Raw genomic sequence first — 72,089 nt, 5'->3', positions numbered from 1 at the left:
TTTACATTCTCAAAGTGTAAAAGTTAATAAAAACTCCATACTCACCCCAAAAGTTCAGGCAAATCAGTGTGATCATGATAATAAGGATCCCAATGCAGCCACATACTAGCATAAGACAATAATACGGTGGATACAGGGAACATTCTGAAATATTGAGTTTTTTTGGTGAATTTTAGAGTTCATTTCATTATTCACTTTATAAATATTTTCCTGTTTATTTTTATGACAAAAATAATCTATGTTCATTTCAGATCTGGCACTAAAATTATGATTAATTGAAAATTTGAAATTAAAAAATATTTATAGCCCAGACACAAACAGATGTTACCGTTATTTAATGTGTTGGATTGTATTGTCATTGTCTTGCTTTGTTAATTATTTGGCGATGTTTTTGATGACTTAAAAATGATTTATTAAATTGTATATATTATGTATTAATATCATACACAATTTGTAGGTGGAGTGTTAGATATATATTTATGTTGCCTATATATAGTATTATATATTATATAATATCAATATATTACATATAGAATAATTAATTCTATATAAAATAATTCTAGATATAATATATATAATGTTATAATGTTATAAATGGAATTGTTTTTATTAATTTTATTGTTGGATTTTTTTTATTGTCAAGTGTATATATGTTATATGTATTATTTAATTTTTATCACAACATGATTTTTGTCTATTTCTGCCCTATTTTATTTTTTTAATTTTTTTAAGTTTATTTTTATGTAGTATTTATTTTAATGATGCACTGTTAGAAATAAGAGAAGGAAAAAAAAACAGGTACTGAAGTTCTATTATGAACCAATCACGGTACTGGTGATATTCATGCTATTTCACTCTTATATATGCTATGTAGTATTTTCCTGGCTTGACTTTTCAGACAAGAATCTGTGTCAACCTAAAGCATCGTAGATCTTTAATTAAAGGTACTTGTATAGAAATTATGCCATAGTACTCCGCTGGATCAGAGTTGGGAGGAGTGGTCTCTTTACACAGGAGATAACAGGGAGCATCCAAAGACATTAAACAGGGATATTTGTTATTATTGTCCTTCAGTATTATCTATTGTCTTCCACGTCTGAGCACTTTTGAGTAAGTTAGGTATATACACTCTTTCCACAAACGAAATCCTTTTGCATGCAGATATCATTGGAACAGTATCTCAAACTGGCCATTCTAGCCCATTTGGCATCTGGATGGCCAAAGAGAAAGTCGAATAATCTGATATTCAGATAATTATTCCCAGTTTCATCAGCTTATAAAGAAACAAGCACTTAGTTCCATAACCTTGGTTGTACATTTCACAAATAATCTGTCCTCTAAGTCATAATAAAAAGAGCTATTTCTCAAATCTGGGTAATACATGTATGTTTTACTTTCATTTTTATGGACTTAGTGCATCTGATTATATGTACAATACACACAGAATGTCCTGTATGCAGTAAAACTTCCGAAATTTATGAAACAAATGTCGGTATTACAGAATAAATCCAGAATACGTTTCTTTTTTTTTCCCTTAGCCTATGGGTATTTATTCTACTTAAGCAAAAGTGAAAAGACCTCTACTGAGCTGAAAGTACTCAAAATACATTTCTGCAATTTTATAAGAGACACCCGTCCTAGGCATACAGATCTGCAGTTAACTGGTTCCATATTTGCTAGAAAGGGAAATTTTAAACTCATTCCCAAATATTATAGCTATAAATTAAAACATGATTTTTTTATATATAGGCCAAAATATAGATGTTATATAAAGCCAGGTGAACAGAGAGCTGAGTGCATAGCGTGGATTGCCCTGGCCCATTCTGGAATCACTCAACTGGGTGCCATTGGCCTACGTGGGGTAATACTAAGAAATCACTCTGAAACCTGTTTTTGCTCCTGTAAGAGCACTATTGTGTTATTTGTATCTGCTTTATGATGGGAAACTTTTCTTTTTGTTTTTAGTACCAAGATTAATCATATGTCTTAAGTATAGGTGTAACTCTGATGCAAGCTGAATAATTAGCAAGGTTTTTCTTATCAAAACAAAGAAGCTTAGAAACAAACTTACAACAAGCATAAACATGCTTATGTGACATAGTTTTTACTTGATTGTGGGTCTCATTTATGTTTCCAGCCCTATCCTTTCGCTCATAATTTAAATGTATGTTTATTTCATATTTTATGTACTTATAGTCAGATTTCATATATTTTTACTCATTTTATTCCAAGAATTACTTATTCCATTGAATTAGAAATTCAAAAAAACCTAGTAGTTTGGTTTAACACCCACATAAGCAGTCACAAGATAGATCTGCTTTCTTATAAGTGAAAATTATGGATTTAAGAAGACAAAAGATTTTCCGCAAGGTGGTCCACTTAGTCTTTGGGCTTTGGGGTCCAATTTAGTCAATTTGACTCCAATGGTCCTATTTTTTACTACATCAGAGTGAATTACTGGTGAAAAAGGAAGTATTTGCATCAAAACTGAAACTACGAGAAAGACGCTAAGCCTTCAGATGATGAGAAAAGTATCATGTTTTTGAAAAAAAAAAAAACACTTAAATTTGCGAGATGGAACCTGGAATAGTACATAAAGATGTTCAATAGAAGTCCACATGGCAGAGCTGTGGTTGTGACCAGTAATTCCAAATCCCTGGCCCATGTCATCCCTGCTTGGATCGTGGCTATTTCAACACGATCATTATACAAATTCATTGTAGACACACTGCGCTTAGACGTCGATATGTTATCTCTTAAACTTACCTAGAGAACCTGAGACAGATCTGAAAACAAGGATACGCAAAAGCAAACCTTGACCCAAATATAGCAGCCCTAAGTAGTGAGGGTTAGTTTCATTTTGCCCTTCTCTCATTTCCAATGGACTATCCTGCCAATCTTATGGATCTTTTGTGAAGATTAAAAAATACAATACGTATACATAAAAATGCTTTTTATGCTGTAGAACACTATAGAACCGTCCCCAGCATTAGCACTGGATCTTTACCTTGCCAATATATCATGTATCTTCATATAGATCCCATACCCAAATAGCTTCCAAATACCTTATATTTTGTAAGACGTATAATTTCAGTAAAAATACTATTTTTGACCTTTTACCTGAAAGTTACACTTTCTTTTTCTTATGCTATAACATTGGGGGGATTATACATTATTCTATTCGCATTTAGGCCCCATGGTTACAAAAACACCGCCTTTTTATTTTTCAGGCTTTCATGAGTCTAGATAACCTATCTTAGACAGTGTTTAAGTCCAAGAACATAGTTAATTTTAACTCTTTAAAATATTCAAAAATAAGACTCTTCCTAAGAGAATAATTCAATTTTAAGCTGCAGTCTGAATGGGGGGAGGCAATCTTCCTACCTTTAGAGCTGGATTTGAAACGATTCTTGGAATCCAGGACCATATAGCCATCTTCATTCTCCATCTCCTAAAATATTTTCATGTGATAATACTCAGAAAATAATATAAAGACAATGGAGAATAGCCTTAGCCTTAGATATTTCTCCTAGACACAACTGAAAGGAAGTCCAAAAATACTCAAACTTTACTCAGGCATGGCTGTTGAAAACCACACAGGATGTGTTGGTAAAATACAAATGGATAGCCACGTTAATTTCTGGCTGAAGTTCTGTGTCCTCCAGGTAAACGTGGCTATTTTATTTCATTTTTTTCAACAGATGTTTATCCTACATTTACCATGTACCAGTCACCTGTCTGCAAAGTAGTAGGAACGTAACAGTGAACAAGACAGATATGCTTCCTACCCTCATGTCCTTTATATTCTAGTAAAAGAAAAAAAAATGAAATAAACCAAGTACATACCAAATAAACAAAAGAACAGTGTCTAGCTAGTTAAGAATAAAACAATTTAAATAAAAAAATTTTTTAAATGGTCATTTTGCTATTTGGAAGCGTATACAATGCTAATAAAAGCAAGGAGAGGAGACAAGAGGGCTTGCATGAGGCAAAACAGGAAAATAATAGATCAATCAGCCTCAAATTGTTGGGAACACGAATTACTATGAATACAATAACGTCAGCAATGATTTCCAGAAAAATTCCTCGCAAACAGATTTTTCCCTCAGTGAGTGTGGTAGTCAATTTTATGTGTCTGTGTGCCTGGGCTACGGGGCGGCCAAGTATTTGGTGGAACATTCTGAGTGTTTTGGGGAAGGTGGTTTTGGATGAGACCCGCGCTTAGAGCAGCAGACTCTGAGGAAAGCAGATGGGCTTCTATGAGGAAGGTGGAACTCATCCAATCATTTGAAGGCTTGACGAGAACCAAAAGACTGGCCTCCTCTGAGCAAGATATTCTCCAGCAGTCCATCGTGTGTTCCTGCTTCATCTGCAACATTGGCTTTTCCTAGGTTCTACAGCAGCTGGCCACAGCAGTTTACATTTTGGAATCCTCCGGTCTTGTCGAAGATCATCCGATCTGCCGATTGACCCCTCCTGCTCTTCCCTATACGAGCCTGACATGTAGTTGCTCTTGTTTCAGGGGCCTTATTATAAAGCAAATTGCATCCTCCTCCAACATCAGCCCACACTAACCTTCTGGTGCCAGTTTAAAGAAAATCAACTCATTTAAATCATCTATGACTTCCCAGATGCTAATTGCACTACATATATCTCGTATATTATCTTTTTTTTAATTTGAGAAAGAAAGAGAGAGAGACAGAGATTGAGCATGGGAGCAAGGAGAGAGGGGCAGAGAGAGAGAGAGAGAGAGAGAATCTTAAGCAGTCTCCATGCTCAGTGTTGAGCCCAAGGCAGGGCTCTATCCCACGACCCTAGGATCATGACCTGAGCTGAAATCAGGAGTTGGACTCTCAACGGACTGAGCCACGCAGGCGCCCCTCAGCCCTTATCTTACCAGAAACTCAGAATTATGAAACTTTTGAAAGAGAAAATCCCTTCTGTTTGAAACAGTCTTCTCAATTTTGTGATACTACATTCTTCTGGTATTTCTTTTATCTTCTCTGACGGCTTCTTTTTTGAGGCAGATTTATCTTTCTTTCATTGACAATATACTGTTAAATTCCCCACCATCCTAAATAATTTCCTCTCCTCATTCCGCTTCCTCCTCAAGAAACTCTTATTTGTAACCATGGCCTAAATGAGTACCCATTTTTCCGCTTACCACTGAAATTTCCTTTGGGCTGCATATAATACATCCAACTGATTGCTTAGTCTCGACGGCTCAAAACAAGTATTTCTAAAATTGAATGATGATTCGCTCCCCCAAACTGGTACTCATTCAGGGTTTCCTACGGCACTATATTTCACTGCTATCTAACCAGCTGTGAAAAAAGTTGTTACTCCATCCTTCAGCCCTAGTTCAAGTAAGCACCAAGTCCCGCAGATTTTGCTCCTGAAATATTTCTCTAATCTATTTACTTCTCTCCATCTCAATAGCCTTATCATAGTACAAGGTACCCTCATCCCAGGCCTCCAATATTTCAATGACCTCCATATGAGTCTTCAGGCATTCAGTGTCGTCCCCTCGGGGACCCAGCGTCTGTTTTCCTTTCTTCAGCCAGCCAGATCTTTGATAAACTTATTCAGCTTCCTATCATCTCTTATTAGCTCTTTCAGTGCATACAAATTGCTTGGCGTGAACTATAAGCACGGTAGTGTTCAGCAGTGTTTTCATTTCAAGACCCTTCTTTCTTCCCCCAACCCTACATAAGGACCATCATCTATACTATTCATGGATTCACCTTCTCTCCAAGAGTAGCTGCCCTTGACCAGATCCAGGCACAGCCATTTCAAGACATTTAACACTAAACACATTAATTATTGTGTCCATCATTTTCAGATTTTTCTCTATCAGACTTTGCATTACATTCGTGAAAGTCTGGAAAATGCAGACAAAACTTAGCCTTTATTCACTACTATATTTTTACAGTTCTGTTACGTTGCAACCTAGTTTCGCTTTCACTAGCAATTTTTCCAACTCTTTTTCTCCTATGAAAATTCCACCTATTTGGCATGATGTTTAGCTACTATTCTTCCCAAATATTATAAAATTCGAAGTGTTTCCCTTTGGTCCCAAATATCTGCCTTTTCTTACTGTGTCTTATTTTCCTTTTCCCTCCAAAATAAGTAATTTTTGACAGTGCTATTCCTAGCAACAAATCAAATGTTGTCACTTATAAAAGTTATGGAACTATCCCTTGCGAAATCAGTTATCTGTGCTTTGATGACTCATTTAAGGGATGGTGAAACCCAAGAATAAGGCCTTTATATATTACAAAGATTTCATCGACTCTATTTTGCACGCAAATCAACTGTTGTTTAGACAACTTAAGTAATTTTACATACACCCACACACAAATTCTACATTACAGAACTAAGATCTAGATCTAAGCCTTCCTTGTCCACATTACCACCTCTCTGAGTCGGAACAGATGTTAGCTATCTCAGGACTGTGTCATGCATGGCATCGGCTTTGTCTTCCAATGGCCATTTGATGGAGTCTGAGATTATCCAGATCCTTCGTGCTCATTTTCCGTGAACACACCCACAATAACAGAAAAATTAGCTTAACATTTGCAAAATTGCACCTGAGGAAACTTTGGCTAGTGAGTTATAGAGTAAACAGATCTTATTTCTAAGATAAGATCTTGGATCTAAGTTTCTCAATAGCTACAATTATAAATTATGTGTGTCATCTTCACTGGGACATGGGACGCCCAGATATTTGGTGAAATTTTTTTCTGGGTGTGTCTGTGAGGGTATTTTTGCAATAAATTGGCATTTGAATTGATAGAACGAGTAAAGCAGATTGCCCCCCCCCCCCCAATACGGATGAGCCTGATCAAATCTGTTCAAGGATTAAATAGTTTAAAAAGGCTGAGGAAGTTAGGAATTTTCTCTCTCCATATCCAGTTTGTCTTTGCGCTGTGATATCAGTCTTCTCCTCCCCTTGAGCTAGAACTTACATCAACAGCTCTCCTGGTTCCTGGGCCTTCAGATCGGGACTGGAGATACACCGTCATCCTCCGTAGAGGTCTTCAACTCACCAATTGCAGATTGCAGGGCTTTTCACATTCTATAATTGCATGAGCCAATGGAGTTTCTGGGATTGGTTCTTTTACATGATTAGAATGAGACACTAATGACTCTATTTTTAGTAGTAAAGAGAGTAGAGTACTGATAATCCATGGCAATAGAGATATGCAAAATATCTCCATGGATACTCCTAATCAACTATTTATAAGAAACCAGGAGCTAGGCGTTTGCATATATGATACTTTCACTGATGATATGATACAGATATTCTTGGAAAACTAACAAATATAATGAGATTGGCTGGCTGCTACTAATGTTGTTACTCAATGTGATGAAAGGAAAGGATGAGCTCAGGGATTCAGATTCCCAGCTCAAGCTCCACATGAATGACCTGAAAGCTTCTATGTGTGTCTTAAAGAACATCCTTGGCTTCTGGAGCTGCAGAGTTGCAATTACTGAAAACCAAATACAAAATCTATTGGGTGGGACTGGATGAGGGACAACACAAGTTGACCACCCAGCCTTGCAGAGTGTCTACTGCTAAAATGAGGGCATTGACTGGGAGAGAATGAGATCTTCTTAGTTGAAATGGGAACATATGAGAAGACCTTGGTAAATCTGGTAACCTATTTGGTCTGTGCTGAAGATAGACAGATCTTGGAGATTGACAATGGTTCACACTGAGCCTCTAAATTCTGATGAGTCTTCCTTACCAGTTAAAAAAAGTTTCCCTACCCCCACTGGAGTGGCCTCTACAATACCAATGGAAGTGGTTTCTCTACCCACAATGGTATCAGCCTTGCCACTAACGAAGGTATAGGCTTTTCCACATCTGTCTGAGGGGATTAAACTTGCATCGCTTGAGGAAGTGGTAATAGCCTTTTATGAGGAAGTTGGCATGCGAGACAATATTGGTTCTCTTCAAAACCCACCACCGCCATGTTTTTGGCTTCTAGACCTATAACTAGACTCAAGTCCCAATAGGCTCCTAAAGGTGAGGTACAAAGTGTGGCCCATGAGGAGGGAGATGCATTACACTCCAAAAGAACTACTTGCGTTTTCTGATTTACACAAGCAGAAATCTGGGGAACATGTGTGGAAACTAAGGATATGGGATAACGGTGGAAGAAACAGAAAGTTAGATCAGGCCAAATTCACTGACATGGGCTCATTAGGCAGAAATCATGCATCAAATGCTTCAGCTTGAGGAGTTAGAAAAGACTCTAACAGGTTGGTTGGTTGGCTGAAACATGGACCAAAAGGTGAGCATTGGAAATGATGGACCTGCCTTGTATTAATGTACAAGAAGGAACCCAAAGTACTAGAGAGATTGGAATGTCAGCTTGCCTTGCCCTTTTAAGACCTATTCACCTACCCTGGGAAGGTCCGGAAAAATATCTCTCACCAATCTGCGAAAAACTTCACCAAATTAAATTGGTGAAGTAAGCTCCAGCACTCTTGAAGAGCTCTGTAATTGATCTTTTCTGTAGGCAAGACTTTACAATGAGAAGTGATATCACTGAATTGAGAAATGTAAATGCAATGGGACTACTTTGATCCCTGAGTGACAGGGGCCCCGGGGCAGCAATCACAAAAGGCAAGGTGGGTGTGGCTACTGCAATGGACAGCAGAGTCCAGACAGCAGCCAGAATAGTCTGACCCTAATAGACCTATGGTGGTATCTAGTTGATTATGGCGTTCCTAGAAATGAAATATATAGGAAGTTTATTAAATTCCTGTTTGTTCTATATAGGTAGAAAAGCTCTAGGTCAAGTGAACACAAGCTCAACCTCAATCATAAAAACAGAGTCACAGTCTTTCAATCAATTCCCAGACATGAGCCAGTGTACAGACCCAGACCCCTTGAATAAAGAGGAGGTCAGGTTCACTTGAGAAAGAACCCTAGTACCAAAAACCCCACCACCCAAAATTGACAGTGTTAAGTTATTCTCCCAGCCTTCTTCAAAAAGACTTACGGTCTTTTGCCAGGGTAACTATAAATGAGGGGACAGTAAAAAAGTCTGAACATTCAGAGAGTAGTGGACTCTGCCTCTAAACTGACGTTAATTTCAGGCCACCTACCGTGTAATTGTGGCCCTCCAGTCAGAGCAGGAGCCTACAGAGGTCAGGCGATCCATGAAATTTTAGCTCAGGTTCATCTCGCAGTGGGCCCAGTGGATCCCGGAACCCTTGGCTGTGGCTGTTTCTCCAGCTCCGGAAAGCATTACTGAAATAGATGCACTCAACTGCTGGCACATTGGTTCCATGATTTGTGTAATGGGTGTTACTGTGGTGAGAAATGCCAAACGGGAAGCCACTAGTACTGCCTCTACCTTGGAAAATAATAAAGGACAAGGACAAGGGGGTGCAGAGATTAGTGCCATCACCAAGGACTTAAAGATGTAGGGGTGATGATTCTCACTACATCCCCATTCAACTACCCTATTTGGTCTGTGCTGAAGATAGACGGACCTTGGAGAATGGCAATGGTTCACGCTAATCTCAACCACTAGGGCTCCTGCAACTGACGCACCAGATAAGGGTCCATCGCCTGAGCAATCAAATGTCTTTTTCTCCATATTTGTCCACAGACCCATCAAAAGCAGTTTGTTTTCAGCCGGCAATGCCAGCAAGGCATCTTTCCTGGCCTAGCTCAGCGTTGTATCTATTATATCATGTATCAGTCTGCAGAGATTTTCATCACCTTTACCTTCCTTCCACAGGATATCACACTGGTCCATTACACTGATGCTACTGTGTTAAATGGACCCAGAGAGCAAGAAATAGCAGCTACTCTCGACTTACTGGTGAGACATTTGCATGCCAGAGGGTGGGAAATAAATTTGACTAAAATCCAGGCTAAAATTTCTAGAGTTCCAGTGATGTGGAACGTGTTGAGACATCTCTCATAAGGTGAAAGATAAGTAGTCCCACGTGACTTTTCCGGCAATCTAGAGAGAAGCACAGCTCCTAGCCAACCTCTTTGGATTTTGGAGGCAACATACTCTTCATTTGGATTGTTACTCTACCCTATTTACTGTAGTTTTGGGCGGGGGCTGGGGGGACAATGGAAGGTTCTGCAACAGGCCACTTTCTCACTTGGGCCTTACGGTTCAGCAGATCCTCTGTCACTTAAAGTGGCAGTGGCAGATGGGGCTGCCATTGGGAGTGCTTGGCAGGCCCATATAGGTGACTCACAGCACAGACCCTTAGTATTTTAGAGAAAACCACCGCCATCCTCAGCACATAGTAATTCTCCTTTTGAGAAACAGCGCTTGGCATACTGGGCCACCAACCCATAAACTTGGGCGAGCACGACCGCACTCTATCATCAGGTGGCAGTGGTATTTACTGGATCGGAGCTGAACAAACCCCGAAAGCACAAATAAGTTACGTGAAGAAGGAGCCCCAGTGCTCATGGTCCCCAATTCTGTTATTTCTAATTATTTCTCCCACCCGGTGCCTACGACCTGCTGGGGGGAATTCCTTGACGTCGGTTGACAGGGGAAAAGAAGACGTGGGCCTGGTTTACAGATGGTTCTTTATGAAATGCAGGAGGGCACTTGAGAGTGGACAGATGTCACCCTACAGCCTTTTTCTTTACCCTCAAAGACAGCAGTAAAGGGAAATCGCCCAAGGGGGCAGAATGTGAAGCAGTGCATCTGGTGGCTCGTTTTGTTCGGAAGGAGAAATGACCGGATGTGCAATTGTATGCCAAAACATGGGCTGCATCCAGTGGTTTAGCTGGATAATCAGGGGCACGCAAGGAACATAATTAGAAAACCGGTGATAGAGCAATTTGGGGAAGAGCTGTGAGGATAGATATTTCTAAACGGGCAAAAAAAAATGTGAAGGTGTTTGAAATGCATCTAAAATGAATGTTCACCAAAGGGTGACCTCAGCAGAAAAGGTGTTTAATAATCAGGTAGGTAGAAAGACCTGTTCTGTGGGTATCAGTGGGCTTCTTTCCTTAACAATTCCTGTCATTTTCTAATAGTCTCATGAGTAAAGTGTCATGCTAGCAAATTTGGAGGCAACGCATGGGCTTAGAACATGAACTTCCACTCACTGAGGCCAACCTGGCCACGACCACTGGGCATGCCCAATCTGCTGACAGCAAAAACCAACACTGAATCCCAAAAGAACACCATTCCCCATGTGATCAGCTGACTGGTTATATTCGACCGCTTCCATCACGGAAGAGGCAGTATTTTGTTCCTACTGGAATACACAGTCTGGTCTCAGACTTACCTTCCTGTATGCAGTGCTTCTGCCAAAACTACCATCCATAAACCTACAGAATGCCTTATCCACCATCATGGTATGACTCCTGATCAAGGAACTTATCTCAGAGCCAAAGAAGTGCAGCAGTGAGCCCATGTTTAGGAAGTTCACTGGTCTTCCCATGTTCCCCACCATCCTGAAGTAGCTGGCTTGATAGAATGGTGGGTGACCTTTTGAAAATTTAGTTACAGTACTAGTAAGGGACAATACCTTGCAGGGCTGGGACAACGTTCTCCAGAAGGCTGGATATGCTCTGAATCAGCATTCAGTATAAGGGGTTGTTTCTCCTATAACCAGTAATCATGGGTTCACGAATCAAGATGTAGAAATCAGAGTGGCACCACTCACTTTTATACCTCGTAATCCATGAGCAAAATTTTTGTTTCTGGTTCCCATGACATTATGCTCTGCTGGCCTCGAGGTGTTAGTGCCAGAGGGAGGAATGATTCCATCAGGAGACACAATGATTTCATTGACTTGAAATTTAAGACTGCCACCTTGGACTTCTCATGCCTCTGAATCAACAGGGAAGAAAGTTACTGAACTGGCTAGAAGATTGATCCTGACTACCAGGAGGCAATTGTGCTATTACTCCACAGTGGAAGTAAAGGAAATTATATTTGGAACATAGGAGATCCTTTCGTATTATCATGCCCTGTGAGAAAGGTCAAAGAAAAACTATAATAACCTAATCCAGGTAGGCCTATTAATGGTCCTGACCCTTCAGGAATGAAGGCTTGAATTATTCCACCAGGCAAAGAGTTTATGACCGGCTGAGGGGCTTGCTAAATGAGAAGGGAATACAAAATGGGTAGTAGAAAGATAGAAGGAAACACCAGTTATGGCCAGATGACCATTTACAGAAATGAAGTTTGTGATTGTCATACTTTCTTTTTATTTTGTGTAAATGCATTTATAGACAGATGATAGATGGATAGATAGATACATAGATAGATAATAGAAATACCTTTAAAAATATCTTAACTATATCTTAAATACTTTAAGATGCCTTAACTATCTTAAATACCTTAAAAATATATTTCCTTTCTTCTCTTATTTATCATGTAACATAAGATGTATTGACGTTATATTATAGTATTTAAGTACCATTAATTTCACACCATGGTATTTAAGTTATGATGTATCAATTAGAAGAGTAAACTTTACAGGGCGCCTGGGTGGCTCGGTCGGTTAAGTGTCCAACTTCAGCTCAGGTCATGATCTCACAGTTTGTGGGTTCGAGCCCTGCATCAGGCTCTGTGCTGACAGCTTAGAGCCTGGAGCCTACTTCGAATTCTGTGTCTCCCTCTCTCTCTGCTCCTCCCCGGCTCATGCTCTGTCTTTCTCTCTCCTTCAGACATAATAAAAATTAAAAGAAACATTAAAAAAAAAAAAAGAAGAGTAAACTTTACTCAAGCTCTTTACTTCTTTTTCTGAGAAAGGGGTTAGTACATTTTCAGTTGTATACAGGATAATTATGTACTGTTAAACAGAATTATGATCTTGTGAATGTCTTTATTTGGAGATTAAGCGGGGTTTAAGGAGGGGGCCCTGGGTGGCTCAGTCACTTAAGCTCCGACTATTGGTTTCAGCTCAAGTCATGATCTCACAGTTCTTGGGTTTGAGACCCGTGTCGGGCTCAGTGCTGACCGCTCAGAGCCTGGAGCCTGCTTCAGATTCTTTGTCTCCCTCTCTCTGCCCCTCCTCTGCTCTCACTCTGTCTCTCTCTCAAAAATAAATCAATGTCAAAAAATTATTTAAAAAAATATAGGGTTTAAGAAGATGTGTATGGGTGCCAGCCAAGTTTACAAGAAATGGGCTTGTGATAAGTTAATTTTGTGTCAGCTTGACCAGGCCATGCATTGCCCAAATAATCAGCATGATTTCTGGATGCATCTGTGACGGTGTTTCTGGATAAGATTAGCATTTGAGTGGGTAGATGACTGAAGCAGATTGCTTTCACCAAGGTGGCTGAGCCTTGAGGGGCTGATAAAAAGGGCTAAGGGAATGAGAATTCACTCTCTCTCATCTTTGAGCTTTAACATCAAGTTTCCTGTCCTTGGACTGAAATTTACATCCCTAGCTTTCCTGATTCTCAGGCATGTGCCCTGAGATTGTAATTTACACCAGTGACTCTTCTCAGTATCTAGCTTGCGGACTACAGATCGTGGGACTTCTCAGCCTCCCTAATCATGTAGTCCAATCCCTTACAATCTCTCTGTCTTTCTCATTTATTTATGAAGTTGGCTTGAATTTTCTTCTTCCCAGAAGATTAATGCTGTAACTGGTAAAGTTTAAGAATTTTGTATTTAGTACCCGAGAGTGCTTTCTTAAAAGTGTGCTTCGCGAACTCTGGCATTTCTACCTCATTGAGGGCAGATCACCATATGTTCCAGTTTCATATAGCCAACCCGGCAGATTATTAGGACCAGATAAAAATGTCCCTCATGAGCATGTAAAGTTTCAAGTTATGAATGAGGGCCCCCATATCAATATGATTTAAGCGTCTCTCGTACAGCCCTATGCTTCTTCCCTCCTTACACCACACGACTCCATACATAATATCCCAGTTACTGCCAGGCCCCATAATTTTTTTCATCATGTAAATTATTACCTCTCAAAACATACACTATTCTTCCCTATTCAGATTATGTTCTTTGTCATCTGGAAGTTATCATCCAGAGGCATTGGCAGTAAGGAGAAGACTCATCCTACGAGGTACCTGCTAAAGATAAGATTATTAAATGGTTTCCAGTCGTAGAAAGACTACTGTTCTTTGGCAGCAGATTTTTTATAAAGTTATAGTTTCTGAGGGCACAGAGGAATTTTGGAATCCAAGATTCACAGACTCATCTGGCCTAAGAGTCCCATGTCAGGTCTCTGGAACACGATATTCATTTTTTCTACTCAAGGCTAATTTTTACTGGCAGGCATACATGACTTTTCCAATGGGATTTTGAGCCAAATTCTTATCACAGTCTACCCTGAAGATCCAGAACAGGAAAATTTTCATCAGAGCTGCCTTAGAGACACCGCAGATTTTGTATAATTCATCCAATTTTCAGCTAGCGACTAGAAGCTTTCATTTCCTTTTTCTAAGTTTTCTACTAGCCAGCCCTCACCACAATGCCTATCATTACCTCCATACCAACCACGGGCCACACTTTCATATACCCCAACTCTTCATCTTCCACGCCACTCACAGAAACTGACGACAAGTAAATATCTTATTGTTTTGACTCCTCAATGGAGTCTTCCTTGTCCTCACCCTGACAGTTTAATTTCAAAATCCCATTTAGAAAATCCACTTCTTGAAACCACTCAGTTACCAGTTTTTCTAAGAAGTGTGGTACCTAGAAAAAAAAAAAAAATGCTGAGTCAAAGGCATGTAATGCGTTTTGCAGAAGTGCAACACAGGACAACAGGAATGAGTTGTCCCTCAAGGGAAATGAGATAGGACAAAAGAAGGAGTAAATAGAAGTGGCACATTAATGGATATCAAGGGTGATTTTTTATCTCAGGATCATCTTTAGAAAAGCCATTTAGACGACTTTGTCTCAGGAGCGGAAAGCAGAACAAGGGAGGATAACTTATCCATAGCTGTAGTCTTACATTGGGACCAAGTTTACATGCATGGTACTACCTTTACCACATTCGTGCTCTGTGCATGCATGCCCACGGAGGAAAATGTCACTCTTCCATGGCAACTGGTAAGTCACAGGCTGGGAGGTGAGGAGTACATAATGAGGGCACCAGGAAAGGTAACCTCGGGCATGCTTTGAATCAGTTGTCCTAACAATTAGTCTAAATAATTGTCCAGAATCCCTGAACGAGGTATGGCCACGATGGTCTGAGGTTCTCAAGGGATGGTCAGTGCAGAAACGATGGTAGAGTGACTATAGGGGAGATGGTGATCATCTGTCGATGATAACCCTGAAGAAGATCTGTGGGTCCCAAGGCAAATTCGTTAGTAGAGTATGACTCTACCTTACCAAACATAGTGTTGCCCCATTCAATATCATAAAACGTCAGTGTAATCAGTCTGCCACCAGGCTAGCCAGCTGTCCCACCCTGAATTGGTATTTTCTCTGAGACTCAGATTCAGCCTCTGTCTTTGGTAGCTTAGGCATTCATCAATTGCAGGCCATCCTTGGGTAGTAGAAGACCATGTTGATTTCATGAATTGTCTGCTATTTGGCTGCGTGGCCACTCCATATTCGTCCGTTGATCAACTGTCAGTGTGTCTGGAGAAAGAAACTGCTAGGTGCCCACAGCACATATCATTTTATCTTCCTGATTATTGAGAGTGTCCTCCTCGATTGCGGATACCACTTGTTGGAAGTTACATGGGAATGAGTATCTTCACAATTTGTGCCCATTCGGATCATCCTTATATATTCTTCTCTCCCAAATTTCTTCGTCCCTAATTTTCCAATTTTGTTCTTTTTTTTTTAAATTTTTTTTTCAACGTTTATTTATTTTTGGGACAGAGAGAGACAGAGCATGAGCGGGGGAGGGGCAGAGAGCGAGGGAGACACAGAATCGGAAGCAGGCTCCAGGCTCTGAGCCATCAGCCCGCGAGATCGTGACCTGGCTGAAGTCGGACGCTTAACCGACTGCGCCACCCAGGGGCCCCAATTTTGTTCTTTTTGAGTTCTCAACCAGCCATCTAACCTGTCAATCTCTTACAGTGAGCCAGTTTAGATTTATATCTCTAGGTATTCATCTTTCCCACCAGATGGGCAACCAGATATAACACCCAAATCTCTACTGAATGTGAAGATTTAACTTCACTTTTGTCTTTCAAAGTCACCCCCCGAATGGACTGTGGTGCGGCATCTATTTCTAGCTGGCATATTTTTCATTTCCACTGACAAAGATTTTCTTTTTACTTCTCCACATATGAGCATATGGAACCTTTTCCAAAACCACATCCGACCCTACCCCAAAGCCCGATACATGGTTGGAGTGAAGAGAGAAAATTAATACAAGATGTACCATGGGAGTCTGAAGCATCTCTTCATGCAGTTTACTGAGCCTTTTTAGAACTGCTCAGACCTAGACTCCGATATAGCCCTTTTGAGTTGATGATAGAACACGGCTGTGCATTTCTAAATTTAGGGTCCCCTGGGTCAAATTGGTCAAATTAGATCAGATTCTTGCTAGTGAACATATACTGTATTAAAGTTATAGGATGTTTGCTGCTTATTGTTCACCAGATACAATTAGCATAATGTCGTCATCAAAGAAACAAATATATTTTGGCAATAATTTCTGAGCTACATCATGTCGAGATATATCAAGACGATCTAGTTCCTTCTGGGATATCTTATGGCAGAGATCAGGACAGCTAATATATACTTAGGTTAGACAGGAAAGAAGTGCTTATGTTGTTTATGCTTGTAAATTAAAGGGAGCAATCCACTTTTGCAGAATGTAATCATCCAAGATAATGGCTGGAGGTTTTCTTTCGGGCTGGGTTAGGTTTGGGGGAAGAAATGTCATAATGATACCTGTGGCCATGTTACAGTGTCCTCCAACAAAGGGACTCAGTCTGTCTTTTTCCCAGGTAAGGGATTCCTGATCTGGAAAGAGCTTCTGCTAGTAACTATGTAAGTGGGGGACTGGATAAAGACAGGGAGTCCTCTCTCTGAAAATTTAAGTTTAGATTCTGGCCACTATTTCTAGCATCTTCTCAGCATATCAAGCAGCTACTTAGTCCTCCCCACCAACTCCATTTCTAGGAATCAACCCCAAAATCAACTATCCATTGTCACAGATCTCTGTGAATCAACACCCTGATTACCAGTCAGTCTCTCTAGCTTATTGCAGAAATTGAATACACCTCACCTTTAAAACCAGCTAATTACCAGTGATCAGAAACCTGATTCCACTGTCGCATCTTCAACTGTATCTCTGGTCTCCAAAAACAGTCGTCACAACAGGCCATCACCAAATGGGTTCTTAAGGTGTTGTTGCAAAGCATGCCCTCTGAGCCCTCCACGGGAATATCACTAAAAAGTGGTTGAGTAGGTTGCACAGATTAGATTCATTTCAGCATAATAATTTCCCGGAGCCTTAAGATTCTTTCCTATCCTATGTTGTGCCCTGGAATTTCCAATATTTAAGCGCCATTAACTATATCCGGGTTTTTAGTAGCCAGCCAAGCTAATCATTAATTCACCTCCTAGATGATGAGGCAAACATTAAATCCTAATTCGGTGTCAAAAATATTCATCTCTGTCAATTCATCTATTTATCCCATTGCAATGACGTTCTTAGAATTCACTCTAATGTAGGCTTTCAGGCTCTTGGCAATACAAATTAGCTAGTCGTGTGATCCTACCTCATAAAAAAAAATCCTTTATCTTCTCTGTTCAGGCTCTGTTGATATCTAATTCTCTAACAACGAGTCTGATTATAATAAGAGTCAGTGGGATTGAATGCTGATATAGCTCAGAGATGTCTCATTGAGAGAGATCTCTATTTGAACATATCTAAAATTTGTATCATAATGTTTACCCCAAACTTTAGATTTATCCAGCGTTTTCTACTCAGTTAGTCATAACATCCTGTCAGTTTAACCCCCTGAACATTTCCCTAGTCAATTCATCACTGCCCATCTTAAGAGGTGGCATTTTAGTGCATCGTCCACCTTGGTCAATGCATACGCTATTTCATGGTAACATTTAGTCTACCTTGGTCCTGTCCTCTGGTTGACACGTGCAAAACAAAAGACAGAGCCATTCCATACTAAATGTTATACCAAATCAATGTGATGACAAAGAACAGATGGTAAAAAATAAGTTTCTGAGGGGCTCCTGGGTGGCTCAGTAGGTTGAGCGTCGGACTTCTGCTCGGGTCATGAGCTCTCAGTGCGTGAGTTCGAGCCCAGCGTCAGGCTCTGTGCTGACAGCTCAGAGCCCGGAGCCTGCTTTGGGTCCTGTGTCCCCCTCTCTCTCTGCCCCACTCCTGCTTGTGCTCTGTCTCTCTCTGTCAAAAAAAAAAGTTGTTGAAAACTTACACCTTTTACAAACTTCGTGTCATCATTTATGAATTAGTTAGTAGAAGAAAGCCTTTATCCTCTCCAGAAATGTTATAACTATATTCCCACTGAAATTGAGGGTTTCCCCACACCCATTCCAAATCATCACTTTAATCTTAAAGGCACATTTTTTAGTCTGATAAGCTGTTTTATTATTCCACTTTACATTTCTCGGATATCTCTTGTGTTGAAACACCTTTGGATACATTTATTGACTATATTTCTTTCATTATTTGGGTAAACTATTCATTCCTTTACCCTTGTTTGTTACTAACTTCTTAATCATCATTTATGTGTGTGTGTGTGTGTGTGTGTGTGCACTCATCATATATTAATTCATTCAATAAGACTTTTTGAATACACATACACATACACACACACATACACACACACATACACACACACACACACACACATAGAGTTCCAGGCGCTGTCCTAGGCACTGAGATAGACCAATAAATGAAACAGATAAAAACTTTTGATTTGGAACTTCCATGTTACTGTAGGAGACACACAATCAACAAAATGAGTAAGTAAATATGTAATCATACCATATATATGTACATGCTCCTGGAATTAAGACTTACCTCTGTGAGCAGCAAGTGGGGTTAGCTTGAGTTTGCAATTTCAATAGAATTATCACGAACAACTTCACTGAGAAGGTGACATTAAGCAAATGCTTGAAAAAGTGATGCAATGAACCTCATTGCTGTTTGAGGACATAAATCTCTAGGCAGAAGGAACGGGAAACTCAAAGTTCATGAGACCGTGAAGTCACTGTGGCTGGTGTGGACTGAGTAAAGGGTAGAATTGTTGGATCAGTGAGTCCATGAATACAAAACTAAAATATGATGAGCACTTTGGAGGAAACATGTTCGGTCACTAATGAAGACATTATTAAGCGAAGAGGCAGGATGAAATAAGAGAAAGTTCGCAGTCTGCTGGGGTTCTGGAGAGTTATTCAACTATGAACACACTTTATCTTTGAAGAAAAGGGAGAGGTAATCCTAAAGACTATAAGGGATCATCAGGGCCACCACTCTGACTGCAAGCCCAGAAGATACAGCAAAAGGAGGAAGGGGGGCAGCGGGGCAAAGCTGTTTGCTTCTCAACTTCAGAGTGTGACTCCACCTCCTGAGTTTCAGAGGCCCCTACTCAGGGCCTCAGGGACAAGACTGCCCCCCAGAGCTGAGAAAGCAGGGCCACCACCTAGGACCCTGGGGATGACACTGCTGTCCCAGGGGGCCCACAGGGCAGAGCATTCAGCCAAAGAGAATTACCCTTGAGCCCTAAGAGTAGTGGAATTTTCCTAAGTTTTAGACTGGCTTGGGACCTGTCACCCCTTTATTCTTTCTGCTTTCTCTCTTTTGGAATAAGAATGTCTATCCTAAACTTGTTCTACCATTTGTCTTGTGAGCATATAATGTACCTGTTTCAGTTTCACAGCTAGAGGGTTGTTGTGTCTCAGCATGAATCACACTTGGAGGTTCACCAGACATAATTTAGATAAGACTTTAGACTTGGAATTGATGCAGGATAGGTCAATACTTGAGGCTACTGGGATGAGATAAAAGTATTTAACATGCAAGGACGATACACAGTTTGAAGGGCCAGAGGATGGAATATTATGAACTAAATTTTGTCTCCCCAGATTCATATATTGAATCCCCCAAGGTGCTATATTTGGATACACGGCCTTTAAGGAGATCATTAGGGGTAAATGAGGACATAAGAGTTGGGACCTAATCTGACATGACCGGTGTTTTCATTTTTTATTTATTTAAATATTTTAATGTTTATTCATTTTTTTTTCAACGTTTATTTATTTTTGGGACAGCGAGAGACAGAGCATGAACGGGGGAGGGGCAGAGAGAGAGGGAGACACAGAATCTGAAACAGGCTCCAGGCTCTGAGCCATCAGCCCAGAGCCCGACGCGGGGCTCGAACTCACGGACCGCGAGATCGTGACCTGGCTGAAGTCGGACGCTTAACCGACTGCGCCACCCAGGCGCCCCTGTTTATTCATTTTTTAGACACAGAGAGACAGAGTGTGAGCAGGGGAGGGGCAGGAGAGAGGGAGACACAAAATCAGAAGCCGGCTCCAGGCTCTGAGCTGTCAGCACAGAGCCCGATGAGGGGCCCAAACCCACAAACCGTGAGATCAAGACCTGAGTGAAAGTCACACAGGTGCCCCATGACTGGTGTTTTCATAAGAAGGGATGAGACACCAATGAGATCTGTTTGTCAACGCATGCATGCAGACAAAAGGTAATATGAGGAAACAGCGAAAATACAGCCATCGGCAAGCTAGGAAGTAAAGTTTCATCGGACATCAGTTCTCTGGTAGTTTGACCTTGGATCACCAGACCCCAAAACTGTGAGAAAATTAATTTCTATTATTTAGAAATACCACCGAGCTGGCGGTATTTTGAAATGGCAGCCTGAGAAGACTAATATAAATAAATCCCTTTGGGATTGGATTGAGGGAAGCAATATGGTTTATACTAGCCATGGTATTGAAGGGGTCTTCTCTCTGAGGACTTGCCTTTTTCTCTAAAAACTGGGTCCTGAGTCAGAAAACTGACCCAGCAGAAGTAGGACGAGGTAATAGTTTATAACTTTGGGGGAATGGTTTCCCTTAACCTAGTGATCACCCAGTTTTGATTTATTTTTATTGTAGGTGTTGAGCAAAACCCAGTAGTATGCTTGCAAGGTCTGATTGCTAAATTTTCAGGATCTTGTGAGCCAATCATTAAATATAGTTGTCACTAAAACTTACATTATCAGGTGTCTAGGTGGCTCGGTTGGCTGAGCATCTGACTCCTGATTCTGGCTTAAGTCATGATCCCAGGGTCATGGTATTGAGCCCCAAATCGAGATTTGCACTAGGTCTTTGGGGGCGCCTGGGTGGCTCAGTCGGTTAAGCATCCAATTTCGGCTCAGGTCGTGATTTTGCAGCTCGTGGGTTCCAGTCCCGCATTGGGTTCTGTGCTGACAGCTCAGAGCCTGGAGCCTGCGTTGGATTTTGTGTTTCCATCTCTCTATGCTCCTCCCCTGCTCACACTCTGTCTCTGTCTCTCTCTCTCTCTCTCTCTCTCAAAAATAAACATTAAATAAACATAAAAATGTTTTTAAGTTAAAAAAACTTTTAAAAAATCCTCTCTCTCGCTTCCTCTTTCTCCCACTCATACTCTCTCAATAAAAGAAAATAAAATAAGATAAAATAAAATAATAAATTACAGTATCAAAACCTAAAATTAAATAAATTATATTTTACAAAAGGTAATAGATACTTAAGCATAAATCAATTTTTGGTTATTTTTTTTTACTGTATTTTACCATTATCTACACATGAAGTTTTTTACGTCTCCTATGTCTATATAATAGAAATACTATATAACTATAAACTGCTACATATCTCTTTTCAACTTTGGTGTTACATCACAGAAATCAGAATTATACAATCTTTTTTTTTCTTCTCTGTAGCACCGGGTTAAAGACCAGCACGTAAGTAAAAATATCCTTTTTAGCTCAAGACAGATCAATCTGTCTTGCCTCAGGAACATTTAATGTATCTATAACTTTCTCTTGGTCAGTAATCTAGATGCTACTCCACACTCAACCCTCATTACAATATTGTGACAATCTTGTTTTAGAGTTGAGCTATGCCATCTGACCTTTAAGACTCCAAGATCGTATCAGTCTCAATGCTGTCTATAAATCCAATTCTGTGAAGACATCTATTGTAATCCTTGGCCTGGGAAGGAAAGCTTCAGTAAGCTTCTTCCTGAGGCTTATGTTCTTCTTACATTCTTATCACTTTAATAGCGTGTCCATAATACCATCCCATAGAACATTTGGTGGATTTTCTGTCCATCCAGAGCATATCAACTATGGAATGCCGACTGCTCTAAGTACTGTTGTATTTTTATCTTCTCTTCAACTAACTCCCATAGCAATTCTGGCATTTTACTCTGCTTAGCATGAGCTGTTACTTTCTTCAATCTTCTTTGAGTTATTTCAGCAGTTTTTCAACACTGTCTCACAATATGTTGTCAACTTACTAAATTTTATGACTAAGAGAGGACCCCATTGTTGATATAATCTCCCTCATCCAGCTTTGTGTTTCTCTCTTGGTCTAGCACCCTTGGAATCCAACCCCATTGTGTACTCTCTAGGTTGTCATTACATATTGTTAGGTCTGAATTTCTCCTGAGTATCAAGGGTAACAGTTAATCTTAGTTATCGGCCTTACGGTCAGTAGGGGAAGGAAGGGATCTTCATAAGGAGGGTGTGTATTTTCTTTGATGACAGAGGATCCAGAATCATATTTAAGCAAGGATAAACTCTAGACTTTAACAATGGAGAATACGCCACTTTCAAAGGTCTACAGAACTCAACATTTACAGGGTTCTGGTTTTTTTTTAAGGTTTTTGAGAAAGATTTTGTGAAAAGACACTACAAATGGTGGAAAGTATTTGTGTGTGTGTGTGTGTGTGGCAAAGGAATTATTTCCATATTGTTTAAATACTATTTTACAACTCATTATATATATTTTATGGGATTATTTGCCTTCTTTTTAGTGAGCTGTAAGATATAATGGATATAAGATATATATCTTACACCTCACTAAAAAGAAGGCAAATAATCCTGTAAAACTGGCGAAATATTTGAATAGAGAATTCACCAAAAAATATATATATTAATTGCCTTAAGCATATGGGAAAATGCTCAACAGGTCTTCAGAGATATGCAAACTAAGACTATATTTAGATATCACCACATACCTACTGGAATGATGAAAATGAAAAAGACGGACCAACCACCTCAACTTTTGCTGTTGATATAGAGCACTGCAACTGTTGTACGTTAATCGAGGGAATAGTACAAACTCCTTGGAAGATATTGTACGTTTATAAAATTAACCACATATTTTATTTTTAAGAACAGCCTTATTGAGGCATAATTTATATACAAAAAAACTACACGTATTTAATGTGTACAATTTGATGCGTTTGGACCTATGGAAACACCCATGATACCATTACCACAATCAAGGAAATAGACATATCCATCATCTCCCAGATGACATGTTGAGTGTTCTTATCACAAAAAAAGAGGGAGAGATACAAATAAATTTTCTATATGACCTAGGAATTCCACTACAAGGTATTTCCTTGAGGGGCACCTGGGTGGCTCAGTCAGTTAAGCATCTGACTCCTGATCTTGCCTGGGATCATGATCTCACGGTTTTGTGAGTTCAAGCCCCACATCAGGCTCTGGCCTGACAGCACAGAACCTGCTTGGGATTCTCTCTCTTCCTCTCTGTCTCTCCCTCTCTCTTTGCCCCTCCACCCCCTCTCTCTCAAAATAAATAAATTAACATTAACAAAATTTTCTAAGGTATTTCCTTGAAAGATTAGAAAATAAATGTCCACAAAAAGACTAACAGAAATATTTATGCTGCTTTTATTTATGATAGTCAAAATGTGGAACTAGCCATATGGAGTAATGGATAAGCAAATTATTATATATTCACACAATGAAATTCTCCTCAACAATGAAAAGGAATGAACGGCTGGTCTGCCATAATATTGATAAAACGCAAAAACATTATACTGTGCAAAAGTTACGAGACTCACAAAAGTGCACGCTGTGTGATTCTGCTTACAGAATATTCTAAAACCAGCAAAACTCATCTCTGTTGATAGTAGGTTAGTGGCTGCCTCGTCCTTGGGACGAACCGCAAAGGTACATCAGCAAACGTTTTACGGTGTTGGAAATATTTTATATTTGGAGTCAAATTTCATATCTTGCCTGTCGCTCTTCAGGAACAAAACCTAAATTTCACCAGCCATCATAGTGCAGTCCCTATATTCTCTTCTATATGTATTTCTAATAGTCCTAAGGGTAGAATATTTTGGTGACAAGATAGAATACGTTCAATTCTCCCCAAACTTTCAGTCTTCTTTCTGTCCCAAAATGGAAGGAACCCTTTTGTTACCTGCATTTCATCTTGCATAATTTTGTTTTGAGAGCTGATAGACAGGACCAGAGCTATATATTTAAGCCCATCCAGAAGAGTTTAATGCTGTGTTAAACAGGATTATTCTCTTCACATTTTTTTTCCCCTTTTCATTTCTTTGTACTCTACTTCCACTCTGTTCTCAATCCCTTTTCCCTTCACAGTGTGCCTGTCAGAACGAACGTGGTGTTCATCCTGAAACAGCTTGTAGGAAGTCAGCTATTTCTCTGTAGTTTGTTAACGTATTTGCTGAAAGAGAATATGAAATCATTTGAAAATTTTCTGCTGAGGGCAGTTTTGAGAAGGAAACTGTTTCCTGCTACCCTAATACTAGCATAATAGCATTACCATCTTCAATTTTGATGATAACGTTCTGAGCGCCTTTTAACTTTATTTTCCTCTTTTTCTTTCGTTCAGTGTGTGTATGTTTGTGTGGGGGGGGGGGGGTGTAGGTGTGCCTGTGACTATGATTGCCACTGAGAGAGAAAACAGTTTTTGTTCTCGTTTCAGTAACCCATTTAAAACACAGCTTTCTTATCTTTAATTTCATCACCTTTAAGACAGTCTTTCTAAACACAGGATCATCGAGACAGAATGACTTAAATCATGCCTTTTAATCAATTAATATTCTTATCTCCCGTGGCCCTGGAAGGATGCTAGTTAGGTGCTGCTCTTGAAACAATTGAAAAATAGCTTCTGGAATATTTTTTTGTTCGAATGTTTCGAGGGGGCTCCCCTGTTGAGAAAGTCAGAATCTATGAGTTTGTTACTTCTTTACGGTTTAGTTAACTTCCTCCTTCTCTAGTAATGGGTTTTTTTTTTTTCATTTTACAGGAAGATATTGTGGTGAGAAGACAGCAGTTCGACTCAATCATAGATGCGCTGTTAACTTTCATTTTGTTTTTCCAAAGTAGAGTCACCGTAGTGTGAAGCTGCTATAAAAAGAAAATAAATAAACAAATAATAACATTTTGACACTAAATTTAAAACTTTGAAGACAGGTTTTGGACCGGATGACACAAAGCTCCCTGTAGTTACCCAGACTGCTGGCAGCAATCAAGGAACTGACGAAAAGAAACAAGGTAAGGACATTCACAATTGTTCAGAACGAAGGTTATTTATGAAAATTCTGACATGCAGTGTTAAACAAAGCCTTCAAAGGCATGAAGTGGATTTTGTTGCTTTTTTTTCCCCATCAAGGCAGAAAAATCCTTTTTTGGGCTAACGTCTCCATAAAATGAAAATTGTGATGACAAAATTCAGATTTGCCATGGACTGTTTTGACTTCTTAAAGGGAGATCGACTTATCTTATCTGAACTGATAGTGGCGAGGGATTAACCACAGCTTAAACCTGTTCAAGATTTCATTTCATTTTTACTGAGTATTTAATAAAACCACTACTGGAGAAAATGTTAAATCTGATCCATGTCCACATTCAACATGCAGAATGCAGACACAATAGGAAAAGTCTGGCCAATTTTTCTCCTGTTTTAACAGTGAGTGGAGTCAAGATAAATTGGACTCTGGGGGTGCTTAAGAGCAGAAAGTAGCCTCCTCTTCCGCTCTCATTGAAACAATTGCTAGTCCTCGGACATCCTTGAAGATGTCTCTGGCAACCTTACACAAGATAAGAAAAGAAAATGTACCTAAAAAAAACGAGAACTAGAAAACCACTTGGGAGCTTTGGATGCACTAGATAGCAAGTTTGGAATATGTAAGATCTGAAGTCTAAATCTAGCAGAAAAAGCTTTCAAAGTTATTTCAACAGGGGTCATAAAAAAGGTGAAGAATAGAGGCAATGAAACGAAAATGCAGTAAATACAACAATGGATGGTTTCGAGATGATGGTGGGTTTTGAACACTTGCCATTTAATTTCTTCCAACCTACTAGTTTATGCAGAAATCTAAAGTGCTGCAGTTCATAGCAGAATGCGCAAATACTTTATTCCTCTTTTTGTGACAATGTAATCATTTTGTCTAAGGTTAGATCAAAGAGGGTTGGGGACAATGGGATCAAATATTAGCTGATCACATGAAAATATCGGAACCAAAAGTTTTACAGAAAGCTTTCTAGCCACTCATCCAATCAGTGTTAATTTCTATCTTACATCTCAAACAGTGTGAATTTACACATTTTATGTATAAATAAATTTTATATATTATGTATATTATGTATATGTATATAAATATATATAATTTATACATTATGTATATTATGTATATTTTATGTATTATGTATATGTACAAAATATTATGTATATCCTGTAATTTACTACATAATATTATATATATTATATTTAACCTATATAGATGCATAATTTGAACTTCAAAACGCCCTTGTTAAATTTAGTGCGTGAGACAATTTATTTTTAAATATTTTATTTTTTCATTTTTCTTTTATTTTATTCGTTCCGCTTGTTGGTAATTTGTGATTTTTTCTATAGCTGTCAACTAGGGACAAGGGAATTTTACTTGGTTTTAAATTTATTGGTCACCCTAGATCTTTCTTCTTATCTCTCCTTGGAGAAAATTAGAGATGATTTTAGTATATGTGCTGCGGAAGACAGCTTGAAGATCAGGCTCAGAAACTGAAACTAACTACTTGAGTCCATGAAACTTTTCTATGGGGAAAGTAATTGGAATCCTTAGCTGTTTAGATTACAATAGGGATGAGTGTAAAACTATTTTAGTTACATTTATTAATTAAATAGGTTTTTGCCGAGTTACCCTGGGATGGTATCTGTTTCTTACATTCCTTTGTTGAACAGATTATGAGGGCTGAGCAATTTCTTTGAAATTCATCTCTCAATACTAAATTCATAGCAGGAAGGAAACATTTTCAGGGGTTTTTTGTTTGTTTGTTTTTTGGATAATTTGAGAGAGAAGGAACTTATAAAATGAAAGCTATTTAAATTGAACGTTAGAAAATTAGATTTTAGGGCTCAGGAAATGGATAGATTAATTAGAGAACAAACAGGTAGCATGTTTAAATGTGTACCTGCAGGTTCAGAAGTGCAATAAATGTCCAATTCATTAGTGCCTTACATCAAACGAAATGCCACTCCAAGTCTCCATCCCGATGAGCTGGCAGGACATTTAATCTTTGCCAATTGGTGGTATTGAGAAAGTTGGGGGGGGGGGGGGAGGGAGGTACTTCCAGGGTTATGTGAAGTTTCCCAGCTTTTAGGCAACATAGAAACATCAAGACTCTTGAGTCACTCCTTTTCTCTGATTATTTGTGACCAGATATATCCCAACGGTGATTAGCCTTTTGATTTTAGCCCTGCTAATTCTGTGCTGCGCCTAAAACAAAAGCCACACTGTTTCTTTGCCACATTCATGGCGCCGACATCTTTATTGACGCTGATATGGTCTGCCCACGAGATCTGACGTTGTCACATGCACCACAAAGTTACATCGTCTACCAACTCTGCCCTGGAAAGGACTCTTGTGTCATAATGCAAATTAGCATTTCTAATAGTATCAGGAGGTACGTGCCCTTCTTTCTTTGTGTTGGCTTCAGAGGCATTTCCTCTTTTTAAAACTCCTCCATGATTCTTGGATTCAGCCACTTGAAAAGCTAGATTTTTTTTTTTTTTTTTTTTTATGAAGGGTCATTGATTTCAAGCAGCTTCGCGTTTTTTCCGGCAATCATTCTGGAGGTAAGGATTCCAAAGAGCCTGGCTACCCACTTAAAATAATAAATTACGTTTTAAAAATTCCACTTAGGGGCGCCTGGGTGGCTTGGTCAGTTAAGCCTCCGACTTCAGCTCAGGTCACGATCTCACGGTCCCTGAGTTCGAGCCCCGCGTTGGGCTCTGTGCTGACAGCTCAGAGCCTGGAGCCTGTTTCAGATTCTGTGTCTCCCTCTCTCTCTGCCCCTCCCCTGTTCATGCTCTGTCTCTCTCTGTCTCAAAAATAAATAAACGTTAAAAAAATTTTTTTTTAAATAAAAATTCCACTTAATATTGAGGTAAATAGTCTTCACACACACCACAAGATAAATAAAATATGGAAAGATGGGAGAGCTATAACATGAGAAAAAAAAATACCACAAGCTTTCATTTAGTTACTTACTACGATAAGCCTGAACTTCTGAAAACATATCAACATATATATTCTTTAATTAAAGCCAGAAAGAAAGATAGTGTCACTTAATGGATGAGGAGATAATAGGCCCACAATAGGTAAGAAAATAAATTTATACGCCAGAAACCTTTGATCAAGATTTTGAACCTGAGGCTCTTTCGTCCACTCTGCCAATTCCCAGACAAACAGAATGGCATGGTGACATGTTGACTTAGTTGATGACAGAGAAAAAGGAGAAAACGACTTCTTTTCTTGACACCTGACACTTAAAGAAAACTAGTAGGGAAACAGGGAAATTCATGACGTAGCACTTGCAAGGTGATCACAACCCCACTAGAAAGAACGTGGACTCAAGTTCTGAACTACGGCATCAAAAGGTTGAAAAGACAGATGTGCGTTTTGTTTCTTCCCTTTTGGACTTTTGCCGCACTGGATGTAGGGTCATTTCTCTTACCTAGAAATCTCTCTATTTGCACTTCAGACCACAACCCCTCTGCCCTCTGCGAGAATTTTTTTTAATGTTTATTTGTTTATTTTTGAGAGACAGAGAGACAGTGTGAGTGGGGGAGAGGCGGAGAGAGAGGGAGACACAGACCCTGAAGCAGGCTTCAGGCTCTGAGCTGTCAGCTGAGACCCCCGACCCATGAATGGTGGGATCATGACCTGAGCCGAAGTCGGGCGCTTAACCGGCCGAGCTACCCAGGCACCCTGAGAATTCTTCTTTTTAATTTAATTATTCCCTCTCCCTCCTGCCTGCATTGACAACCTATCCCTTCCATGTTAACCATCCCCAAATGCATGGAAACTTTAAGTGGTGCATCTTTTTTTTTTTTTTTTTAAATCTACAATAACCGCTCATCTCATTCTGACTACCTACCTTCGCTTCCTCTAATTCCCACAGCACAAGTTTTTGGAATCCACCTGCTGATTTCACTTCCTTACTTCCAGCAGTCTAACATTCGTCTGTATGACTCTGAAACCACTCGATCAAGGATACCAGTGGCCTCCAAGGGTTCTATTTTTGCTTCTATCTCCACAGCTGCCACCCCTGTTTAAGAGATCACGGTAACTTGACTTGTCAGAGTTATAGCTCCCAAAATAGTCTCTCAGCTCACGAGTCATAGGGAACTTTAAAAACATAAAGGTGGCAACGCCAAACACCTACCTAAAACAATTCAGTGGCTTCCTGTTACACTTTGAAGAAACTCAAGCTCTTTCGCAGGGGTTTCAAAGCTGAGCATCATTTTCCCTCTACCTAGTTGCCATCTCTGCTACTTCGGGCTCTATCACACGTGTTACTTTGCCACATTCTTTTCAAGTTTTCCTGATTCAAGGCCCTGGCATTTGCTGGTCTCTTTGCTTAAAAGGCGATTTCTGGTTTATTTCACATAAATGGCCGCTGCTCATGTTCTCTGTCCAGGTGTTAATGTCATTTCCACAGAATGGCGCTCCTGGCTACCTTTCCCTGTCATTTTTCCCTTTTATCGATCAGAGCATCCCGTTTATTGCCTTCCCACGCTTGTTGCAACTTGCAACTTTTAAATTCGGTTTCATCAGTTTACTGGGTCTGTTTCACCAAATATAAATTCTAGGAGGGCAGAGATTGTGCATGTCTCGTGTGGACTATTAAATTTATGGAAACTAGCACATCGTAGGCGATTACTAAATATTTGGCAAAGAACGAACAAAAAAAACAAACACAATGCTGGTTCAAAAGTGATGCATTGCAGATACTACAGCCCTTGCTGACTGCAGAGCTTTTGAAATTGCGGATGCTCAGAAGAAATGCACAGCTAACGACCAGACTTTTCAGAAATTTGGCAGAAATCCACGAAGTTAGACATGATTCCCCATTATCTTTCTCACAGAGTTGAAATAATAACACTTTGGTGGCTCAGAAACAATGCTAGTTTTCTCTTTGTTGCAGTCCCTCTCCCTCCTCATGGTACTTAAAAAAAATACTTTATTATGAATTTCTATGAGTACCAATATCTTCATATGTTACTCATGATGGTGTAGATTACTGCAGTACTTGTGGAAGAACATCTCATTGATATACGCCAATTTGCTTATTGTTGAATTTTTTTTCGTAAGGTAATTAGACAGGTATGTGAGATATTTAAACTATGCTCATGCTAGTTCTGGATAAAACTGAAAAGGGTGGGGCAGCCTAAATACCCATCAGAAGACTTTTATTTTTTTCAACAGCATAACTACATGAAAGTATTATCAGCCATTAAAATTATGCTGTTAAAAGGGGCACCTGGGTGGCTCAGTTAAGTGTCTAACTTCAGCCCAGATCTCGATCTCCGGTTTGCGAGTTCGAGCCCCGTGTTGGGCTCTGTGCTGACAGCTCAGAGCCTGGAGCCTGCTTGGGATTCTGTCTCCCTCTCTCTCTGCCCCTCCCCTGCCTGTGCTGTCTCCCTCTCTCAAAAACAAATAAACCTTTAAAAAATCCCATAAAATAAATAAATAAAATTATAATGTCAAATTATTCTTTTACTTACGTATAAATTTAGCCATTGCTCTGAATGAACAACCACCCCCAAATTTTCGTGGTTTAAGACAATCCTTGTATTGCCTGTGGTTCTATGGTTTAGGAATATGGGTACGTCCAGAAGGAATGTCTCCTGTCCCCTCTGTTATGCTGGACTCCAGAACAGTGAAAGTAGAAATTCTAAAGTCCCGTAAGCCCTGGGCTCTGAAGTTTCAGTTCTCTTCTACCACCGTCTTGGTTAAAACAAAGCATTAGGCTGGGGCACCTGGGTGGCGCAGTCGGTTAAGCGTCCGACTTCAGCCAGGTCACGATCTCGCAGTCCGTGAGTTCAAGCCCCACGTCAGGCTCTGGGCTGATGGCTCGGAGCCTGGAGCCTGTTTCCGATTCTGTGTCTCCCTCTCTCTCTGCCCCTCCCCCGTTCATGCTCTGTCTCTCTCTGTCCCAAAAAATAAATAAACGTTGAAAAAAAAAATTAAAAAAAAAAAAAAACAAAGCATTAGGCAATTCATATTCAAGGGTTGGGAAACGCCGTATACCTTTTGATGACAGGAGCAGCAAAATGTGGCAAAGTGATGGGGGGCACAGGGGGACACGATTCACTGGGGGGGCCATTCTTAATGGTCAACCACACATGAGAAGAACCAATTGTTAACCGAAAACATTAGAATATAAAACAGTGGGTACATGATGATGGCACTCGTTTAAAATTGTGTGTTTGTGGGAGATGTTGTACATGTGAAACTATGGATGGAAGGATGTTAACCCAAAAGATGATGCTGGTTATCTCCACATAGTATAAATTGATATGTGCTTTAAATGTAGTATCTTTCACTCATCCACAAAGGAAAAACAGTTCATTCAACAACAGAACAGAACAGTTCTTCACTAGGTGGAAAAGATAGGAACGATAAACGCCCTCCATAAGTATGCCTGTCTATTAAAGTAACTCCTGTAATTTTTAGAATTTAATAAAACTTTACAATAAGGGCGGATACTTTCTAATCATACAAAATAATACAAGATACAAGTGTTTTATTTCAAAAAACCTATATGCCATGTTTCCCCAAATGGGCACTCATAAAAGAAAAACAATTCTTCACTGAATATTTATTCTGTTCTCCTGACTTTGCAGCGGAGGAACTATCAGACCAAAACAAAACAAAACAAAACAAAACAAAAAAACCTGTCTTGTCCAAGTTCCCTTTGCTTGTCTGTAGCAGAAAGCTCAATTCCAAATCTTCATGAACTTTCATGCATGACATACTATCTATCCTTTAAAGCAAAGTTGTCATTAGTTAGAAAGTAGAATTTCTTAGAAATATTTAAGGACTGTTAGGATGTGCTGATATTGCACCATAGAAGAAAGATACTGAAGGCCCTGGGGGTGGCTCCAGGCCTAAAGAAATTCTACCCTAAACAATTCTGCCTATTTGATTCCTTGGACTATAGCAGTAAAATCCACGGCATGGTAACACGTGGATTGAATGTAACGATCGTCAGACATTTCAAAAAAAACCAAGGTTGTTGTTGTTTTCTACATAACACGCAGAAAGAGTATGTTTGTGTCATCTTGTGAGATTATCAGAATAAATTGCCTAAAGAAGTTTGTTAGTTATGATTATGAATACAAATTTCGTATTTCTTTTACCTGTCTCTAAATACAACTTTTTTCAGGTGTTAAGGACAAGTATAAGATGACTCGTTTAAAGTGCGTTTTAGTGACAATATTATCCAGCACCAACCTTCTTCTTCTTCTTCTAATTAGTTTAATGGGTGAGTAAATTACATTTTTTTTATGTCTTTACTTATTTTTTTCTCTCGTAGGGCTTCCTACTGAACGATCATTTTCTTTTCTGCCTCATTCATGATCTTTTCTCATTATTCTCACTCTTTTCCCATTATTCATGATCCGTAAGGAGTATCAATGAACCGATTGTTATGAATTACATGACCTACATAAAGCATTGGGAGACACAAAAATGATGAAGACGAAATCGTTCACCCGAATAATCTCACATTCCATCCAACATTCCCATACCAATGGCAATCACTATCTTGATTTCTGTTGCATAAGTTGGTTTTGCCCATTTAAGCATTTTTCTATGAATAAGATCATGCAATTTTTACGTATTCTCTGCAACTTGTTTCCTTTGTTCCACATCATGTTTGTAGGATTTTTTCGTGATATAACATGTAGCAAAAGTTCATTGACTCATTGAATGGGGTTGGAAAAATGTTCATGCAAAGAACCAGAGAGTAAATAAATTTGGTTTTGTTAGCCATACAATCGGTATTGCAAGTTCTCCATTCTGCATTTGTGGTATGAAAACATTGCCCATGACGCACAGACAATTGAGCTTGTCTGTGTTTCACTGAAATTAGACACGGAAATTTGAATATCGTATAATTTTCACATGTCACAAAATATCATCCCTCTTTTAATTGCTTTGATTTTTCTATTATTTTTTACTGTTGACTATTTTAAAATGTAAAAACCTTTTCATCTCTGATTTTGGCTTCAGGTTGTACTTTTCAGATCCTTGCTATAGAGTATTTCATGCTCTATATCAATCACTCTATTTTGACGGACATTCAGGTTGGGCCACATTTTGACTACTGCAAATGATGCTGCTTTGAACATCTTTACACATTTAGTCTTTTAGGGACTAGTGGATATTGTGTGGGATATACTTATGAGAAGAATTATTAAGCCATGGAATATGCATAGGTCAGTTTTAGCAAATATTTCCATAGATAGTAGATAGTCCAGCCCAAAGCCTAAGAGAATGCCAGTTTTTTTTTTTAACATACTGGTCAACACTTTGTTCCCAATTTTACCCATTTTTGGCATTCTGATAAGTGTGTGTTGATACTTTATTGTGACTTTAATCGACATTTTCCTGATGACCAATACTGTTAAACTCCTTGTCATATTTATTGCTCACTTTGCCACAGTATTTTGTGATGGGTATATTCAGATACTTGGTCCATATTTTTGTTGAGTTACCTCCTTGGTTTTTGTTTGATTCATAGTGTTATTTAGTATAGTAGATAAAAATATTTTGTAAATGTCTTCTACTATGTAAATATTGTAAGTACACTAAAAATATTCTTTAACTATGAAGCTTAAGTTTATTTTCTGTATGTCTTCCAATGAATGGAAGTTCTTAATTTTTAGACAATTTTAATCTAAAAATTTATTTTCTTGGGACGCCTGGTTAGCTCAGTCAGTTAAGCGTCTGACTTCACCTCAGGTCATGATCTTGTGTTTAAGAAACAAAACCAAAAAAAGGAAAGAAATGGGGGTGAGAGAGAGAGAGAGAGACAGAGAGACAGAGAGAGAGATAAACCAAGCAATAGACAATTATAGAGAATAAACTGATGGTGATCAGAGGGGAGGGAGGTGGGGGATGGGTTAAATAGGTGGTAAGGATTAAGGAGTGCACTTATCATGATGAGCACAGGGGGATGTATGTGCTCATTCATTTACTATATTCAATTACTATATTGTACACCTGAAGCGAATGTATGTTAACTAACTGGAATTAAAATTTAAGAAAAAAAGAAAAAGGCGTTAAAGCTTTCCCCTTCTATAGGTGCTTGGCATCAGGTGACTGTAGGTGATAATTTAATTGTTTTACCTTCATATATCACCAGCATCCCATTTACAACTGGTGTTTGAATCCATGCCTCTAAAGAGAATCACATGGACAATTAATACTCATCCTTAAGGTTTTGTTCCTTTAGACCCATTTTTGGTACCAAAAACTGATTCAGTCTGGGTGCTTTCAAGAAAATAGTCTCGGAAAATGCTAGAACAGGGCTTTAATATGGGAATTAGGGATAACACGGCTGTGGAAGGAGCCGGGGAGGGATGATCTGGAAAGCTGTGTAGCTGGAGGAGGAATAGTTACTGATGACTTTGGCTTAAAGCATTAACGTGTTTGGAGAACCTAGAGATTTGGGGAAAGTCTAAAAATACATCTAGCTGTCAAGAGTACCAAAGGCAAACTCATTAAAAAGCTCGGGATGACCCGTTGGGATGAGCACTGGGTGTTGAATGGAAACCAACTTGACAATAAATTTCATATTTAAGAAAAATAATAAAACAAAGCAAAAAGTACTACAAAAAAATAAAAAAGGCTTGGCACGTTCCTATGCCCTATGTCTCTGAGAATAATGGCTCTGCCCTACTGCCTTCAAAATCTCACGTAGAGTCTTTTCAATGGTTAACTCAGAGCCATAGAGTGATGGCGATACCTAGTTGACAATAAGCAGTCAACACACATAGTGTTAATTTTGTATTCTGTTTTATTATTTTCATTGCTTCCTTAGAGGTTAAAACATGTGTCCTCCATTATAACAGTCTAATATAAATGAGTACTTTTATTACCCCAGATAATGCTAGGATTTCATTATATTTCACTTGCCCCAAGACGGTAAAGGTGACTTAACACAGATAAACTCACACTAGTAGCCCCGTGAAGGCTGATGCATTACTGGGGTAGGAGTTGAAAGGAATATCAGCATCCTGTCAACTCCTGAACTGCTATCTTTTCAACTAACGTGACATTTGTTTTTCACCTTGTTGTGTGATAGATGTGCAATTCTGGCCGTGATCGTGACCTTTAACCTCATGACCTTGCCTTCCCCAATTGATCTCAAAATACGGTGGCATAGTGTTTCATCTGGTCTTTGATATATGTGTCTGTCTCATTTCCAGCTACACAATATCCGCGTACTCATCATTTCTGCCCAGATGATTGGATTGGCTTCCAAAAAAAATGCTATTATTTCTCTAAAGAAGAAGGGGATTGGAATTCAAGTAGACATGACTGTATCACTCGAGGTGCAGACCTAACTATCATTGACACGACAAAAGAAATGGTAATTTAACGCACCATTCTTACAAAATTTCGTAAGAAGGGGCATTCACATGATACGATAATGTAAATTTTTTTCACACATGCCCGTCTACGAAGAAGATGTTTAGAACATGCCATGTGAGCTAAAGTTGGAAAACTTGCTGATGTTCGGTTTGAATAGGGTTAAGACTTAACATCAAGCAATAGAGTTGACAGCTATGTTTATATTTTAAGGAGTATAAATAGAATAACTTCACAAAATTTGGAATCCTTTTATTGTTTTTAAGTTATTTATTTATTGAGAAAAAGAGAGAGAGAGAGTGCACGAGCGGGGTAAGGACAGAAAGAGAGGGAGAGAGAGAGAGAATCCCAAGCAGGCTTCAACCTCAGAGCCCGACATGGGGCTCAAACCCATGAACCGGGAGATGATGACCTGAGCTGAAACCAAGAGTCGACACTTCACCAACTGACCCACCCAGATGCCCCTGGGATCCTTTTAAAAGCCAACACTCCACAAAGACATAATTGTTTCACGAAGGATGGGATTCTCCAGGCTACCCCCTTTGAGGAACCTTCCTCTGACTTCTCAGTCTTGCTTTGCTGTCTGTCTCTGAGATCCCTTAGCAGCTCTCGTTGGAGCGCTCACAACCAGCAGATGTGATGGAAAGTTTTCTTAGATTGAAGCACGGGCTTCCAGTGAACACACACTGTGTTTTATCTGAAATTGTTGCATTTGCTATACCACAAAGGCAGGTACAAATTAAAAGCTTTATGGATCTTTGTTTAATAAATACTGATTTACATGGCAAAAATCCCAGGAGGGAAAGAAATCTCCAAGAATTTTAATAAAGGATTGCAAAACTACATACTTCTGCACTTGTGAAATCCACTCTTTCCCTGAATCATGTATGCAATAAGCAAATGCTTTTACTCCTGTTTAGTCTTTTTAAAAGCCAAGGGGTCAAGGGGCGCCTGGGTGGCTCAGTGGGTCAAGTATCAGACTCTTGATTTTGGCTCAGGTCATGATCTCGCAGTTGGTGAGTTCGAGCCCCAAGGACTCTGTCTGCACTGTCAGTGTGGAGCCTGCTTGAGCTTCTCTCTCTCCCTCTCTCTCTGCCCCTCCCCTGTTCTTCCTCACTCTCTCTCAAAATAAATGAATAAACTTAAAAAAAAAAAGTGAATGGTCAAGATATGATTTTACTCATGTGTGGAATCTAAAAAAAAAAAAAAATGGGGGGGGGGGGGGCGCCTGGGTGGTTCAGTCAGTTAAGCATCTGACTCTTGATCTCAACTCAGGTCATGATCTCACAGTTCGTGGGATCGAGCCCCCCATGAGGCTCTGCACTAATGGCATGGAGCCTGTTTGGGATTCTCTCTCTCCCTGTCTCTCTGCCTCTCCTATGTTCATGCTGACTCTCTCTCAAAATAAATAAATAAACATTTAAAAAAATAAATAAATGAATAAACAAAAAGCAGAAGCAGACCTAGAAATATGAGAACAAACTGATGGTTGCCAGAGGGGAGGAGGATGGGGGGGCTGGGCAAAATGGGTGAAGGAGACTGGGAGATCCAGACTTCCAGCTACGGCATGAATAAGTCACGGGAATAGGAGGAGGCACAGCATAGGAAATATAGCCAATGATATTGTAATAACCTTGTATGGTGACAGACGATAGCTACACTTGTCATGAGTATCGCATAATGTATAAACTTATTGAGTCACTACGTTGTACTCCTGAAACTATGTAACAATGTATACCAACTATCCTCAAATAAAAAAAAAAATTAAGGGTCAATATAAGAAGAAATATAACTTGAATAATGCACAATTAAAAAGGGTTTACAATGTAAAACAGCACAGCACGGCATTTAAAATTGTTAAAAAGAGAATTTTCTTACTTCTGTGGGGAACAAAATATATTTCTGCCCTCTACCTGAGACTGGTTCAAATTCAAACGGGTGCAAACCAGACCGGGGCAATTTACAGATCAATGCGAAGACACTCAACTTTTGTTTACAACAAAAGGTAGAGAAATCTGAATAAAAAACCCCAACAAACTAGGTACGTTAAGAGCAGACACAGCAAATCAACAAGTTAGATGCCGACTTAAATTAATAGGAAGAGCATCCTTAGTCAGTAGTTTCACTGGCGAATTTTGCAAGACTTTTGCAACGAATGTTCTGGGAAATTCTTAAATTTCCCTTTACAGTTCCTCCTGGGGAAAAAAATGTCTAAATCAGCAGCAAGGTGGAAAAATGACGAGTGCTCGTAAAAGTTTTGAGGGACAAAGAAATATCAGGCAAAATATTTCTAGAATCTTCACTCCCAGGAATCTTGTCAGCACAGACTAAAAAAAAAATAGTGAATATCATGGGTCAAAAGCATACCAAAATATTAGGTTTGAACTTAAGAGAAGTCATTAAGCATATCTGATAAGAATCATTGCACTTTTTGGATCAAGAAAAGAGACTTTGATCCTACAATTTCCTGGTACATTTTGAAGGTCATAGATGCCCACCGTGTACTACACGATCTGGGCAAAATTTAAGTGACGAACAAAATGAGGTAAAGCAATCTGCGAAGGAGTGATAAAAATAATCTATGGAAGAATTTTAAAGGACTGTTTATTTAAAACAGCTTAATTAGAATATTATATATGCTTACTTAAATTACAAAATGTTTTCTTTAGTTAAAATGAGATGAAGCTTGTTTCATGAAATATTGCTCATATTTATTTCCACTAATGTAAAGTTGTCTTGCATCTTTAACAAGAGGCCACATTGGTATTCCTTTAGTGAGCAAATAATAATTAACATTTTTCATGGATAGGTTTTAGGACACTCACCTCCCTGTTCCCTGTCACTAAGACCACAACTACCGAAACTCATCCAGATACACCTGTTAGATCACATCCTATATGCAAGTGCCCCATAAGGATTCAGATACTTCTTTCTTGTAAAATGAAATTTCACTTTGTTTTTGTTATAGCCATAATCTTCTCTTTAGCCAGGAAAATATTTTCTAACTCTATATTTACATAAATTTCTTCAACATAAATGAAACCCTATGAATCCAGGGGCAGCGTTTGATTAATCTGGTTCTTTTATAAACCCAAAGCTTAGCTCAATGAGAAATTTTTTTTCAAATAAATTTATGAAATGCTGCAGAAAATGGTATACTAAAATGCAAAGATTATTAGTGTCACTGTTATAGATGGGAATGGACCACAGTGTTGTGGACCATATCCCTTATATTTATCATAGAATTGAAACATGGAGTGATACAATGTCAAGGTTATGGTTTCCCAGATATTTAGTGGCATGATAGATTCAATAACCTTCTATATATAATTCTATGGTAAAAATGCTCCAAGGTAGCAAGAAATTTCAACATTGAATAAGGAGAAAAGGAGAAATAGGGTAAAATTATATTTTCTTACTGAATGATCTCATCAGAAATAGAAATTTTGGGGGCACCTGGGTGGCTCAGTCAGTTAAGTGTCCAACTTCAACTCAGGTCATGATCTCACAGTTTGTGAGTTCAAGCCCCACATCGGGTTCTGTGCTGACAGCTCAGAGCCTGAAGCTTGCTTCAGATTCTGTGTCTCCCTCTCTCTCTCCTCTTGCCCCCCCCTCTCAAAAATAAATAAACATTAAATTTAAAAAAATAGAAATTTTTGGCAGAAAAAAATTTGAGAATTAAAGGCTGAAGGAATTGGCTATACGAAGGGTGTGTGTGTGTGTGTGTGCACATATGCACATGTGATCATTTTGGGAGAGAATATGAAGTAAGATATAACTTTAGAATGAATGTGTTAGTAATTACTGGGAAGTGGGAAAACATTATAATAAATATCTGATGATTAGAAAGGCTGTGCAACATCTTCCTTATAAGGAAAGGAAAAATAAGATAAAAACATGGAGGTAAACCCTAAGAGACTCTTAAATGCAAATAACAAAAGGAGGGTTGATGGGGGTGGGGAGTCAGGGGGATGGGTAAAACAGGTGATGGGCATTAAGAAGGGCACTTCAGATGAGCACTGGGTATTGTATGTAGGTAATGAATCACTGGGTTCTACCCCTGAAACTAATACTACACTGTATGTTAACTAACTTGAATTTATATATATATATATATATATATATATATATATATATATTTTTTTTTTTTTTAAAGAAAGGCTGTGTGAGAAATCACTTGCAAACTCTGGCTTTCCAGAAGTTTAAAATTTTAAAATCCTGGAGGAATAGATTTCCATGTTGAATATTTATAAATTTGGAATCAAAAAAGGATCTTAAGAAAATTTATCTCACATCTTTGTTTGCAGATAAGAAACCTAAGGGTCAGAGGGTAAAATACATTTTTCAAAATCCCATAGCTATTTTTTGGTGACATCTGTTGTCTTGCTCCCCATAAACTGCAAAGCAAGAGGAGCACAATAGTTTGTACTAAAAACTAAAAAAATATATACAATTTATTTTGTCTCTAAAGGATTTTCTTAAGCGATACAAATGCACTGCTGATCACTGGATTGGGCTGGAGATAACAGAAAATCAAACACTACAATGGGTAAATGGAACCATGTCTAAAATATGGTGAGTTTCTTTCTTTGGGGAATTATTTAAATTTAGATAGCACAACCCTCTGTAGAGCCTCAGCATTAGCTATATTTCTCTAAAACCCAAGAGTTCGGTATGTGTTGGAAAAATGGGATCGGGAAAATTGTATCATGTATTGAGATCAGTTCAAAGAGTCAATAAGGGAGGTTGGAAATCAGGATCTAAGAGGAAAGGTCTTAGCTGGTTATTTTGAAAATATGAATTTTGAGATTCATAAGCACAGACCAAGAAAAAGCCAAAAATCTTTTGCCTGATTTTAACCTATCTTCTCCAAATTGTACCTATTCTTCAAACTTCATGCTCCCTGTTTGCTGATCTCTCTTACAGTTCAAGGTCAACTTACTGTTCATTTTAACTTGAATTTATTTGGGCTTCACATCTTCCATTTTGCAATATAGAAAGCTGGATCTAAAGACCTAAATTTACTGCACACGTGACCTTAGCGTAACAACTCACACGGTGACTGCCAGCTACTTATCCACTTAGTTTATGTTCGAATTTCCCAACAGCAACACAACGGACATTTTGGACTGAATAATTCTTTGTTGCAGGGAGGGGGTACTGTCCTGTGCATTTGAGGATATGAGCAGTGTCTCTGGCTTCTACTTATTAGGCAATTCCTCCCCAACCTCTATTGTGACAACCCAAAGTGTCTCCAGATGCTGCCAAGTGTCACTTGTGTCTGTGTGTTTGGGGAACAGAAGGCAAGATCCCCCTGGCTTAAGGACTATTGGCTTATATAAACTGATAGGTCCACTGATCATAGAACTGTGTTAATGGCAGTTTAACAGGTATAAACTCTTAGAAGAGAGACTGTTACGGTCCAATTTGGTACAGATATCTTCCCCTTAGCAAGAGAAGTCTGTGCCACACCACATTTTTTTAGGACTCTGGACAGATATTTTTTAAAAAGGGGTCATTGGGCAAGAAGAAATCATAGGAGTTTTTAGGAAAACTGTTTTTATTTATATTTTAGAGAGAGCACAAGTGGGGGAGAAGATGGGGGGGGAAGAGAGAGAATCTTTTTTTTCCCAATATTTATTTTGAAGGAGAGAGAGAGAGAGAGAGAGAGAGAGCAGGTGGGGGAGAAGCAGGGAGTGGGGGGGGGGCAAGAGGTTGGAGGGGGGGTTGGAACACAGAATCCAAAGCAGGCTCCAGGCTCCAAGCTGTCAGCACAGGGCCCAACATGGGCTCGAATCCATGAACTGCAAGATCATGACCTGAATGGAAGTCGGACGCTTAACCGACTGAGCCACCCAGGTGCCCCGAGAGAGAGAATCTTAAGCAGACTCTATGCTCAGTGCAGAGCCAGATGCAGGCCTTGATCCCACGACCCTGGGATCATGACCTGAGCCGAAAGCAAGAGTTGGACACTCAGCAGACTGAGCCACCCAAGGGCCCCCAAGTCACAGGAATTTTTAACACATAGTGTTTAACCCCTTTATCGTAGGTTTCCGGTGAGAGGAAATGAAAAGTGTGCTTACCTCGATAACGATGGTGCGGCAACAGCTAGATGCTACACAGACAGAAAATGGATTTGCAGGATGCAAATGCACTAAATTCAGGTTTCTATAGTGGAATTACAATACAGGTACAATGATCTTTGTAGCTGGTTTTCTCTCCTCCTGTATAAGTTAATTTTCAACACTCTACTGCTTTAGCCTGATAATACATCTTGATAGCTGTTAAAATAATTTCCTTCAGCTTATTTTTCTACTCTTCACATGGCCTGTACCTTTGCTTTTCTGTAACATTTTAGAAGAATCTTGTAATTTCACAGGATCTCTAGGTCAATTTGAGAAGTGTTGTGTGTATTTATGGTATTATTTTTCTATTTATTTATATGTTTTGTATTGTGTTGGTCTTCTTGAGTGATCTGTGATTTTTCTAATGAGTCGTGAATGTTATTTATTATATGTGCCCATATTGAATGTATCTGATGTTTATGTTATTGCAATTGTATGATTTTATTACTTTTTAAAATAGTTACTTTATATATGGAAATGTAACTCTTTTGGCTATTCTTCTGTTCAACATACATTCTGAAAACGTCCAATTTTTAACAATTGGTGGATTCTTTTAAATATTGTAAGACAGCACTTTTATTTTTTCTTATCTTATAACTGTTACTTAATTCTTGTCTAATTAAAATGTGTAGGACTTCCAGGACAATATTGACAGTGAACATTTTTGATGTGTTTCACATGTTAAAGAAAATGCTTCTAACATTTCAACATTACCAGTGTTTTATCTCAGTGTTTTTTTAATGCACTTTTTTAAGTGAAGGCAGATCTTTTCTCTTCCTGTTTCCTAAAAAAAAAAAAAAAAAAAAAGTTTTTATAGAAAGGGACTTTGAATTTTCTCCTGTTTTTTGTTTCCTGCATTTATTTTGATGTTCTTCCTTAATCTTGCAACGTGGTTAATGACACTAGTTCTCTAATATTAAATAACTACTCTGTATTCCTAGATAAAATTTAAATCAGTCATAATGCTATATGGTATTTATTCTAAATTGATTTATTCTGATATTTATTTTTTAATATCTCATATCTAAATTCATGAATGCGATTGCCCTAAAATTTTCTCTGGATAAGCAGGGATCAAGGTTTCAACAAATCAACAAAGACATGATTGGAAGATTGTTGCTTTACCTTTACGGTATAAAATTGCAAATGCCAAACTTAATACATCTAAAACATTATTGACCAGATTTTATGCATATCTTAGATTAGATTCACATTTGTGATCGTCAATGCACCACCAGTGCCAACCTTTGAGAGAATCACTGGAAAAGAATATTTATGAAGAATATGGCATGATGATGTAATCAGAATGAAGTAGACGGTGCTAGACATGTGCAAACTCAAGCATATGCACGTTGTTTCAATTTTTTGTTTGTTTGTTTAAAAATGTGTTTGAGGGGCGCCTGGGTGGCGCAGTCGGTTAAGCGTCCGACTTCAGCCAGGTCACGATCTCGCGGTCCGGGAGTTCGAGCCCCGCGTCAGGCTCTGGGCTGATGGCTCAGAGCCTGGAGCCTGTTTCCGATTCTGTGTCTCCCTCTCTCTCTACCCCTCCCCCGTTCATGCTCTGTCTCTCTCTGTCCCAAAAATAAATAAATGTTGAAAGAAAAAAAAAAATTTTTTAAAATGTGTTTGAAAGCACATTTTTAAGAGCCATGATAGTGTGAATAATAATAGCATTGCTAACTTTTTCTCATGAGGAGCGAAACTAGCCAGGAAAGACACACTTAGCAATAAAGAAGGCAGAGATGGTCCTTGGACCTGGACGGGAAGAAGTGATGTGTGGACACTATTACAAACCTGCTTCCAGACTCACTGGACAATAAGCAAATGCATAATCAATCTCCTCTATCCCCTGTTTTGAAGATTTATAGATAAGTCATAATACCTTTCGTGGGCTCGTGAATTCTGTAACACATTTGAATCAAATTGTTTGCTTAAATGGAAGCTCTCCCCCACCCACCCCAAAATTCCCAGAATCTGTCAGACTTTACAAGATCAAATATTTATCAGTCAATAATCACACAAGTTCTTTTCAGCTGTAGATCATAATTTTGTGCGGTTATTTAATAGTTATTTATACATATTTAATATGAAAAACAGTGAATTCTATTCCATATGGTAGTAGTAATATTTATAAACTTTAGTCATGTGTAGTTTTAATAAAATTTTACTTCCTCTCTCTTATGGCTTTAATTACACCACCAAGTGGAAGTCCTAACCTTCAGCATCTCAGAATGTGACCTCATTTATAAATAGAGTCATGAAAAATGTAATACAAAATGAAATCATTAGTATGGGCCCAGATCTCTCTAAGACTGGTGTCCTTATAAGAAGTGAAAATTTGGATTTAGTGATGAACACTCACAAAAGGAAGATTATGTGAAGACACATGGAGAAAAAGTGGCCATGTGACTGAAGTGATATATCTATAACACAAGGAATGCCAAGGATTACCAGCTACCAAGAGAAGCCAGAAGTGGCAAGAGAGGATTCTCCTCTAGAGCAGTCTGGGAGAGCATGGACCCTGTAGACACCTTGATCTTGGACTTTTAGTCTCCCCATCTGTGAGACAATAAAATTCTCTTGTTTTAAGCCCCGCAATTTGTGGCACTTTGTTACGGCAGCCCAGCAATCTGATATTTTGTATTATCAAGATCAGCTTATCTCCATTTCTATGTTCCATCTTTCTCAGATATACACCTAAGCTAGGGTGTCCCTTCCTTGTTTCAGGAGACTTCTTTAAATTAAAGAAAATATGTCCTCCCAGCATCTCAGCCTGGTCACATTTGGTTTTATCTACCATTCTGCAAAAGCGGTTCTCATCAAATCATGCCAATCTGTATTTCCATACCTAGTGAAACTGCTTCAGTTAACATCTCACAAGTCACCTCAAGCAGAATATAACATTTCTTTTCTATTCATTCCTTCTTTAAATACTGTCTTCCAAGAATTTTTGTGACATCATGTTCCCCTGATTTCTCTGCTCTTTTCAATTTCTGTCTCTGCCAGATTTGTTAGTCTTCCTATAGTTTTAGGCCTTTCATCTTCTCTCTTCCTACTCCTCCCTGGGAGGAGGGATCCTTTATACATTAGGGATCAACATCTACTCTAAGGGATCCTAAATTTACATATTCAACAGTGATACTTCCTTTGAGTTCCATATTATCTAACCGTGGACTCCATTTTAACATCTGAATTGTATCTCTTTTCCTCAACCTTTTATTTAAATTCTAGTTAGTTAACATTTAGTGTAGTATTGGTTTCAGGAGCAGAATTTAGTGATTCGTCGCTTACCTACAACACCCAGTGCTCATCACAACAAGTGCCTTCCTTAATACCCATCACGTAGCCCATTCCCCACACACCTCCCTCCATTAGCCCTCAGTTTGTTCTCCATTAAGAGTCTCTTATGGTTTGCCTCTGAATATGTCTATAATTTATCATCTTTCCCTCAAAATATAGCTCTCCTCAGTCCTCTAAATGTAAACACCATCCAACTAAGTGTATAAAAACAGAAACCTGGTTTTACCCTTAACATTGGCTTTGTTCCTCATCTACCATTTGTAGTCAATTTAGTAGGAATAAATAGAAATACTCGGCAGGTAACCCACGAGCAGAACTGTTTGCTGGGTGTGTATTGCTGGGGGAAGAAGGTGTGAATCTGAGATGAAAATTCTTGAAGTAAAGTGATGGTTGAAGGAGTAAATGAAAGAAGTACATTCTCAAAACCTAAGCACAATTTAAAATAGTACACCTCTCTTTCAAGAAAGTTAAATTTTTACTGTTCACAATAAATCCTATTAATGTTTATATTTCAATTCACTGCATCTCCAAAGCTTTAATACCAGCCCATCATCTGTTGCCCAACAGTCACCTAAATTAATGCATAACTGGAACACTTCTTCATTTTCCTTTTCCCATATGGTAGCCGGGGTAATGGTACTAAATCTTGAAACTGACCTGGTTATTCTGCTAACTCAAGCTTTTTATTGGCTTCCAATTGCTGTTGACATGAAAGTGAAAATGTGTGACATATAAGACACCTCTTATTTTCCATCATATTTCACATCCCGTTTATCCTTTCTTGGGTCCAGTAACACTACCTTTGCATTTTTAAAAAGCATAACATGCTTATAAATCCAAAAGGTTTTTTTTTTCCTATTGTTGTTTTATCTGGGACTTCATGGAAGCTTCCCTCTTCTTCTACTCACTTAGATCTCAGTTCATTTGTCACACATTTAAAGATGTTTTAGCTAAATTAAGGGACAACATCAGATCCCCCTAAGTTATATCCTCATAAGTGACATGCAACTTTTCTCCACAGTACCTATCAATTGTTATTCAACCAATATTTATTGAGCATCTACTGTGTATCGGGCATTGCTTTAAATAATAGGGATAGGATAGGAATCCAAATAGGGAAAAACTCTTGCACATAGAGCTCAAGTTGTAGATGAGGGCTCAGAAAATAAAGTAACATTTTAAAAGGTACAAAGAAAAGGAAATTGTTTGAACAAAGAAAAAATATATCATTTTATTTGGTTAATTATTTTATTAGTGTTTATGAATCAGACTAGAACATAAGGGTCAGTTCAAACATGGGGAAAAGAACGGTTACTGGTATTCTGTTGATGTTATTACCATAAAACAAACAACACTGCAAACCAGAAAAGGATCATGGTGATCAAGGATACAAATGTCACCTCAAAGCTAACTTTTATGACTAGGTCTGGACAAAGAAATACCCCCAAGATAGAGAATACAAATTGAACAAAACATGAAAATGAGAGTCCACCAAGAAACAAATACAAAAATGAACAGATTGAAATTCTTATGAGGAATGGGGCACTTACAAAATCTAAAAGCACCTCCTTCCCGCCAAAGCAACGATTGCACTCAACAATATCAACACTGGAAAAGACTTTATTCAGGGTTATTGCCATCAGGGAGATAGGCCAGAACTCAACCTGAGCTAAAATCCACTGAGAAAAAGAGTAGGATTGTGAGGAATAAGGGAGATGATTCATTTCAGAAAGACGAAATAAAATCTGTGCTGCTTAGTTAGTAAGTTTACAACCTATTTTCCCAGGCTTTGCAACCAGCAGGTGCTAAAGAACTGAAGTCTCTGTGTCGCCTCTAAGAATGTACATCTGTTCCAATCAGACAACTTTTGCCTTACATGGGCACGGGCAACTTCCAGTAAGGCTGTAACCTCTGTAGTACTCAGCCAATGAGGAACCGGGGGCGGGACTGCTCCCTAGGAGATAAATTGTCCGCTATGACTGCCCCCTAGTGTGCCTTTCCATCAGACACGCTCTTGGGAGAACGTCGTCGATTAAAACCTTGTTTCTTTGTGTTAGAGTTTCTGCGTCTCGCCTTTGATTGGGTCAGCGGGCTTATTTCGCACAGGGTTTTTGCAGAGCTGGGGTGAAGGAGGGGTCCTACACCATGTGCGTCTGCTAAACAGCTGTACCCAGATGGAAACTAAACCTTTTCAGGTTTACGTGATAGGCGATAGTTTTAAAATTTGGAGGTAGGTGCCCCCTGAGGTCAGCCTCCTACCTTCCCACAGAATCTAAGAAATAGAGGTGCTACTTTTCTTTTTTTGTTTTTGTTGTATTTTATTTTATTTTCTATTTGATTGATTGATTGATTGATCGACTTACTTACTTATTTGATTCTCCAGTTAGTTAACATTCAGTGTAGTCTTGGCTCCAGGAGTAGAACCTGATGGGGTTTTGGAATGGTGGGGGGGAATCCAGAGCCAACTCCAAGAAAGAATTCTTGAGACATTTCTGGCACACACACACACACACACACACAAAAGATGATTTTATTAAAGCACAGAACCCATGGGGAGGAAGAGCTGTCCCTGGACCATGAGGAGAGACTGGTTATATACTATGGGGCTGGGGGAAGTAAAGTCCAGGGGAAGTTTCCAGGGAGATTTTCATATGTTAAAGAAGACTCCCAGGATCCTTAGAGGCCTAGCTATTGTCAAGCTAAGGTTGTTTTCCTCTCCAGCAAAGCATTCACATTAAGACAGTAGGGAGTTCCTGGAGAAATGTTTTACTCTGCCAGCCTCAAGTTATCATCAGTGGGCTGCAGGCTATAAGGAAATTTAATTTTATCTGCCATTGCCTTCCGCCTTTGTTTTCCACATCAGAACCTAGTGATTCATCACTTACATAGGATACTCAGTGCTCATCCCCACAAGCACCCTCCTTAATACGCATCACCCATTTAACCCACACCCCACCCCACCCCATCAACCCTCAGTGTGTTCTCTGTATTTGTGTCTTACGGTTTTCCTCCCTGTGTTTACCTTATGTTTCCTTCCCTTCCCCTATGTTCATCTGTCAACTTTCTCAAATTCCACATGTGAGTGAAATCATATGATATCTGTCCTTCTCTGACTGGCTTATTTCGCTTAGCATAATTACCTCCGGTCCCACCCACATTGTTGCAAATGGCAAGATTTCTTTCTTGATGATTACACTTCAGAGGAATGACTCTCCCTTCCCTAAGAAAGACATTTCTGGGTTGTGAAACCTTAAAAAGCTTTTTTAAAGATTTACATTTCAAAAGAGCCGAGAAATATTTCCAACTACAAGTTTTTTTTGAAGTAAATGGTCTAAAAATGGGGTGGTCAGGGGCTCATAGATAGGAAGAACCAAACTTGTCTCAAAGTCAAGTTTAGTGAAGCTGAAGGGAATGTTAAAGCCATCTTTGTCACTCTCCACAAAATATTAACTAATTACAAAGGGAGAAGAGTCACTTTACATGAAGTCCGGTAGACATCACATTAACTGGGTGCACAAAGTGAATAGCATCAACAAGGGAACAAATAACTCTGAAAGGATGCAGTGAGAACTTCTCACTGTTTCTGCCAACGAGTCAGAATTTGAATCTACCACGAGGAATAATCAGACAAATTCAAATTAAATAGCATTTTGCAGACTAGCTAGAGGGGCGCCTGGGTGGCTCAGTGGGTTAAGCCTTTGACTTCGGCTCAGGTCATGATCTCACAGTTCGTGGGTCGAGCTCCGCGCCAAACCTCTGTGCTGACAGCTCAGAGCCTGGAGCCTGCTTCGGATTCTGTGTGTGTCTCTCTCTCTGCCCCTCCCCCACTTGCGCTCTGTCTCTCTCTGTCTCTAAAAAATAAATAAACATTAAAAATTTTTTTTAAAAAGAGAAGAACCTGCTATAGTATCCAGAAACATCAAGGTTGTGAATAATAAGGATGTCCAAAGAACTCTTCTAGATGGAAGGAGACTAAAGAGACACTAAAGAGACGTACAAACTATATGCAGAAAATGATTCTGAGCTAGATATTTTACTCTAAAGGACATTTTTTTTTTTAAACAATTGGCAAACCTTAAAGCGAGTCCAAGAATTAGATGGTAGTGCTGGGTCAATGTTAGAGGTGTGTGAATTTTGATCATTTAATTTGTGATTAAGTAGGAAATTTTTTGTGTGTAGAAAATATATACGAAAGTATCCAATGTACTTGCAATTCACCTGGGTGGTTCAGTCAGCTGGGGGTGGGACTTTGGCTCAGGCCACTATCTCACTGTTCCTGGGTTCGAGCCCCGCATCTGGTTCTGTGCTGACAGCTCGGAGCCTGGAGCCTGCTTCGAATTCTGTGTCTCCTTCTCACTCTTTGCCCCTCCCCTGCTCACACTGTCTCTCTGTCTCTCTCAAAAATAAATAAAACATTAAAAAATTCTTTTTAATATAATAAAATGTATCATTCCGGCAGGTAATTCTTAAGAGGTTCACGAAACAGGAAAGTGTTTTTGCTCTGTACCTGTAATCTTATCAGTTTGTAATTTAGATTAAAATTGTATAAAATCTAAAGCAAAAAAAAAACCATATTTAATGTTTTAGTCAGAATTTCCACGTTTAAGGTTTATATCAAAGAAAAAGAAATGAAAGGGCTACCATTTAAAAAAAATATTCACAGGCATCTGAGTGGCTCAGTCGGTTAAGCCTCTGACTCTTGATTTCTGTTCAGGTCATGATCTCAGGGTTTTGAGTTCAAGCCCTGCATTGGGCTCTGCGCTGACAGTGTGGAGCCTGCTTGGAATTCTCTTTCCCCTCTCTCTCTCTGCCCCCGCCCTCTCAAAATAAATAAATAAACTTTAAAATAAAATAAAAAGATATTCAGAATGTTTATTGCAACATAGCTTACAGTAGCAAAAACCTGAGAATGAAGTTAATGCTCAACAAAGCACTAAAACATATATAAATCCATACTACAATGCAACTCAGAATAATATGAAATTAACACAGAATATTTTTACACATAAACCAGCAAAATACAGAAAAGCAGATAAATTTGGTCACATTTGTTATAGCATGAAAAATGAATAAAAGTCCTGAGTATAAATCCATGGACTCACATTGGATTATATAATCACATAAAAAATGGGAAGGGCATATTTTGGATTATTTACATGGGTTACTCTGAGATTAGGACCAATGTAGACGATGGAGAGAAAATGGAGAAGACATTTTGTTGTTTTCAGTTTTAAATTCTCACTCCTTAAGGTTAATATTAGAACCTAATAGGCAAAAGCTTTCATCATTGATTAGTTCACTACTAATTTTTTTTTTTAATTCTAATATTGGCAAATCCATTTGAAAACACTGCTGCAAGTTTCAGAGTAAATTTTGTTTTCTTTGGTAGCAGCACAGCTATTTTCTTTAGCTGGTCCTTTTATGACAAATCTGTAGAAGAAATGAAAAATACATTGTTAATCATCGCGGCTAACGACATCCATTTACGTTTTCGGCTAATTCCCTCCCTTAATCAAAACGTAACTCAGATTTCAGGGCATTTTCAAATCCTTTTAATTCACTAAAAGTTACAGTATGTCTGTTACTTAATATTGCTGTCTGTGATTTCGCAGAAAGTTCCCAGAGAGTCTGTTTAGAAGTGACAGAACTGAGAGTACATTTGTGCCCACATCCTTGGTCTAGTCTTCTTTCCATTGTTGTATATGGTGTAGTTTTTAAACAATAAACGCACAACCATTATTCTTTTCTAGTCTTTTGCTTTGAAAACAAAACCAAAGTATCCATCATTACTCCAGGCAACATTAACCTGATTTTCATCCTTTCAAATGTTTTAGTACCGAGAACTATTTCAGAGTTGATTTTGGTGGACCGAGAGGTGCTTTATGAAGATAAGTTCTACGATAGACAGTAAATCAGATAGTCTTTTTGAAAAGACTCACGTCTTTGAATCTAACGGAGAACCATCCACCCAGGTCCATGCCTTTTCCAGGGATGTAAAGTTGAGCCCAATCCACACGTAGTTTGATTGTTTTAGGTTTTTCTGTATAAAAGCCTAAGAAGTGAGGAATGAGTAAGTGAACAGAATATTTTAATAGTTTTCAGACATATTAAAACGATTTAGGATTTTATTGGACAATTGGTATCCTGCATGAGCATTCTGATAGTAATCAATTCATAACTTACTTACACACATTGCACGTTTATTGTAAACATACATATACGTATACACTACCTGTACATGGAATGCAAGTATTCAGTCCAGGGCTAGCATGAGTCAAGTAAGGCACTGGCTTTGAGCACAAAATTTAGGAAGGTGCCAAAAACTCAGTAATCAAGGTAAATGATAACTGACTGGAAGGGTGGGAAGAAATAGGACGTAAGTCATTTTTTAAGTTATTTATTTACTTTTTTATTTGTTTACAGAGGAACAGATACAGCATGAGTGGGGTAGAGGCAGAGAGAGAGGGAGACAGAGAATCCCACGCAGGCTCCGCACTAACAGTGCAGAGCTGGGCGTGGGCCTCGAACCCACAAAACCGTGAAGTTATGACCTAAGCTAAAACCAAGAGTCCGATGTTTAAAAGACTGAGTCACCCCGGCGCCCTGAGGTAGGCTATTTTTAACTCCACAGAAACTAATGCCATAACCCTGGCCCTAAACCACTAACCATTTCAATGTGGTCCTGAATGATTGGTAGATGAGATTTTCTTCCCAAGCAATACCTATAACTGTCACTCCAACTTTTCATCTCATTAGAGAACCAATAACACTTTTTATGATATTTGAGCCATTCTGATGGGCACAATCCTGTAGTGACACAAAGGAAACAAAGAAAATTAAATTACATACGTATCTCTGGACACTGAATACTTACGTGTTGTATAAGAGTGGAGCTGTATGATAAAATCACTCACAACAAGGGGTTCAGATTTACAAGGTGTCCAAAACACAAATGATAATTCTTGGGAATTAAGAAATCAATTTAGTAAGATGAAGCAAAACTTAGACAAAGGGGAATGTTTTTCATGCCCAGATCCAATGTAATTTCTAAAATAACATGAACCATTTAAGCTGTATATTGCATTAATGCTACTTGAGAGATTAAACATTATTTATACCATTTTCTTATAATTTAACCAAATAAAGCTTTAAGACTTCTCTACTTCCTTTATGTGCATAAATCCTTAATGATTCCCTTTTGATATTAACTAATATTGAGAATTTAGTTTTTTCAACCTCTATATAATTACAAGTTTATATTCCTCGATTTTCTTAAATTAAAATTAAACTGAGGTCTTAAATTGTAAATACCTAAGACTTTGGCATAATAATGAACGAAAGTAAATTGTATGTGTAAATATGACGGCAGGTCAGTATATCTATTCCAACTTATGGCCATTAAAATCTCCTTTATTTTTTTAACATTTATTTATTTTTGAGACAGAGAGAGACAGAGCATGAACGGGGGAGGGTCAGAGAGAGAGGGAGACACAGAATCGGAACCAGGCTCCAGGCTCCGAACCATCAGCCCAGAGCCTGATGCGGGGCTCGAACTCAGGGACTACGAGATCATGACCTGAGCCGAAGTCGGACGCTCAACCGACTGAGCCACCCAGGTGCCCCTAAAATCTCTTTTTTTTATTGAAGTAAAGTTCATGTAACACAAAAGCCACCATTTTAACCACTTTAACGTGTATGAATTTTTAGCATGTCCACAATGTGCAAATACAGCTACTATCTAATTCCGAAATATTTTCATCACCGTGAGAAGAAACCCCATAAATATTAAGCAGCTAGGATTCATCTTTCCATCCCCATTAAGTTTTGACATTGGAAAATGTGAATCTGCCAAATTTATTCTTCTTTTTCAAGATTGTTTTTACTATTCAGGATTTCTTGCAACTTTATATGAATTTCAGGATCACTTTGTCCATTTCCGCAAAAAAAAAAAAAAGGGCATTGGAATTTTGATAGATCACTTTGATTGGTATTGCCATCTTAAACAAATTTTAGATATATACAAAGAGCAGAATATTAGTCATAAAAGGAAATAAAATGCTGATACATGATGTCACACGAATGAACCTTGAAAACATTATGCTAAGTGAAAGAAGCAAGACACAAAAAGTCAAATATTGTATGATTCCATATATGAAAATGCAGAATAGGTAAATCCACAGAGACAGAAGACGGATTAGTGGTTGCTAAAGGCCGGGGTGAAGGAGTAGGGGATTTTTTTATCGGGAGTAGGAATTTCTCTTCTGGGTGATGAGAATGTTTGGGAACTAGATAGATTAGCCGTTGCACATTCAAATGTCCTCATGCCATTGAATTGCATTATTTTACTTTATTTTATTTTTATTTTTATTTTTTTATTTTTTTTCAACGTTTTTTATTTATTTTTGGGACAGAGAGAGACAGAGCATGAACGGGGGAGGGGCAGAGAGAGAGGGAGACACAGAATCGGAAACAGGCTCCAGGCTCTGAGCCATCAGCCCAGAGCCCGACGCGGGGCTCGAACTCACGGACCGCGAGATCGTGACCTGGCTGAAGTCGGATGCTCAACCGACTGCGCCACCCAGGCGCCCCTGAATTGCATTATTTTAAATGGTTAACTTCATGTTTGTATTTCTTCAATTAAATAAAAAAAGTAATAGGAAATTAATATCTCAGAATTGGATATACAGCATTTAGACTGACTTTAATAAAAGTTTAATGGTGTCTATATGATTCCATGTTTACCTATCAAAGCTTTCTTAACATCTAATCAGAGTGTAAAATATGTGTTAAAATTACAGTATCTTAATTACTTTGAGACTTATACGTGTAAAACAGATACACAATCCAAAAGCAAAGAGTACCAATAAGTAAACCATAATATATATGACATTTTCATATGTGATCAAGAGAATAACACAAACTAATGGAGTTATTTGGTAAGTAATTATAAAATAAATTAATCAACACATTTTTCACATAAACCATGAAGTAAATGTTGAAGGTTCAAAAAGGTAAGTGTTCTAAAGTTAAACTGAAAATAATGGGAAGCAGAAGGGACAGTTTTCCAAAATTTTGCATGATTGCAAGTTCTAAGCATAAAATCATAATGGATAATTTGTTGTGTATAATCACTTTTATTCATTTTGAATTTCAAACCAGAATAAATAAGAGACAAAAATAGTTATTGGCAGCTTATTTATACACTGCCTTATAATCGCAGTTAACTTTCCATATTTATGTGTTTCAATTTGATTTTAAGTTCCTGAAGGGAACAGACAGTTTTGTTCTTTTTTTACAGCTTTCCTCCCACTGGAAAAAGAATAATCAATATATATATGTACATAAAGATATATACATATATATGTATGTATATGCATATGTATGCATACCTGTTAAATAGGATTTTTCAAATTTTGAAAGCCAAAACAATTAAACTCAATATAAGCCAAAGCCTTGAGAGATACCTGTATGGTCCGTAGCTTGTGAGCCACAGTGGCTTGTGTCCTTATTACTTATATTTCCTCTTGTGCCATTATTCATTTTGGGGTTTCCAATGTCATCGTGTTGGGTGAGATTTGAATTATTTCCTTTTTGGCATTTTTGCAATACTCCCTGAGAAACTTAACAACAGGATTATTTTAACATAGGGTAAATATCTTTTCTGTGCAATGTTTCAGAGACAAATTCTTTGGAATGATTCTGATGATTCGAACAAGAAACAGCTGAAGGGGTAACTGGGAAGTTTCTTATTTTCATGTTCATTTAATGAAAAATAACTTCAAGGATGACACGATGAATTCGTTTTTAGAATACATATTTGCTGCGGATCTATTCTGTGCCAGGCATTGTCCTAAGAACTGGTGATACAGTAGGAAATAAAGCAAAATTCCTCCTCTAGAGAGCCTACATCCTCTTTCCATGCTTTCTTAATGCCTTACTGAAACCTATGATACTGTGTTTAGCCTATTCTACCATAATTATTTATTTAAAATCTATTTCTTTCATTAGAGATTCTTGACCCTGATAATTCCTTTTTTTTGGGGGGGGGGTGAAAATTTGTGGTAATGCTTGGGGTATAGTAGCTGTTCAGTAAATATTTGTTGGACAAAAAAATAAACTGAATGTAATCTTAGATAAAACATATAAATATTTTTAAGGAAAATAATGGAATTATCTTTATTCACAGTTTTCTAAGAAATCCAAAACACGGTTTCCAAATACATCTCTCTCTCTCTCTCTCTCTCTCACACACACACACACACACACACACACACACACGTTTTCTTCCTATTAGAATGTATGCCACTTGAGAACAAGATACTCACCTGATCTGACTACAGATTAAATACATTACAATGGAGAATGCTATATGGCTTTATACACAGTAGCTTCTAATTAAGCTTTTGTTAACATGACAGAAAATGAATAAGTGAATGAATGAATATGAAAAGAGTAGTAAGAAGAACGTAAACATTTCCATACTTGTATTTAAAATCTTTCAACTTACCCAGTAAACACAGGGAAATCAAAGTCAAAACCAGAATACCATTTATGGTTCCAGATATTCCCAGTAAGATTTTAGACCAAGGCAACATCACAGAAGAATCTGAGGGATTAATCAAATGAATTAGCTTAGAAAAGTAATTTCTAAGAAGTGAAAGCAACTGTAAGACGAGGATTGCAAATAATATTGGTTTTGAATTTCAAATGATATCAGGCAATCAAAAGCTTAAAACCTAAATAAACAGAAAAATAAATATGTATTTTATTCAGTAATAGTAACACTACATGGTTAGAGCTATGATGCATGTTATATCAGATCTTAAGAAATTGCTAATATTTGACATAACTGACCAGAGGGATAAAGAATTTTAATGTATACACCTAATAATTCCCCAAGCACGCATGCATACACACGCTCATTTGTGTGTGTGCACTTACAAATACACACATCTATATTCACACAAATAGACACTTTCTAATTAATAAATTTGCTTTAATGTAATAATATTCACAAGTCATTCAACCCATCTCATTTACTAAGAAAGCAATACAAATCAAAGCTAAATACGACTCCTGGTACCAGCTATTCTAATCTAAAAAAAAAAATCCTAAAATCTTTTCTAACTCATGTAATAATGATGCTTCAGCTTCTCTTTAGATGGTAAATTCTTTAAGAGTGACGACTATTTTCTTTTTCATATGTATGAAAATACTCATTTTATTTTCCATATACTGCTAGGTTCAAGATAAGATGTGCATTCAGTGATGGCTGTTATCAACAAACTGCTGTCATAACACAGAAAGTAAATAGTCTCATCCAGCGCCTCAATTATATGCGTTGTTATTTTTCTCAACCTCATTAAAAAGGACTTAGGTTGGTGGACATTAGCTTGTGGAATTATATGAGCAATTATTTTATGTTGAATAAATTGACACCTATATTTGCACAACATTTTATGTCATCAAAGATAATTTTTGCAAATGTATCACAATAATTGATAAGAAGCCACTCCCCATAACTATGATCATCCTTATTGTTCAGTCAATAAATTGAATTATAAATGCTGAAATTCATATTCCAAATACCCTTTAAATCTGTGGGAGTAAAAAAACCACATTTGAAGATGCTGAACCTGGTCGAGAAAGAGCATCATAAACCATATAAAACAGTATGTCAGAAAAATAGTACATAGCTTTTATCTTATAATATTAACAAGACAGTAAAATAAGATATGTTATATTCATTCAATTAATGGATTCCCTGTATTTCCCAGATTATTTTTTAATATTTTGATATGTTAAAAGTTATCATCAAAAAATTCAAAGTATTCAACACATGTACTAAAATGTCATTTATTCATTTAAAAAAATCAAACACATGATTATCAGAAAACATTAGGAGAAAGGGTGCAGAAGCCTTTTCAAACTGAGGCTCAATTATTTCTCTTAAGCATCATGAAAAGAGTTCCACAGTATGAATTTGAGCCATATTAAGGTTTACGATTTTGGAGGAAATAACATTTTCACTATCTTGTGTTTTCTCCTGTAGAGAAATTGTAGAGAATTCTCCTGCACAGAATTTAACTTACAAGACTTTAACATCAGAAAGTAAAAATAATTTTAAAAATCCAAAATCAATCACTCCTAAGTGTCCATACAAAAATCTTAAATATATTATTGTCGCCCAAACATAAAATGACCATGGCAGATTTATACTAGGAATCCAATGCTATTCAATAGTAAGAAATTCATTTTGTCTTATTAATAGAGCTAGAAGGAAATGTATGATCATCTCAATAGTTGTAAAAAAATGCAATTGATAAAACCCAACAACTTTATGCTAGAAAATAAAGCAGGAATTGATGGATACTTGTTCAATATGCACACCAGTAACAGGTGTTTTTTGTTTGTTTGTTTGTTTGTCTAATGAATTTAATTGAGAAACACTGGAAGTTTTCCACAGAAGTTTGGAAAAAATTAATTAACTCTCATATAAAAGTTAAAAGAGAAAAAAGTCTTTAAAGTAACTATAGATAACAATAATTTGTTATTGAATACACACTACAAAAGGCAAATTGTGACATCGGAAACATAAAAGGCAAGCATTAAAAAGGAAGAGTTTTTGTATGAGATTGAAGTTGTTATCAGTGTAAAATAGACTGATTATATCTATAAGATGTTTTACAGAAGTGGATGGTAACCACAAAGCAAAGCCTACACATTACTAGATGCATGCACTAAAAGCAGAGTGAATCAAAGCATACCGCTATGAAAAACCAACTCACAAAGGAAGGCAGCAAGAAAAAGAGAAAAGAATAAAGGAATTACAAAACAGCTAAATAGCAGGTAATAAGATTGCATTAGTAAGTCTTGTCATATCAAGAATTATTCTTAGCATAACAGTCTCCAGTTCCATCCACGTTGCTACAAAAGGCCATATTTCATTCTTTCTCATGTGGCATGGAAACCAATTTGACAATAAATTTCATATTAGAAAATAATAAAATAAAAATAAAATAAATAAGTAGTGTCTCAAAAATAAAAAAAATTTAAAAAAAGAATTATTCTAATTATAAATGGATTAACTCCTCCAATCAAAAGGCATGGAGTGGCTGGATAGATTAAAAAAAAACAAAACAGGATACAACTGCATGCTATGTACAAGAGACTCACTTCTTCCTTAAGGATGCACGTAGGCTCAAAAAGAAGGGATAGAAAAAGATATTCTATGCAAATGGAGACTAAAAGAAAGCAGAGGTAGCTACAAGATAGACATTAAGTCAAAAACTGTACCAAGAGACAAAGAAGGTCATCATCATATAATGATAAAGGAGTCAATTTATCAAGAGGATATAATAATCAGAAATATATATGCACCCGACATCAAAATGGATAAATACATTAAGCAAATATTAACAGATGTGAAAGGGAGAAATAGACAACAGTGCAATAATAATAGAGGGCTTCAATACCTCATAGTCAACAATGGATAGACCATCCAAACAAAAAATCACTATAAGAACGTGGAACTTGAATTATTACTTTAGACCAAATGCACTTAACAGACATACCCAGAACATTCCATCCAATAACAGAAGAATACACATTCTTCTCAAATGCACACAGAACGTTCTCCAGGATAGATCATATGATAGTTTATGAAACAAGTCATGGCAAATTTAAGAAGATTGAAATCATATGAAGGATTTTTTTCCAGTGACAATGGTATGAAGCTAGAAATCAAGACAGCAGGATAACTGGAAAATTTACAAATATGTCAAATTAAGTAACACACTCTTGAACAAATAATGAGTCAAAGAAGAAATCAAAAGGGAAATTTTTAAAAATCTTTAAAAAACAAACTTGAAAATACAGCACAAAACTTATGACAAATAAACATGAAAATACAGCACAACAAAACTTACGGGACGCAGCAAAAGCACTTCTAAGAGAGATGTTTGTAGCCATAAATACCTACATTGAGATAAAAAGAAAGATCTGGGGTGCCTGGTTGGCTCAGTAGGTTGAGCATCTGACTTCGGCCTGACTTCGGCTCAGGTCATGATCTCACGGCTCATGGGTTCAAGCCCACATCGGGCTCTGTGCTGACAGCTCAGTGCCTGGAACCTGCTTCAGATTCTGTCTCTCCCTCTTTCTCTGACCCTACCCCGCTTACACTCTGTCTCTCTGTCTCTCTCTCTTTCAAAAATAAAGAAACGGTAAAAAAAAAATTTTTAAAGGAAGATCTCAAATAAACCACCTAAATTGAAGACACAAGGAATGAGAGAAAAAAAAAATAGAGGGAGAAAACATTTGCAAATCTATATCTTATCTGATAAAGGGCCAACATTCAAAATATATAAGGAACTCATACAACTTATGCAAATCAATTGCAAAAAAAAAAATCTTATTTTTAAAGGGGCAGAGGATCTGAATAGACTGTTTTCCAAAGAAGGCATACAAATGGCCGAGTACCTGAAAAGTCTTTCAACATCACTAATCATCAGGTAAATGCAAACAATACCATAATGAGATACCACTTCACGTCTGTGAGAATGGCTATCAAAAAGAGATAACAGGTGTTGGTGAGGGTGTGGAGAACTTTGAACCCTTGCACACTGTTGGTGAGAATATAAAATGATGCAGTCACTATTGGAAACAGTATGACAGTCCTTCAAAACAAGAAAAATAGAGCTACCAAACCTTTCAGCGATCCCACTTCTGGGTATACCAAAAGAATTGAAATTAGTATTTTATTTTATTTTTTTGTTTATTTGTATATTTTTGAGAGAGAGAGAGAGAGAGAGAGAGAGAGCAAGCGAGGGAGGGGCAGAGAAAGAGGGAGAGAGAATACCAAGCAAGCTTTGCATTGTCAGCAAGGAATCCAATGTGGGGCCCGAAACTCACAAACCATGAGATCATCATGACCTGAGCCGAAAGCAAGAGTCAGACGCTTCACCGACTGAGCCACCCAGGTGCCCCATTGAAGTCAGTATTTTAAAAAGATATTTGCCACTATTAGATTCATCATGGTATAAAATGGTACCCTCGTGTGGAGCGATATTTGGGGGAAAACGAGCAAAATTACATGAGCATTTGCATTAGTATCCAGCAATCTCTCTTCTAGGAATACATCCCAGTGACATGTTGGCAAAACATGAGAAGACAATGTGCAAGGCATTGCAATGCTATGTATAATAGGAATACAGTAGAAAAGCAATGCAAACATCTTACATGGCCAATAATGGAACTAGTGGAATAAACTATGGCACATCCACTTCATAGAGAAATGTTAGCCTGTATGTAGGATTGAAATGTGTGGGAGGAGAGGGCAGGGTGAAAGCAAAAGATGGAATCTGGATTTTGGGGAGTTGGAGATCTCTGGAAGTACCTTGTTATCTAGGTTTGACTTTGAAAATACATAAATGTTTTAAATAATTATAAAATAATTATAATTATATCATATAATAGGCATTGTATATATTATTACAATTGCACAGTGTGTATACTTATACATAATTATAAAAAGAACTAAGTCAAGGTGAAAAAAAGGTGATCCCTAAAAATAAAATGGAAGATGAAGTAAAGGGCCCTAACTGTATATTTAGTGGCTTAACCATGGAGAGGAATTATTTCAAGAAATTTTTTTTTAACATTTATTCATTTTTGAGAGACAGAGTGCAAGCAGAGGGTGGGGCAGAGAGAGAGGGAGACACAGGATCTCAAGCAGGCTCCAGGCTCTGAGCTGTCCGCACAGAGCCCGACGCGGGGCTCGAACTCAGGGGCCGAGCAGTGAGATCGTGAGCCGAAGTCGGACGCTTAACTGACCGAGCCCCCCAGGCGCCCCCAAGCAATTTTAAAACATAATGGGACTGTGCATGGAATATACACTGAGGGCGAGAAAAGAAAAACCTGCAAAAACACCTCAATCTATATTAAGTAACTATATTATTCGTAACTCTATTTCTACAGTGATTCTGAAACTTTAGATAGTGGCAAAAATGTAATGTCTTATTTTCATTACCACCAAGATACGAGGAACAAAATACACAAATATGTAATCACAAAGTTAAGTAAAAGCCCTGTGTATCATGACAGGACTTAACCTGTCAATTAGACTCAAACGTATGTCACACCCCAAGCTTTACTAAATATTAGCAAACTTTACTATTAGCGAACGATGCGTTTATTGGTAAAGGATGAATATTAGCAGATGCCACTTAAATAGCTAGGAGTTGCACATTCATTATTTGCAGCCACCTGAGCTCCTTTTCTGCACCAAAACCCATTTTGGTTTCAGAGTGATATCTACAAACTGTGAAAAAAATTTGCACAGAAGAGCCGTTACATTTTGTGGTCTTTCAAGTCAGTATCTCTATTTTCCAAACTGAAATTATCCACCTGGTGAAAAATACGCTCAAAGTTTTTGACAAGCTGAATTAAAAACTAGTACCAAAGATGCCATTTTTATGAGTGAGAAGGAGGTGGACGATTGGGGCTCAACATCCATCCCAATTTTACTAATTTTGTGTATTTTTTTTCCTGAGAATGTCCTTAGGAAATTATATGACCCAAAATTTTTCTTAATAACAAGGAAGGGTGTATTTTGTCCTGAGAATGTCCTTAGGAAACTATATGACACAAGATTTTACTTTAAAAACAATTGTTGCCCTCACCTTGATAAATGAGAGCGAGAGACAGAAAAACAAGATGGGGGCAGACAGAGAGAGGAAAGCACCAAAAAATAAAATAGTCCAAGAACAGTAAAGACTGGAATGTTGGAAATTACCGTCCGTATTCATATTCAGATTAACCCACACTGAATTCTTATTCATATTAACCCATACCTATTAGGGACAAAAAAGGAATACCATACCTTTAAATTTAAGTTGGGATGTTTCGATAGAACTCCTTTTTTTCCATTGTAAATTCAATGTCATGTATCTTTCTTCATCTTGCATCTTCAATGTGGGTGAATATATCTGTGTATATGTGTACGTTTTGTTTTCCTAAGTATGATATATAATAAGAAAATAATAAATCTGCTGCTATTCAGAGCTAGTCCTCCAATTGTTCACTCAGGGTACAGACAAGGATACACAGTTTCATCTATCGGTGAAAACCTCAAAGGAAGTGTTTTCTTTTTTTTTTTAAGTTTATTTCTCATGACCTACATAACACATAATTTCTAAACTGTCCACCACGTATTGAATTTAATATCATATATGGTTCTTTGAAAAATGTTTCCTGATAATCCCATAAAGTCAGGGAAATGGAAATTGTACCCCTTTCAGAGTCGAGTTAAATGATACATAGGTGCCTTTCGGTTTAGTTACAATACATGAATTTTCAATTACACATCCTGATATAGTGATATTTGATTTAACATAATAGCTTGCAATTACCTAACAGTTAAATTTCCTGACCCTAAAACAAGATTGATTATAAATCATGCTAATAATTTAATAATATAATTTGAAGAAAAAAATACTGGCAACTTTTGACATTCTAAAGACATCTTAAATACCAAAAAAAAAAATGTGGGGAGAATTTAGGAAAGAAACCATATTTTTCAATGGCCTTTTCTGGTATTTGAGCAGAATGCCCAATATTCATGAAGCAGGACAGAGATTTCAGATTTTTTTTTTCTCTTAGCTTCAGTGAGGTCTAATTTACATACCATAACATGGTATGTAATTACATGATTGGATGACTTTTAGAAAATAAATAGATGTGTGCAACCATCACCCAAATGCACTTTTGGAACTTTCTTATCCCTCTAAAAAGTCCCCTCAAGCCCAATCTAAAAAGAGTAATACAGTTGTGGAAACATTCATTTTGTAAGTTGAGATGAAGTTTAAAATTTTGGTGCATAACTCCTAAATCTTTGGCAATTGTAGCAAGTCGAGAACAGAAACCTAGAAGTTTCCACAGGAAGGCTTCACTGGTGAGGCAGAAGATAGAGGAAGGTGAGCTGGGTAGAGCAGGCACCCCTGGCTGGAGTACAGTCAGTCCTAGTCTCCGAGAGGAGGCCCAGGGCCATTAACCCTGACTCCTATCTCATTCCTCTGCCTTCCTGCCCCCTAATCAATTGGCTAAAGGCAAGTGGAAGCCACGGGGCAAAGTTGTCTGCACAGGTCACTCTCCCGGGGCAAAGAATGAGATGCAGAAGGTGGAGAGGGGTGAGCTAATGCTACCTGTACAATTGTCCTTTTGAATTTTCTAGTGACTCAATGATAATTTTACTTGATATTTTCACAGTTACTGTAGGACTATTTTGTCTAAAAATTCATGTTATAGTCCTGCTATACGTATTCTACCTAGAGGCTTCAACTTTTGGTTTATTTATCAATAATTGGGTGGAAAAAGTGCATGTCCATCAGCGTCTTTCCTCACACATGCTGGAACTTACTAAAGGGACACCTGTAACATTAGCTGGACAGCAGGGATGGAAGCTATAGATGCTCAGATAATAACCTCTTCCCTTCTCATGGCCGATTTTTTTTAATACCTCTGCTGAATGCCCAGCCTATCAAGGGCAAAGACCAAAGAGCACAAAGTTCAAAGGAAACCAGCTAATGACCTGATGGCAGATCTTCTACTTAAGCGTCTTCCATCATGGACTGGATAGTGCTTTGTGTTTGTAGGAATGATTACTGATTTTAGGAGCGGATTTGACCTCTGCACCTGTAATGTCCGCGAGGATCACCATTCACAAAGTTACAGAATGTCTGATTTGTTGTTACGATTTTCCACACAATTTTGTATTTGGCATTTTGCAGAAAAGAACGTCTGCTAATCCATTCATGCCTGAAGAAGTTACTTATCTATAAGTGACCTGCTGGGCAGGACGCTGACATGACTTCCTGAATGCACACTAGTGACACCAGCTGGTGCCCTAGACAGAATAGACAGGTCTGTGAATCAAAGCGTGCAGTTAGGGTTCACAAAGTGCCCCCCCCTCCCATTATTACACCTTATTTCTCCCATATGAAGAAAATTCCTTCCTTTTCCCCAGATCTTGGGGGTGTTTTTTTACATTTTTAAAAGTTTTTACTTAAATTCCACTTAGTTAACATATAGCGTAATATTAATTTCACGTGTACAATACCGTGATCGAAAACTTTCATACCCGGTGCTCATCTCAAGTGTGCTCCTTAATCCTTATCTCCTATTTAGCCCAAGACCTTGTTTTTGTTGGGTGTAGAGCTTCTAATGCCCACAGGAAGACTGTTCTAATAAGGAACATGATCAAGGCCCTGAAGAATTAGAAGCTAAGACTTCCTTTTTTGCATTTGTGCCTTCTCAACCCTTGAAACAAAAAGCGGAGAACAGCATCACTGCAGTTAGGTTACTGTTATACAAGGTGGTTAGGAGCACTATGCCTTGAACCCAGGAGATTTATAAAAGCAAGTTTTATTACAATTTCCCCTGATAGTTCTGGTAAGTGAAATACTGGGCCAACACAATAGAAATACCACCAAGAACTTAGATCCTACAATAATGATAACCTGGGTCATTATATGAGCTGCACACTTTGTACAATTAGGTTGACAGAGAATAAAGAAAAGGAAACTTGAAATGGATAACAATCTAAACATTGTCTCCAGTGCCCGGAGTGGTGGATGTCTGCTGACTGAGAAACAGACCTCAGTGATATAAAAGGACCAGAGAATTCCATTTGTGGCTTAAATAAAATCATCCGGGATGTAGGTTGCTCCTAGGTTCCAGAATCCTGTTGTCAAATCCTCTCTCAGAGTTAGGGTAGTAATGATAAAATAAATCAAATCCACCGCAAGTTGAGAAGTTTCTGTTGCTTCCACAAAGGGTTTTTGATTTACTGTGATAACTGGCTTTCTCAACTTAAATTAGAATCTAGCATATTAGAAAATTTGTACGATTCAGGATTTGCCGCGCCAAGCTAACCTGAATGTACAATTTCTGTAATTTCTGTTATTTACCTTCAAAGCTTATATTTAAATGTAGGGGTTTTTTTTTTGGTATTATGGAAATATGTAACAGAATCTAAAGTGTCACATTATAGGATGACTATTTGTTAAAGCTGCCGCAAAGGTCTTAGAAATAATTGGTAAACTGGAATTCATTACAACTAAAAATGGCTCTACCAAAGACACCTTGTCAAAAGAATGACAAGGCAAGCCATTGAGTAGGAGAAAATATTTGCACTTCACATTTGATAAAGGGCTGTTATCCAAAAGATACAAAGAACTCTTAAAGGTCAACATTAAGAAACAAAAACCTGATTAAAAAGTGAGCCAAAGACCTTAGCTAAAGATAATATACAGATGGCTAGCAAGCATATGAAAAGCTCCACATCATACGTCCTGGAGACAATGTCATTAAACAATGGGATGCCAGTTTGCACCTGTTAGAATGGCTCAAATCCGGAACACTGGAAACGCCGAATGTTGGCCAAATTGTGGAGCCACAGAAACTCTCCTACGTGGCTAATAGGATTTCAAAATGGTGCAGCCACGTTGGGGAACAGTTTGAAAGTTCCTTACAAAACTAATCACGCTCTTACCATACAACCCCGCAATAATGTTCCTTGGCATTTACTCAAAGGAACGGAAAAACATGTATCTACACAAAAGCCTGCAGGCAGATGTCTATAGCAGCTTTATTTATAATCATTAACGCTTCGAGGCAACCAGGATGTCCTTTAGTAGATGAATGGCTGCATAAGCTGTGGTATGGGCAGCTTGTGAAATAGTATCCAGTAAAATAAGGAAATAAGTATCAAACCAGGAAAGGGCATGGAGAAACTCTAAATGCATATTACTACATAACAGAAGCCAATCTGAAAAGACTGCCTACTGGTACACTATATGATTCCACCAGGACATTCTAGAAAAGGCGAAACTATTGACGCGCTATGAGATCAGCAATTGCAGGAGTAGAGGGAAGGATTAATAGGCAGAACACAGAGGATTTTTAGGGCAGTGAAACTACTCTGTATAACGAACACTATACCATTGCATCCAGGTCATATATATTTATCCAGACCCATAGAATGTACAGAAGCAAGAGTGAACCCTCATGTAAACTCCCATCTTGGGTGCTAATGATGTGCCCGCATAAGTTCATCAGTTTTAACAAATCAATCGGGGCAGGTATTGATAGTGACAGATGCTGTACCTGAGTGGGGGCGGGAGGATATAGGAAAATCTGCGCAATTGTCTCTCGATTTTGCCGTGAAGCTAAAACAGCTCTAAAAATACAGCCTTTAACAATTTTTTTTGAATCTAGCTTTTCAAAATTAACTTTAAATCCAAGTAACTGTAAAGAGTTCTAACATCTTAGTATACTCCAAAAGCCATCAAACAAAAGCCATCTTAGTATACTCCAAAAACACTGATAACGACCAAGGGACACTAGGAGATTTTACCTACTGGCCTTACTAATTAAATACTTTAAATCAAGCTAAATTCTCCATAAAGGGATGTACACTCAGGTTGGGCAAGGCCCCCAGTGATAAGAAGATCATCTGTTGCTGAAGTATACTTTTTTTTAAGCATTTGTACCCATTCCACCTTTTGGGGCCAGTAAATCAATTGCAACATCTTTTTCACATGATACTTACTTGAACAATTGAAAACACCAAATTGCTTCCCAGCCACCCCATTCCTGGTTCTCACGGAGTAGTCTGAGCTGTAACAATGTGTATTGATTTTATCTAAGATTTCTCCATGACTTGAACACTATCTTATCTTATTTTGATAAGGTCACTCAACTTCCCCTAGTGCTTTTGCAAGCCTCTATAAATCAAGGTAATTCTCCCCACCGTGTTACTTTTTCAGTTTAGACTTTAACACAAGCTTCGTTCACCGTGTCAGAATCTTCATTTGCTGAATTTCAGAATGCTTGGCATGTACGAATCTGTCACTGAGTGCATTAGCTATCCAAGTTGCGTGCCCTCTACAAATTTATTTATGTGACTTGAAGCATTCATAAATGTGACAGAGGATGGGACCAAAGACAATGCCTGTGGCAGAGAGCAAATGATCTCTCTCTCAAGTAATGACAACTAATCTGAGTAAAACCGCTCTCATGTAGACTAGTATTATGATAGATTTTGTCAAATATCTCAAAGGAAACCACATATACTTTATCGTGAGTAGTTTTCAAACCCACTAGTGTAAATATACCAAGAATCTGATCTCATTATGGTATGACTTGTCTCCATATGCGTATAACACCCATGACTATTTACTAAGACTCAGCAAACTACATTTGTAATAATTCACTCTGCCCACTGTTGCCCTAAAGTTCTCAGCTCCCAAACTATCTGATACATTTTGCCTTATCTCCTACAGAGACCTTGTTTGATGCCTACATATTTGTGAATTTCCTGGTTTCCCTTCTGCTATTGATTTGTAATTTCATTCCTTTGTGGTCAGAAAAGACAGCGTGATGTCAGTCTTAAATGTTTTAAGACTTGTTTGTCACCTAACATGTACTCTGTCCCAGAGAATGTTCCACGTGTGCTTGAGAAGAATGTGTGTTCTGCTCTGTATGTGTCTGTTAGGTCCATTTGGTCTAATCAAGTTAGTTGTTTTCTTTATTGATACTCTGTCTAAATGTTTCAATCTGTTGCTGAAGGTGGGGTAGTGAAGTCCTCTACTATTGTTTCCTTGTTGTTCTGTTTCTGCCTTCTGTTTGCCAGTGTTTGTTTTATATATTTAGGTGCTCTGATGTCCAATGCATATACATTTATAATTGTTATATATTCTCACTTAATTGATCCTTTTATCTCTAGATAGTGTCCTTCTTTGTCTCTTGTGAGAGGTTTTTTTTGTTGTTTCTTGTCTTATTTTTCGTTTTTTTTAGAGGAGGGGGGCAGAGGGAGAGAGAGACAGAGCGAGAGCGAGAGCAAGAGCAAGAAACTGAAGCAGTGTCTATGCCCAGCATGGAGCCCAACCCAAGGCTCAATTCCATGACCCTGGGATTATGACCTGAGCCGAAAGCAAGAGTCAGACACTTAACCAACTGAGCCACCCAGACACCCCAGAGAGAGAGACAAAGAGAATCTCAAGCAGGCTCCACACTCAGCACAGAGCCTGATGTAGGGCTTGATATCACAACCCTGGGATCAAGACTTGAGCTGAAATCAAGAGTTGGGCACTCAACCAACAGAGCCACCCAGGCGCCCCCACCTGGTGAGAGTTTTTGACTGAAAGTCGATTTTATCTGATATATATATACCCTCTCCTTCTCTCTTTTATTTACCACTTGCATGAAATATCTTTTTCTAACTCTTTACTTTCAGTTTATGTGTGTCCTTAAATCTAAAGTGAGTTTATTTTAGGGGCACCTGGGTGGCTCAGTGGGTTAAGCGTCCGACTTGGGCTCAGGTCATGATCTTGCAGTTCGTGAGTTCAAGCCCCGCATCGGGCTCTGTGCTGACAGTGCAGAGCCTGGAACCTGTTTCGGATTCTGTGTCTCCCTCTCTCTCTGCCCCTCCCCCATTCATGCTCTGTCTCTCTCTGTCTCAAAAATAAATAAAGGTTAAAAAAATAAAATTAAATAAATAAATAAATAAAGTGAGTTTATTTTAGAAAGCACACAGATGGGTCTTGTGCTTTGTACTTTTATCCACTCAAGTACTCTATGACTTTTTATTGGCGAGTTTAATTATTTACATTTAAAGTACTTACTGATTGGGGCGCCTGGGTGGCGCAGTCGGTTAAGCGTCCAACTTCAGCCAGGTCATGATCTCACGGTCCGTGAGTTTGAGCCCCGCGTCAGGCTCTGGGCTGATGGCTCAGAGCCTGGAGCCTGTTTCCGGTTCTGTGTCTCCCTCTCTCTCTGCCCCTCCCCCGTTCATGCTCTGTCTCTCTCTGTCCCAAAAATAAATAAAAAACGTTGAAAAAAAATTAAAAAAAAAATAAAGTACTTACTGACAAAGAAGGATTTACTGTGGCCATTTTGTTCTTTTCTGTTAGTCTTATTCTTTTCTCCGTATTTTTCTCTGATGTCTGCCTTGGTGGTTTTTTGATTTTTTGCACTGGTATGCTCTGATTTCTTTCTCTTTGTGTGTGTTTAACTTCTATACATATTTGATTTTGGTTGTGGCTAGATGTTTACATAAAATGTTTTACAGTTATAACAATCTATTTTCATACCAGATATCAAATTTACTGGAAAGCTATATGAATTAAAGCCATGTAGTATTTGTGTGAGGATGACAGACCAACAAAAGAGAAAAAGATCCCAGAAACAGGTGCACGGATACACAGACAACATACAACAAAGGTGGCTCTGTAGGTCAGTGGAGGAAGGACTGACACTTTAACAAATGATTGTAGTACATCTGGGTATCTATATGTGAAAAAAGGAAGGGAGGTAGGGGAGGTAACGGGTGGAATAAAGAAACAAGATTAAGAGTGCATTTATCATGGGGCGCCTGGGTGGCTCAGTTGGGTAAGTGTCCAACTTCACCTCGGGTCATGATCTCATAGTCTGTGAGTTCAAGCCCCGTGTTGGGCTCTGTGCTGACAGCTCAGAGCCCGGAGCCTCTTTCAGATTCTGTGTCTCCCTCTCTCCCCACTCATGCTCTGTCTCTCTCTCTCTGTCTCTCAAAAATGAATAAATGTTTTTAAAAAATGTTTAAAAAAGAGTGCATTTATCTTGATGAACACTGAAAAATGTATCCAATGGTTGCATCATTATATTGTACACCTGAAATGAGTACACCCTGTATGTTAACAATACTTGAATGAGAAAGTCTATGCAAATGCAAAATATTGAACTATTTTCAGTTGAACTATTTCATTAAATATTCAAAAGAATCTATAATAAAACAACATTTTGATTTATAAAATTCCTTAAATACTTTAGTACGGTATTTCACAGCTAAAATATGCAGGAAGAAGCTACTTCCTGATTTCCTGTAGCTTTTATTTCTTTATTTCCAAAACCTTGATGTATACTTCCGTAAGGAAGTGACTCATGCAAAGAACCACATTATGCCATAAAGTTTCCTACTGACCTTTTCTTTTACGGGAATCAAATCAAAGATTTTGTTACCATCGAACTCAAAGACACCCATTAACTGTACTGTAAATGTCCATGTATCCACTGATGGATGCACCCATATTTATTCTATGTGTCTATTTAATTTGTATTAATATAAGCAAGATGTCACCTTAAGCATCATTTCCTCCAGATCTTCCTTGCCAATACAAACCCGAGTAATTTCGTTATTGTTTTACTTTCTTGATAGCATTTATCTAAGGACGTCAATGGCAAAAGTGTCTTAAGGGCTCAAGAGTTGGTTGAGTATCTGACTCTTGATTTCAGCTGAGGTCATGATCTCAGTTTGTGGGATCAAGTCCCTTGTCAGGCTCTGTGCTGACAGCATTGAGCCTGCTTGGGATTCCCTCTTCTTTTCTCTCTGCCCCTCCCCTACTTGTGCTCTCTCTTTCTCAAAATAAATAAACTTAAAAAGATTTTCTGATTTTTTACATTTGCTTATTTTTGAGGGAGACAGAGACGGGGGGGGGGGGGCGGGGAGGGGTAGAACTAGAGGGAGAGAGAGAGAGAGAGAGAGAGAGAGAGAGAGAATCCCAAGCAGGCTCTGCACCATCAGTGCAGAGCCCGACGTGGGGCTCGAACTCAGGAACCGTGAGATCATGACCTGAGCCCAAATGGAGAGTTGGACGCTTACCCTGATGGCACCACACAGGCACCCCTAATGTGAAGTGATTTTTAAATGTGTTCCACATGCATATCATTCGAATTTACGATCACACTTTTGGGTCAGCTTAGATTGTTGCCTCATTTTGAAAATGAAGAAAAGGGATATAAGAGAGATTGTGTTATTTTCCCAAGATAGCCCACAAATGGTGATAATTTGAGGCTAGAACTCAGAGGCCTCAGATTTGGTCTTTCCCTCCACACTAGCTTTCCCTACAGTAACAGGTAATACAACTGATATTACGCCCTCTTAAACCTTCATCAGAGACCTCCACAGACACAAACACACTGCTCTACAAACCAGATACTTGCTTAAATCAGGCCTTTTTTTTTTTATGTAAACAGTGACTTCCAAAATGAAGAAAGACCCTGTAGCACTTGTATGTGTCCAGAAACAGTAGCTATTATGCAATCAAATGCAATGGAGGATATCATCTTTGAAACACTTTACATCATACAAAAGTGCAAATTATTTTTAAAAATATATTGAAACCATCTGATTGAGCACTCACATAAAGTCAAAAGAAGACATATTTTAGAAAATGAGATGTGCCTGGGTGGCTCAGTCGGTTGAGCGCCCGGCTTCAGCTGGGGTCACGATCTTGCTGTCTGTGAGTTCCAGCTCCGCCTCGGGCTCTGTGCTGATGGCTCAGAGCCTGGAGCCTCCTTCAGATTCTGCGTCCCCTTCTCTCTCCGCCCCCACCCCCTCACTGTCTGTCCCTCTCTCTTTCAAAAATAAACATTAAAAATTTTAAAGAAAAGAAAAGAAATTGTGAAGTTCTCTTTTCCTTGTTTTTGCTTGCATATCCAAGTCTTTCCTCTTGGTCAATAAACTCTGAATAGACGGAGCAGGTAGCTGAATTCTGAATATTAAAGGCTGTTTTCTCTAAAACAGTTTCTACCATACATGCATTCATTCATTTGCTCGGCGTCAATTTAATATCTATAATGTTCCAGGTCTCAAAAGTACAATAATTAAGAGTAATAACCAATAATTGAGAAAGTAAACACCAAAGGTCAGTAACAGAATTTATGCTGAGCTAATCTCTCCTTTTTTTTCAGACATAATAATTTATA

General features: G+C 38.2%; 3 protein-coding genes across 3 annotated transcripts in view; 1 reads left to right on the top strand and 2 right to left on the bottom strand.

Annotated features, from left to right (window-relative positions):
* Window positions 1-3,523, bottom strand: part of KLRF2 (killer cell lectin like receptor F2) — a 17,684-nt gene extending 14,161 nt beyond the window's left edge. The window contains exons 1-2 of the mRNA XM_043563135.1: window positions 3,385-3,523; window positions 46-144 (exon numbers count right to left, since the gene is read on the bottom strand). Of these exons, the coding sequence (XP_043419070.1) occupies window positions 46-144; window positions 3,385-3,448 (163 nt within the window). The 5' untranslated portion in view covers window positions 3,449-3,523. The remainder of the gene's footprint in view (window positions 1-45; window positions 145-3,384) is intronic.
* Window positions 3,524-25,019: 21,496 nt separating this feature from the next.
* On the top strand, window positions 25,020-42,636 carry CLEC2B (C-type lectin domain family 2 member B). The gene is made up of 5 exons (XM_043562114.1): window positions 25,020-25,474; window positions 32,654-32,752; window positions 35,703-35,866; window positions 40,337-40,440; window positions 41,915-42,636. Exons 2-5 carry the CDS (start codon window positions 32,674-32,676, stop codon window positions 42,021-42,023), a joined length of 456 nt encoding a protein of 151 aa, XP_043418049.1. The 5' UTR covers window positions 25,020-25,474; window positions 32,654-32,673; the 3' UTR covers window positions 42,024-42,636.
* Window positions 42,637-50,137: 7,501 nt separating this feature from the next.
* LOC122472216 (killer cell lectin-like receptor subfamily F member 1) lies at window positions 50,138-62,384 on the bottom strand. Its single transcript, XM_043561529.1, has 6 exons — window positions 62,170-62,384; window positions 55,798-55,896; window positions 54,755-54,910; window positions 51,958-52,097; window positions 51,230-51,342; window positions 50,138-50,720 (listed from the first exon to the last, which is right to left on the bottom strand). Exons 1-6 carry the CDS (start codon window positions 62,252-62,254, stop codon window positions 50,612-50,614), a joined length of 702 nt encoding a protein of 233 aa, XP_043417464.1. The 5' UTR covers window positions 62,255-62,384; the 3' UTR covers window positions 50,138-50,611.
* Between the last annotated feature and the right edge of the window lie 9,705 nt (window positions 62,385-72,089).

Source organism: Prionailurus bengalensis, chromosome B4 (genome assembly GCF_016509475.1).
Source record: "Prionailurus bengalensis isolate Pbe53 chromosome B4, Fcat_Pben_1.1_paternal_pri, whole genome shotgun sequence".
NCBI classification, from domain to species: Eukaryota; Metazoa; Chordata; class Mammalia; order Carnivora; family Felidae; genus Prionailurus; species Prionailurus bengalensis.
This window is presented reverse-complemented; position numbering and strand designations above follow the sequence as displayed.

Excerpts from the sequence above, each read along its gene's own strand:
- CLEC2B (XM_043562114.1), top strand. The coding sequence starts at position 32,674 with ATGACTCGTTTAAAGTGCGTTTTAGTGACAATATTATCCAGCACCAAC. Across the intron at positions 32,753-35,702 it reads TCTTCTAATTAGTTTAATGG|CTACACAATATCCGCGTACT; the intron begins GTGAGTAAATTA and ends TCTCATTTCCAG. Across the intron at positions 40,441-41,914 it reads GGAACCATGTCTAAAATATG|GTTTCCGGTGAGAGGAAATG; the intron begins GTGAGTTTCTTT and ends CCTTTATCGTAG.
- LOC122472216 (XM_043561529.1), bottom strand. The coding sequence starts at position 62,254 with ATGCAAGATGAAGAAAGATACATGACATTGAATTTACAATGGAAAAAA. Across the intron at positions 55,897-62,169 it reads ATCCCAACTTAAATTTAAAG|ATTCTTCTGTGATGTTGCCT; the intron begins GTATGGTATTCC and ends TTAATCCCTCAG. Across the intron at positions 50,721-51,229 it reads TCTCCGTTAGATTCAAAGAC|ATTTGTCATAAAAGGACCAG; the intron begins GTGAGTCTTTTC and ends TTTCTTCTACAG.